General features: G+C 36.0%; 2 protein-coding genes across 2 annotated transcripts; one reads left to right on the top strand and one right to left on the bottom strand.

The window, feature by feature from the left end:
• The first annotated feature begins 4,494 nt into the window (after positions 1-4,494).
• LOC123547302 (pseudouridylate synthase 1 homolog) lies at positions 4,495-33,954 on the top strand. The gene is made up of 17 exons (XM_053551578.1): positions 4,495-4,636; positions 10,662-10,758; positions 12,262-12,324; positions 13,386-13,471; positions 16,046-16,139; positions 17,533-17,603; positions 19,504-19,571; positions 21,380-21,480; positions 22,298-22,404; positions 22,813-22,858; positions 23,551-23,644; positions 24,587-24,657; positions 25,019-25,063; positions 26,499-26,573; positions 28,584-28,654; positions 32,116-32,200; positions 33,431-33,954. Exons 2-17 carry the CDS (start codon positions 10,693-10,695, stop codon positions 33,752-33,754), a joined length of 1,467 nt encoding a protein of 488 aa, XP_053407553.1. The 5' UTR covers positions 4,495-4,636; positions 10,662-10,692; the 3' UTR covers positions 33,755-33,954.
• Positions 33,955-37,040: 3,086 nt separating this feature from the next.
• LOC123547301 (integumentary mucin C.1-like) lies at positions 37,041-41,998 on the bottom strand. Its single transcript, XM_045334282.2, has 4 exons — positions 41,842-41,998; positions 40,966-41,041; positions 39,281-39,605; positions 37,041-38,089 (listed from the first exon to the last, which is right to left on the bottom strand). The coding sequence occupies exons 1-4, from the start codon at positions 41,927-41,929 to the stop codon at positions 38,066-38,068; spliced, it is 513 nt and encodes a 170-aa protein (XP_045190217.2). The 5' UTR covers positions 41,930-41,998; the 3' UTR covers positions 37,041-38,065.
• Between the last annotated feature and the right edge of the window lie 8,944 nt (positions 41,999-50,942).

Here is a 50,942-nt window from a genome sequence, read left to right as displayed (position 1 = left end):
CTTTTTATTTGGAAATTACGGTGGTACAATGTATACGGTAGTATGTTTAGAACATGTATTTATTTTTTAAGATTAAATTATCTCGTGCGCACGACATCTTATTTCGAGCGCATGACATCTTACCTCGTGTGCACGACATCTTATCTCATGCATACGACATCTTATCTCGGGGGCACGACATCTTATCTCGTGCGCTCGACATATTATCTCGTGCGCACGACATCTTATCTCGTTGAAGGATGAAGGATTGGAGGATGCGGGGAGGTGTTCAGGGGAGTGGGATGAGAGTAGTAACACTTCAATATATCATAACTATTCATAACTATTACATGTCCCTTTTATCTCCAATTTAATTGATACAATCATGTCATTCCGGAAGGCCAAACGACAACGTTTGGGGAGCGACGTTCGACGGGCAACATTCTGCGGGGCGACCTTTTGCGGCGGGGGAAGGGGCAACCTATTGCGGGGGGGAGGGCGATGTTCGGCGGGGTGTCATACGACGTTCAGCGGGACGACGTTCGGTGGAGCGACATTCGATGGGGCGACGTTCGGCGGGGCGCCATAACGACGTTTGTCGTTGTGTCGCCACGACATAACTAAATGGCACAAATCAGCCACCATAGACAGCATCTAAATATTTTTATATTTTTAGCAATTACTTTCATGTTTATCTTTTAAAGAGAAGGTTATATCTATAGAAAAAGATGAAACTGTAGTTGTATATTGTAATGGTAGGCCGGTGCGCCATGCTAATTTCAGAATGCTAAAATGCCGTGCGCTCGAGATAAGATGTTGTGCACACAAAATAAGATGTCGTGCGCACGAGATAAGATGCCGAACGCTCGACATAATATTCGTGCGCACGAAATAAGATGTCGTGCGCTCGAAATAAGATGTCGTGTGCACGAGATAAGATGTCGGACGCACGAGATAAGATGTCGTGCGCTCGAGATAAAATGTCGTGCGTACGAGATAAGATGCCGTGTGCTCGAAATAAGATTTCATGGCACGAGTTAAGATGTCGTGTGGTTGAGAAAAGATGTCGTGCGCGCGAGATAAGATGAGTACGCTCGAGATAAGATGTCATGCGCCGAGAGAATTTAATCTTTAAAAAATGCATGTCCTAACAATACCACCATAGAAAATTATTTGGAGGTAGTCTTATTTCTAATGCCAAATGAAAAATGTTTTCAGGGTCCATTGAAATGACAACTGAGAAAATATTCATATCATAATTTCTGGTGACAAAGATTAAACTTCAGCGCACGTTTTATATAGCATATTGTGAAGTAAAAGCGGACCGCGATGACGTGTATGGAAGATTTAAACACGTAAGCACCGAAATTTATTAGGATTGTGCCTCAGGTGGGATGACTGTAACATAATTATATTCAAAGGAAAATTGTATAAAAAATGTATTATGGTATAAAAGAAGACATTAGCAATTAACAGATATACTATTCATCTAGATGTTATTCAAAATGGATACGATTTCTCTCAACTATCGTTGCTAAATATTCACCAAAATATATTTTGTCATAAACCGCAACGAGCTAAGTACGAAGACAAGTTAAACGACAGCATGTTTATATAGTAGTCGCAACTTGACCGCGATGGTTGACCTTAGGCTGATTATTCATATCGATTATTTCATTGTAGAAATAAGGGGTGGGGCTTAGGATATCCGTGTATATTTATATAGAATATGTTTGTATTAAACGTAAGTATTGACCTGGCACTCATTAATCTTCGCCAATATTTTCGGGCGTTTTCGTTAATTTACGCAATATTAGTATCCTGAAAGTATCTATATTACTAAAGTAACATGTAAAGTTAACCGATGACACGGTGGCGTAGAAGTAAGGTGTCTGACTTCTACGAACGTTACCACGGGTTCGAAATCACTTACTGAATAGATCTTTTTTTTTTTCAATTTAATGTATTGTAATGTCATCGTTTACATTATTTTTGTATCATATTTTATGAATTTTGATTGTTTTCTCTTGTTGTATTTTTTTTCTGGATCGCTGGTGACAGGTAATTTGTCTTTTTTATCTAAGATACTTTTAAAACCATTTTATTCCACTTTTTTAAAACGGGTAAATATAATTACTCTTAATAAATGAACCATAAAACGATACGTTTGATCAAATGAGCCGTAAGTCTGCATATAAAATTTGGTGGAAAAAGGTATGGTCAGACCTAGGACTCGAACCCACAATCGTGATATTGTGACATTGACAGGTAAACGCTTTGTCCGTACAACTACCTGCACATGTGACGTTTATCAATTAAGAACGATATATGTAATATTTAGTTATTTCGCTATTTATATTCGGACACCGAAAATTAATTTACGGAAATATACGAAATATTCATGAGTGCCAGGTCAATACTTACGGACAATACATAGTGCAGTATCAAAGTATGTATACTTACATTTGATCAGTTTAAACTTACCAGTACACTAATTTATATGCACGGAAATTTATATTTCCATTTTCGCGTGCAGCTCGTGTTTTACGTACACTCCTTTTCAATAATAAGTTGTGCCTTATTATGTATTATAATACAAAGGTCAACCATCGGGGTCAAGTTGCGTCCACTATATTATCGTTTGATTGTTATGATTCTCATGCATAGTTGAACTCAAAAAGGTTGTCAATAATAGAAGTTAAGTGCATACTGTAATGTTATACAAAATATTTTCTGTATATTGAAACGTTTTAATGAAGAAAAATCATAATTATCAAACGTTATTGTTTGAATTATCATGCGGGATTTATACAGGGACTGTGACATACCATAATATTTCATCTTGTAAGGAGCCAATAACATATAAAGGTGGACATTATGTTTTGTTTGGTTTAACGTCGTACCGACACAAGTATAGGTCACATGGCGACTTTCTAGCTTTGATGGTTGAGGAAGACCCCATTTACCCCTCCATGCATTATTTCATCACGGGTTGGCACCTGAGTAGAACCATCGACGTTCCGTCAGCCAGCTGGATGGCTACCTCAAATGAAGAATTCAACGCCCCGAGTGAGGCTCCAATCCACATCAGTGAGGCGGCAAGTAATTCTACTAAAACTGTAAATTTACCTTTCAATAAAGAGAAGAACGATCCAAAATTACTCTTTCATCCCTTGTCGCACAATCAAACATAACAAAAATCGAGTAACTTAATAACCAATATACGTTTCAGTCGCACGTCTAAATTACTTTAAGTAAAAACGAAAATGCGTTCAAGAATATCCTTTAGTATGGATGTGAAAACTGATGTTATTCAAATTTGTCCACCATTCATCCAAGCGTAGATCCAGTGTTGATGCGTTGCATGCCTGTATATTAATACGTTTATACGAAAGTCCACTGTATGAACTACAGTTTTGAAGAACAAATATCCCCTTCTCAAAAACAACAATACAACAATAGCAATAACAAAATATGCTCGGGTCGCTTGAATATTATTGTCTTTATTATTATTATGACGAAGTTTAACCCAAACAGATTTCACAAGAACCGGCATCGACCATTGATTTGTTCAGTTGAAAGTTTTTGTTAGCTTTAACGTCACACCGACACAAGTCATATAGCGTCACAGTGGGAGACGACTTCGTGCCCCTCTAAGTACATGTATTATCTCAGGCACGGATGGGCGCGGTAGAACCACTGTCTTCCCGCAAGCCAGCTGGGCGTTCACAGGAAATGATTCTACACACCAATCGAGGTTTCTAGCTCACCACAGTTGAGGGGCAAGAGAACCGAAGTCAGCTAGCCAACTTTACCACTTTTCTTTATTACTACACTATCTTATTAAATATGAAAGCATCTTATGTTTTCGGATTATCCTACGCTGTTTAGGTTAGAGTGTACCTCTAACTGATTCCGCTAGTTTATTTTTCTATATAAAAACAATATGCAACGCCTTTTTGAGACTAAGTAAACCTATCCTTATGTTGACAGTCTATGTAAAGTCGATCGAGAAATACTTAAAATATGGTGTTAACTGTAATGCATGAAAACTGTGTCACATGACTGAGACACGCGATAAAAACGCCAATATTGCGTAGACATCATGTGCATTTTTGAACCGAAATGTTTGTAGTAAGGTATAGTATAAGGGTGCACTTATACTTCCTTGCTATTGAGCAAGCTTTTATAGCGACGTGGTAGTGTCCGCCTTAGGCCTGGGAGGTCCCGGGTTCGATTCAAGGCTGAAGTATTTTCAGCCTGTTACATTTGGCGCCCAACGTAAGTAACTCACGAGTAGATATGAATGGACACCTTGGAACGTCCCACAGAGGTTCAAACTCCTTGAATTCGAGGACGATTTCTAAAATGGAGAAGTGTATGTAGTAGGGTAGAGTGTAAGGGTGCACTTATTCTTCATTGCTATTGAGTAAGCTTTTATAGCGATGTTGTAGAGTATCCGCCTTAGGTGTGAGAGGTCCCGGGTTCGATTCCCGGTCAAGGCTGAAGTATTTTCAGCCTGTTACATGTAGATAAACCATAACTTCCAGACGACATCAATATTTTCTCTATTCGTTACTTTATTATAGCAACCAATATGTCTGCGCCCATGTGTTTCGACGCGATCAACTTGTTTATGTGATTGAGGTTCTAATAGGTAACTATCCTTCAACTTGAAGGATTCAAGATTTTAGAAATGATATCACTCAAAATTGCAACATTGAAATTAATTGTGATTAGTCAGTTTTGGCTGTTCCACGCACAGGCACGACCTCGGATAAAAAAAAATATGACCAGACAGAAAAAAAAACCCGTTTTCATCTAAATCAATCCAAAATGAAAAATATGTCAGGTGATATTAGCCCCTTTCAAATGATATATACCATCTACACAAGTCCGGAATCCAGAGATTTGAACCTGCAAGTAATAGGTTCACTTCCCATGTCATTGTGAAATTTTTTCTCCAGAAAAAATTATTGCACAGGCTGGTAACATTGCCCGATTGGGCTTTCGACTAGTTCTGGCTGCCATAACTTAACTGACGCTGTTTTTATTTTCTGATGGTTGCGTCCAGAGATCCGTAACAGCATATAAACATCTCTGGGTAGAATATTTTAAGCTAGTGTCACAGGTGTTAAATTTAATATGAAAGTAGGTGCTACCTAAAAGGCAGAGCTCCCATGAAAAATCACCAGTGCCCGTTAAAAATTAAAGGAGTGGTGCTGGAAATATCTGGAATTATGGATTCGTTTAGGAAGTTTATGCTTTTTAGATCCATTAAAGTTATTAATGATAATTCATGATTTCTGAATGTGTGTTTTAGACTGCTTCAAGATTAATTCTCGACATGTGAAAACTCTACATATATTCTGTATATAATCAAAAGAAAGTTTGGTATAGATTAACATCTGCACCAAGATAAAGAAGAAAAAAACGTATTTGAATAATTTCTGTTATTCTTATAAAAACGCACTGCATCAACAATTTTACATAACTTATTATCATACTGGAAACCAGTCACAAAATGATAACTGCTTCAAATTGAAAAGCTTGAACTTTGAAATTTTCAAACCTAACAGAATCTCATTAGGCCAATAGCCAAAGGAATTCTGTGTCTTTGCGTGTGAATGGTGGGCAATGAGGACTTAATGTAAAAAGTTAATGTTCCAATTCCAAATTTAATTACAATAGACTTTAGTTATACAATATTTTCAAAACTCATAATAATACAAAAAAAAAATGAAATAAAAATTAAAAAGAAAATCTGGTCCAGGTGAGGTTCGAACTCACGACCTCTGGATTACAACGCGAACTCGCTAACCACTACACCATGTGGAGTTATGACGTCATGAGACAAACATAAGTATATATAATAAATTTCAGTAATGGCAGCGTGACAAAAGTCGTTTCAAACTGAAAATATTGTGTTTTATTTCTTTTTTTCTTCGTAGAAAATGTATTTAGCATTAATTTCTTATTATCAAACGCTCATTTGCATTTTTATTCAATATTCAAAGCAGTAAGCGAGACGCTTTTGTCAACCGTAAACAGTAAGCGTCTACTGACGTCTTTACTGATTAATTACTATGTGCATAGTGTACTTGAAAAAATCCGAACAACACCGATTCCAAAAAGTACCACAAATTTTCAACTCGATAGTATACACAGTTAGATCTCTCTATTCATTTTATTCTTCATACGTTTAACCGTAATGCGACGCTGTCGGCGCCGCTTTGCGGCGCCGGTAGCTCTGCTAATAAAAGAATAAGTTCCAATAGGAGTGATCGCCCTGACGTCACGCATCAACACTTGTTTATCTGGTGGTGGGTAAAACAAAATATTTTTACATCGTTTGTGTATGGGATCGGAATTTTTAATTTTTAACAACTTCTTCGTTCATTTATGGATTTTAAAAATTCAAAAAGTTTTGAAATGCTTACGATTTTCATATTTTCTTATTCAAATATCTTTTGAAAATGAATAACCGTTTTAAATGACATATGATTTTAATAGCGGCGTAGCGATGCTCTAAACTTTTAGAAAAAACACTGTAAGTTAATTACTCCATTTTATTTCGAAATAATGATTAAAAGTTATCAATAAATTGCTTGTTTTATATTCTTTCCATTGATCAAAAATATATTGATACTATTTGTATTTTAGGAAAGTTTAAGCCGTTAGAAAAACATCACTGTTAACAAAAAAACATGGACGCTCGGCGTCTGCCCACCCGATCTTTGTCTTATCAGTTCTAAAAATAGAATATACAACGGATTTGTGTACAAACACGATCTCTCCTATAGTGTTGCCTTATAAAATCCCTAAATATATTACTCATAGAAAGAAGTCCTATATGTAAAACATTTCCTATAATAATTATTTGCAAAAGAGTAGAATATTTGAATATCAGTAGTCGGTAGTTATTATATACTAGTCAGACGTAGGCCGTAGCATATTTACTAATACATCACCTGTTTACACTCTTTACCTGTCCTCTATTATTATGTAAATTAGTTTCAGGTCTTTGGTGTATGCCGATTGGCTATTGATAATAAACAATCGCCATTACATCTGAGAACTGCTATATCTATGAATTATACATTCATATTTAACATAGAATATTTAAGTCTGTTTATTTACAAATTACAGGTAATGCATTGCAAAACATTGTGTGATCATTTCCCAAGACCTAGATGCAAATGAATATTTGATACATTGTTGCGTTTTCATGTATTTGTAAGTTTTCTTTAGACCATTGTTTAAGTTGACCTCCGGCTGTTGACCGCCATGTTTGTTTACATGTTTGTTTACATTTTGTATGTACATTACATTTAAATTTTAATATAATATAATACAATATAATAGATTGATAATAAACAATCGCCATTACATCTGAGAACTGCTATATCTTTGAATTATACATTCATATTTAACATAGAATATTAAAGTCTGTTTATTTACAAATTACAGTGTTACATCATTACACCGACAAACCCCTTATAGAACCCATAATACCCAAAACACTGAGCAAGCCAAACGGCGACACTAACTTTCGACATAAAAACTAATGTTTCTTGAAAAATAATGCAGATATTCCTTTCAAACTTGGTTCATTTATTAAGCATAACATATAACACGTATTAAGGTAGAAATAACTTTGTTGCCTCCAGTTTTGTTAGAATTACTTCCCTTTTTCAGGTTTTTATTATGCATAATTTTTGAATTCCAAAACAAATATGTTTTAATGCAATGTTTAATACAGAAATGGGTTCAATGGCATTCTATTGCTCCAAACTTGTGCGCCAATACCTTTATTCTATATATTTAGGGTTAATACTTTGTTTTTAGTGCAGATGTATAATACATGTATATGAACAATCTTTTTATAACTAACATTTTTCTATAATGTAAGTTGTTAGTGAAAGCACAGTAAAATGTATACATACATGTACTAGCGCAATAATTTAGAGCATTAGACAGCCATTGAACTATTTTTTGTTTTAAACTTAGCATTAGAACATATTTTTTGGACTTCAAAAATTATGCGTTATAAAAATTTGAGAAGGGAAAATAATTCTACCAAAACTGAAGGCAACCAAGTTATTTTTATTTTAATTTGTACCATATGAAATGCTTAATACATGGACCAAGTTTGAAAGAAATATCTTCATTATTTTTCAAGAACTATTAGTTTTTATGTTGAAAGCACGATCGGGCAATGTTACCAGCCTGTTACACTGACTACCTTTCATTATTTCACGTATGTATTTAGTTACAAAATGAAGACAACCTACAAGTGTCTGGCCCTTCCTGTTAATGAAATACAGTCGAAACTCGATATCTCGAATTTCAAGGGACCGTGCCTTTTATTTCGAGATAACCGAAATTCGAGTTATGAGAAGGGACGTATAGACGAAATGATGAAAAAAGTTGGTTTAGTTACGAGAAGTTTTAATAAAAAATAAACGCTGTTTCCGTGATGCTGTGTGTACGCTTTAGGCACTATACACGTACACGATTCCGTACAGTTTGTGTTTACTAAAGTTTTCACTTTTTTGAAGAATGAAAATGATACTAACCTCAAATGTTTTTTAGCAAAGTTTCGTTTTGTACCACGTTTCTCTCCCGGAGGATTGACAGCATTTCGATCTGACATTTTGAATGAATGATACATTCCCCCAAGAATTTATTTTTAATACATTCACATTGCGATTACCTCTAATTAATCCTTATCAAAGATCCTAGCTGTTCAAACTAATTAATTCATTAGTTTAAATGAAAAGCAATTTTCGTAACGTCTCAAAAACAAATGACCACTGATTAAGAAATCTAATGTTTACATCTAACAATTATAATAATGGCATGTGCAAACAAGCATGACATCATTTCACTTTGATTATCGCTGCACCTTTGATATGTCGGCATCGTGGCTCTCTGGTTAGGCAATAACATGGACATGTGTTAAAAACCAACGACATTCACAAGGAGATGTGTGAAATTTTATCGCATATTTTCCTCAATTCGACTTACTGAGTTTACAATACACTTGAATTTTTCTGACGGGACTGAAAATCCCTTTCGACACATCCGGAGTCTCGGTAAGTCAAATTTTGACGTAACTGGAGTTGCATTACATATATAAAGAAGGAAATTTGACGGGACTTGAAAATTTCTTCGACTTAAGCAGAATTTCAAGGTAAGCGAGTTTGAGATACCGAGTTTCGACTGTATATATCATGAAACTAGTGCCTTCCAGCTCAGACCTGGGGTCAATTACTTTAAAATGTAATTAATTAAATTACAATTACATTGAGAAATGTCCAATTAAATTACAACTACCATTACATGAAATTTAGCAATGTAATTAATTAAATTACAATTACATTGCAAATTGTAATTAATCACATTCAATTACAATACCTAATAAGGTGCTTCTTAAATGAACACTGCAGCAAAGTCCTTTAATTAGTACTACATATACTTGATAATTAACCTGTAAACTGATTTCAGTTATCTCAAAACTGAATTTAAGTTCAAAATTAAATCTGTGTTTGCGGGAGAACATAACTCAGTCTTTCATATTATTGCAAAAGGAGCTAAAAGTCAGCCCTAATTAATAGTTAATACATTGTCAAGCAGAATTCTGTTAGAGAAGATGCATGTAAAGTCAGGTATTTCTCTGAGGTCTGAATTTCTCTGAAGTTTATAGGATCATGGTTCTGCAATATGTTTCAAATTTAACTAGTATAGTTCAGTATTTAATCATTTACATTTATAACATATATTTTAAGTTTTTATCCTTGAAACTACATGTTATCCAAAGGACCACATTGAAAATAATTTGTAAAAAATTTATGAGCCATCCTGGAATAACTATGTCACTAAAACTGTAGAATACTCATAATGTCTACAATAATAATTATATTTTTATCTTGTTAGAACTGTGGTGTCAAATGTTATGTTGTTTGTATCATTTAATACAACAAATTTTATCACAGATAAAAATGATTAAACTAAATGCTAAACATTTCAATTTTTGCTCCGATAAAAATCTAAATAATAATGATGCAAATAACAAATCATAATTTGATCATTTTATCCTAAAACATAGTGACAAACATCATCAAAGATTACCAGTTTGTTCTAATAAAACAATTATATCAGAACAAAGGAGCTATGTCCAAGGGATTAACACCTACCATAATATTCTATTGTTATTTTTCACAGCAATGAAATGCAAATTAGCATGTTAAAGTGAAATGTCACTGGTAATAAACATATATACTATTTGTCCAACAAACTGGATTAGCATGTGCCATGTAATTGGAAAGTAATTGAAATGTAATTGTCAATTACACCCTAAAACTGCTCTGTAATTAATTAAATTACAATTACATGTAATTGATAAATGACCCAATTACAAATTACATTCAATTACTTAGGAAATGTAATTTAATTGCAATTAATTACAATTACATTTTTAATTACCCCAGGTCTGTTCCAGCTGTAAGCCCAAGGTAGGTAAAAAGGTGGCACAAAAAAGTTTCAGACAGTACGAAAACATTGACTAAAATATGACTGTCAAGCGAGCACTGGTCAAATTCATTAGCCATTACTAACAAATAAAGTGGTTTAACTTATATATTGGCAAACAGTTAAAGAAAGATTGTTTTCTATTTCAGTTGATGCAGGAATTATTGCTTCAGGATTCTTATGTTAAGGAGAGCATTTGTGAGACTGAAGCAGCTAGTTAAATACAACATGGCTTCAGCATTAGAGGTAACTATAAATAACTTGTCAGGAAAGAGATTTGTCAAATACAGGGTGTATAATATACATAATATATTATCAAGTAGATTATAGTGTGTTCTTTTACAATCTCTGTTTATTTACATTAGGATCAGAGATGACAACGTTTTTCCATATTGACTTAAAAAATTGCAGAAATTTACTAGCCTGTCATATGACTATATGTCATCCTTTCGGTGTAAATGCATACAAGTTCCTGTCTGGGGTTTGGACTTAATAATTATGCAGTAGAAGAATTAGCTTTGTATTGACTACATGTAATATTCACACATTAACACGGTATATTACTGCACTTCTAAAGTCATGCAACAGAATTTGTGCATATTTCTCTATACAAATCTAATGTGAGGATTTGACTGGAGACAGTAGTACAATGGCACGTGTCATTTATTTTCCACCTCTGATTCATGTGGGGATGTAGACATTCACTTGAGGAGAATTTGTCGCAGATTTATTGTACCCCCCGACAACAAAGTTGTAAGGGGAGGTATACTGGTTTCAGGTTGTCTGTCTGTCTGTCCGTCTGGCCGTCTGTCCGTCTGTCCGTAGACGCAATCTTGTGCGCACCATCTCTCCTTATCCCCTTGACAGAATTTAATGAAACTTCACACAAGTGATTAGTACCAACAGTAGTTGTGCATGGGGCATGTTAGGTTCTTTTAGAAAAATTTTTTGCAGAGTAATGGGACTTTGTTTTTTTGTTACTATACTATATACATAGACACAATCTTGTGCGCACCATCTCTCCTCATCCCCTTGACACAGTTTAATGAAACTTCACACAAGTGATCAGTAACGACAGTAGTTGTGCATGGGGCATGTTAGGTTCTTTCAGAAAAAAAATTTGCAGAGTTATGGGACTTTGTTTTTTTGTTACTATACTATATACATAGACACAATCTTGTGCGCACCATCTCTCCTCATCCCCTTGACACAATTTAATGAAACTTCACACAAGTGATCAGTAACAACAGTAGTTGTGCATGGGGCATGTTAGGTTCTTTCAGCGACAAAAATTGCAGAGTTCTGGGACTTTGTTTCTTGTTAACATACTATGTACATACATTCTGCATATGCAATCTTGTGCGTGCCTAATCTACCAAACCCTTACACACAATTTAATGAAACTTCACACAAGTGATCAGTACCAACCCTAGTTGTGCATGGTGCATGTTACATTCTTTTAGATAAATATTCTGCATAGTTATGGGACTTTGTTTTTTGTTACTATACTGTATACATACAGTCTATATACATACAGTCCACATAATTATGCAATCTTGTGTGCGTCAAATTGCAATGTACTGTGTCAGTGCATGCGGGGGGTACATTCATCACCTTTAGTGATAGCTCTAGTTTATTCTGTTTAAAGTTATATCCATGAAGTTATATAGTCATTTTACAGAACTAAAATACTGCTGAAAAGGTTGGTCAATCCCATACCAATGAAACAAAACTTTTTTTGTTTTAAAGGCAAAGGCAGGAGAAAAGAGAGCTGCTGATGAGGATGCAAGTGATGTTTGCAAGAAACAAAAGGTAGGAATACTCTAAATATTATTCAGTTGTTTAGAAAGTCTATTATTGTCAACCAGGGTTAAGAGTCTATACATATTGTCAGCCAGGATTAAGACAGTATACTTATTGTCAGCCCTGGATGAAGACAATATATTTATTGTCAGCCAGGTTAAGACAGTATATTTATTGTCAGCCAGGTTGACAGTATATTTATTGTCATCAAGGATGAAGACAGTATGACTTGTGTATTGTCAGCCAGGATGAAGACTGTATATTTATTGTTAGCCTGGATGAAAACAATATATTTATTGTCAGCCAGGTTAGGGCAGTATATTTATTGTAGCCAGGTCAAGACAGTATCCTTATTGTCAGCCAGGATGAAGACAGTATCCTTATTGTCAGCCAGATGAAGACACTATCCTTATTGTCAGCCAGGGTGAAGACAGCACATATTTATTGTCTGTCTGGGTGAAGACTATATTTATTGTCAGCCAGGGTTAAGACAGTATACTTATTGTCAGCCAGGGTGAAGACAGTACATATTTATTGTCTGTCTGGGTGAATGTATATTTATTGTCAGCCAGGGTGAAGACAGTATACTTATTGTCAGCCGGGATGAAGACAGTACATATTTATTGTCTGTCAGGGTGAAAAAGCATATCTTTTGTCAGTCATGACTAAGAGAATACATGTATATTTATAGTCAACCAGGATTAAGAGGGTATATTTTTGTCAGCAATTGTTAAGTCTTAAGAAGGTATGTTTATTGTCAGTATGGGTTAAGAGAGAAAATTTATTGTCAGCAACGGTTAAGTGAGAATATTTGTTGTCAGCAAGGCTTAAGAGAGAATATTCATTGTCAATCAGGTCTATGAGAGTATAGTTGTATCCAATGGTCTGTCTTACATTTTGCTTTATTACACCAAAATCATTCAGTCAATCACAAATCTGTGAAAACAATATTTGACATTGAATCGTTGATTTGATTTTAAATAACAATTTAGTGACTTATTGACTCTAAATGACTCAGTAGTGTTTAAGAATTACGACATAATTATTACACAGCTTTTCTATAATTTTAGGGAGAACAAAAACCACTTGCAGACAGGAAGCGGAAAGTGGCATTACTGATAGCATACAATGGCAAGGGTTACTATGGACTTCAACTGTAAGTTAGGCCTTAAAAAAATGTTTGTTTCCAGTATCCCGACCCACCGTAAATTTTAGGCCTGACCCTAAATGTTTTTATCGCCTTAGAGAATTTTTTTTTTCAACTTTTTAACAAAAATTTGCAAAACTGCACTTTTTGTGCTTTAAACATGGTCAGTGATGTTAGACCACCTTATTTGTATTCATTTTGTGACACTAAAATAATTTCCGAAAAGTCCCACTTAATAAAAAAAACAACAATTTACCGACCTACCTACCCTAATTTTTTTGAGCATGTTAGGCCTTACAGAACTGTTTCCAGTCTTACATGACTTGCCATGTGAAGGTTTGAAATTTGAACTTTGTACATGTATAATTGTTGTGTTACTGCTAAGGTCGGATAATTCATTTCAAGCAGTGTGAGTTGTCATAATAACAGCTTATCAAACAAGAGGGCCATGATGGCCCTATATCGCTCACATGTTATCATTGCACTTGAGGACAAGAAGGTCGTCAGAAAAAATATCTAAGTCCAAAGGACAGGAACAACAAAGGGAAGAAATTTAACTAAAAAGATAAAAAAAATCTTACAAGGTATAGATATGTCAAAATACAACTAAAAATTGGAGGTACCATCCATGTCGTACCACAGAAAAGTGGTCTCGGTTTTTCCCTACGACCAAAAAAAAGTTACTAAAAATAAGCTATTTATAGTAACGTAAAAGGGAAGTAATTAAAAAAATAAATATTGTAAGTGAACAAAAGAAGGATCTGCCAAATAAATCTGTTGACATAAATGAAATTTCAGATCAGTATCTTCATTAGTTATGGAGATATACCCATTTTAATTTGAAATAAAGGGAGGTAATTTGACATAAAATCAGTCCATAGTTATCTACCCTGATTGTCTCAGTCCAACTAATAACAATAATGAAATTTCAAATAAGTTCTTACTGATATAAATCCATTTTGATTACAATCAGGTGAGGTAATCAGATATAAAATAACTCTGGAACCTACCATTGGATCTGATTTGTCATGGAATCGAAGATTTGTTGTTGTTGAAGATATTTTGGAAGTTTGTATCAAATAAAACCATAAATGAAGTCTCTATATGGCTGCAAAAGCCAAAATAGCCAATTTTAGACCTTTAAGGGGCCATAACTCTGGAACCCATGATGGAATCTGGCCAGTTGAAGAAAGGAAGCAAGATCTTGTGGTGATACAAGTTGTTTGCAAGTTTGGTTAAAATCAAATCATAAATGAAGCTGCTATTATGCAGACAAGGTCAAAATAGCTAATTTTGGCCCTTTCAGGGGCCATAACTCTGGAACCCATTATGGGATCTGGCCAGTTCAAGAATGGAACCGAGATCTTATGGTGACACAAGTTTTGTGCAAGTTTGATTAAATTCAAATCATAAATGAAGCTGCTATTGTGCAGACAAGGTCAAAATAGCTAATTTTGGCCCTTTCAGGGGCCATAACTCTGGAACCCATAATGGAATCTGGCCAGTTCAAGAAAGGAACCAAGATCTTATGGTGATACAAGTTGTGTGCTAGTTTGGTTAAAATAAAATCATAAATGAAGCTGCTATTGTGCAGACAAGGTCAAAATAGCTAATTCTGGCCCTTTCAGGGGCCATAACTCTGGAACCCATAATGGAATCTGGCCAGTTCAAGAAAGGAACCAAGATCTTATGGTGATACAAGTTGTGTGCCAGTTTGGTAAAAATCAAATCATAAATAAAGCTGCTATTGTGCAGACAAGGTCAAAATAGCTAATTTTGGCCCTTTCAGGGGCCATAACTCTGGAACCCGTAATTGGATCTGGCCAGTTCAAGAAAGGAACCATGATCTTATGGTGATACAAATTGTGTGCAAGTTTGGTTAAAATAAAATCGTAAATGAAACCACTATCATGCAGACAAGAAATTGTTGACGCACTAACGCATGGACGGACACACTGACGACGGACGAAGGGTGATCACAAAAGCTCACCTTGTCACTATGTGACAGGTGAGCTAAAAAGCACTCCCCAGAGTTCTTCCTTAAGACGTACCACTGTTTAGAAGTTAAAAGCTACATAATAGTCCAAGTTAGGTATCCAGGTAATGATGAATAAAGAGAATTTATAAAAGAGAACTGACTGGTATTGAATGTAAAAATACTGGAATGATATAAAATCAGAAGGTACATGTTAATAAAGGTAATACATGTAGTGACTATTGTTGATGCAGAGAGGCCTTCATGACTGAGTGAACCAAAATGCTTGCTCCCGAACTTGTGGGTTTAAGTCCAGATTGGGTTGTTCTGTGAGGAAGCAAACCCCCTGGCTTACTGAAGGTTTGCAGTTCTACCCAGGGGTCTGTCTGTGTCTGAAATAATGTCTGGAAGAACACCTGAGGATTTCCTCCCCTGTTAAAGCTGAAAAGTCTCCATTTGACATGAAACAACCCAACAAAACAAACTGTGTTTATACAAATCAAATACCATAACACTGGTGAGAATGGCGAGACAGGAGATTTATATACCCAGTACAGTTTATGGATAATCTAAAGTGAGTGTATGCTATTGCCGTCATAAATTTACAGGAATCCAGGTCTACCTTCAGTAGAGGGAGAGATCATCAAGGCTTTGTTAGAGGTTGGAATAATACCCCAGGATCACCATGATTGTCCACGGAAGGTAAGCATACATCTGATATATCCCTTACAGCTGTTACTTTATTTAATAATTTAGTCCGCTACTGATGGAACACTGGAGGGGACTATAGGAATGCCCGCCCTCCGTCCAAGTGTCTGGCTGTCTGTCGGTCTGTCGGCAAATTTGGATCCTGCAATTACTCAAAAAGTATTCAAGCTAGGTTCATAAAACTTTGTATGTGAATAAAGGACAATATGTAGATTATGCGTGTACATGACTGATGCTTGTAGGTCAAAGGTCAAGCTCACTATTGAAGGTCAAGTAAAAATTGTTTCAGCTCCATAACTTTTATATGCATTGATGGATTATTTTTAGTGCTACACACAAATGTTCTTCATGAAGAGACGTTGTGTCAACACATGATCTATGCTTGTTGGTTAAAGGTCAAGGTCACTGTTTATGGTCAAGTTAAAATTTGTTTCCACTCAATAACTTAAAATTACATTGAAAGATTTTTGTTACCACTACACACAAATGTTCCCTATGATTAGACTATGTGTCGGGCACATGACCTATGGTTATCAGTCAAAGTTCAAGGTCATTGAGGGTCAGGCAAAATTGTTTCCACTCCATTTGCATACATGATCTATGCTTGTAGGTTAAGGTCATTTGAATCTAAGTAAAACTAGTTTTTGTTTCTTAGCTCCTAAATGCTTTGAAGAATTTTCAGTCCGAACAGTAACAAAGTTTTCCACTTGAAGGGGACTTCTGTATTGCCACCGCAATACTCGGTCACTTGTTTATATATTAAACCAAATTTACTGGGTCAGTATATTACATGATACTCCTCATTATGACCACCAAATAATGAAGACTGCCTGCCTCAGTCACAAGAAAAGTTTCTTACAGAAGTTATGCACTCTGTGATTGTGAATTTTGCTCGGATGGCGTACAGAAGCTGTATGTGGCAAAGTCTGAATTTATTCTCAAGCTAAATTGGGTTGGACTTTCATATATATTTGCTGTACCAATTGAAATCATAACTTGTAGTTCTCTAATATCACATATCACTCTAAACAATTCATCAAACACTCTAACACATATTTAGTAAAGAGTAAAGAAAGCATCTTTTTGATAAACAAACTCTCATTTAGTTATCATGAGATATAGCGAGATTTCGCTCTCTGTTAAGGCAGTTTCATATCTGTTTTATTTTAACCCAGAGCTGATTCTGCACATCCTTGCAGTCTGATCAAGATCTGCACTGTTCCTCAGTCAGTCAGTATCTTCTTGCTACTGTCTAAATTGAAAGATGGACAAGTTCATTATAGAAGTTTAGCAGGATAAGGGTTAACCATCTTTTATTCAGTCTTTAACAGTTAAAAGTTAACATGTTTTTTTGTCTTTTATAATATTGCAGTATAATTTGTTTCAGATGTCGTTCCAGAGGGCAGCACGGACAGACAAAGGTGTATCTGCTGCAGGAAATATCCTCTCATTGAAGATATGTATACATTTTGAAATTCTAAATTCATCTGCAAGATCACAGTCTCATTTGTAATGTTTAGAAATTGAAAATGAACATTCTTATGCCCCCCTTCAAAGAAGGAGGGGTATATTGTTTTGCAGATGTCTGTCGATAGGTTGGTCGTTCGGTCTGTCGGTCGGTATGTAGACCAATCCGTTTCCGGATGATAACTCAAGAACGCTTGGGCCTAGGATCATGAAAGTTGATTTGGAGGTTGTTCATAACCAGCAGATGACCCCTATTGATTTTGAGATCAGTAGGTCAAAGGTCAAGGTCACAGTGACCCAGAACAGTTAACCGTTTCCGGATTATAACTCAAGAATGCTTGGACCTAGGGTCATGAAAGTTGGTACGAAGGTTAGTCATGAGTAGCAGATGACCCCTATTGATTTTGAGGTCAGTAGGTCAAAGGTCAAGGTCACAGTGATCCAGAACAGTTAAATGATTTCCGGATGATAACTCAAGAACGCTTGGGCCTAGGATCATGAAAGTTGATAGGGAGGTTTATCATGACCAGCATATGATCCCTAATGATTTTGAGGTCAGTAGGTCAAAGGTCAAGGTCACAGTGACCCGAAACAGTTCAACCATTTCTTGACAATAACTTGAGAACGCTTGGGCCTAGGATCACAAAACTTGATAGGGAAGTTGATCATGACCAGCAGATGTCCCCTATTGATTTTGAGTTCAGTAGGTCAAAGGTCAAGATCACAGTGACCCGAAGCAGTTAAATGATTTCCAGAGGATAACTCAAGAACGCTTGGGTCTAGGATCATGAAAGTTGATAGGGAGGTTGGTCATGACCAGCAGATGCCCCCTATTGATTTTGAGACCAGAGGTCGAGGTCACATTGACCCAGAACAGTTAAACTGTTTCCGGACGATAACTTGAGAATGCTTGAGCCTAGGATCGTGTAATTTGATAGGGAGGTTAATCATGACCAACAGATGACCCCTATTGATTTTGAGGTCAATAGGTCAAAGGTCAAGGTCACATTGACCCAGAACATTAGAACTTTTGTGTACAGTGACTAAATAATTTCTGTTCCTTGTGCAATTACTGAATGCATCAAGGAGGGCATTTTGTGTTCTACGAGCTCTTGTTCTGCATTATTTTCTACCTTTATGCACATATTGAGCTGACTTTCAGCATGCAAATTTTTCATAAGGATCAACATTTATGAACCAGTTACATTATTTTTGTACTTTTTATGCTCCACATTTATGTAGGGGGTATATAGCATTGTTCCTGTCTGTATGTACGTCTAGAAATCTTGTATATACAACTCAATATTAGCCTGATTTGTTTCAAACTTTCACAGATGAGCAAACTTGGTGTGTATATGACCATAAAGGAAGGAACCTTTGCTGTAACTATTTTTACCACGGTTATGGCCCTAGGGATTGTACTCATACCTTCTCAATTCACAGTCTTGTGCTTCACCTGCTGAGCTAACTGGACAGGCTACTGAGTTTTTGTCATATGTGTGTAATAAGCTACAAGTGTATGTTGAAATCCATTTGATCAAAATCCCCTTCATTGAAAAGAGACAGTCAGGATGTTTCAAAATCCCCTTCATACTTTTGCAGGGGGTATCATAATCCCCTCTGTGAAAGAAGTAACGGTATCATTATCCCCTCTGTGAAATAAGTAACGGTATCATAATCCCCTCTGTGAAAGAAGTAATGGTATGGTAATCCTCTTCAGGATACCTTCTTCAAACGTGTGAAGGAGATTTTGTAAAACCCTGTCTTTTTTCAGTGGAGGGGATTTTGATCAAGGGGATTTTGATTGCCCCTTTTAAGATACATAAGCTTTGTTCTTGATTCAGCTTTTTTATTAACTATATTGTAATTCTTTGTCTTTCTGTTTATACATGTTGCTGAATGTGGACAATCTCCTGGATGAGATAAACAAACATTTACCAGCACAGATACGAGTATTTGGTAACCATCTACTTTTTTCTACTTTATACTATTGAGCAAAGAAGTAAATCATAAGCATAAATGCAACTGGCTGTTCCGCGCAAAGCACTTACAACTTGGGATATAGAACTATTTGTTGTGAGGAAGCCATCCAGCTGGTTCGTGGAAGCTCGGTGATTCTGCCATGTCCCTGCGCTTACCTGTAATAATGCCGGAAGGGGCACCTGATATATTCCTCCGCCATCAGAAGCTGGAAAGTCATGATATAACCTATGTGTATATGGGACATTAAACCTAGGAAAAACAAAACAAAAACAGTCCTTTTTCCTATTTTTAGCTCGACTATTCGAAGAATAGTCTAGCTATTCTACTCACCCTGGCGTCGGCGTCGGCGTCACACCTTGGTTAAGTTTTTGCATGCAAGTACATACAGCCATCAATTAAAGGCATATAGCTTTGAAACTTATTTTTTCTTTTTCTAGGTCAGTTACCAACCTCTCTGGGTCAAGTCCCATAACTCTGACATGTATTTTGAGCAAATTATGCCCCCTTTTGGACTTAGAAAATTTTGGTTAAAGTTTTACATGCAAGTTACTATCTCCAAAACTAATGCAGATATTGATTTGAAACTTCACATGTGTCTTCGGGGTTATAAAACTAGTTGATAGCAGCAAGTCCCATAACTCTGACCTTCATTTTGGCCAAATTATGCCCCCTTTTGGACTTAGAAAATTCTGGTTAAAGTTTTGCGTGCAAGTACAGACAGCTATTTCTAAAAGGCATATAGATTTGAAACTTATTTTTTCTTTTTCTAGATCAATTACCAACCTCACTGGGTCAAGACCCATAACTCTGACATGTATTTTGAGCAAATTATGCCCCCTTTTAGACTTAGAAAATTTTGGTTAAAGTTTTACATGCAAGTTATTATCTCCAAAACTAATGCAGATATTGATTTGAAACTTCACATGTGTCTTCGGGGTTATAAAACTAGTTGATAGCAGCAAGTCCCATAACTCTGACCTTCATTTTGGCCAAATTATGCCCCCTTTTGGACTTAGACAATTCTGGTTAAAGTTTTGCGTGCATGTACAGACAGCTATTTCTAAAAGGCATATAGATTTGAAACTTATTTTTTCTTTTTCTAGATCAATTACCGACCTCACTGGGTCAAGTTCCATAACTCTGACATATTTTTTGAGCAAATTATGCCCCCTTTTAGACTTAGAAAATTTTGGTTAAAGTTTTACATGCAAGTTATTATCTCCAAAACTAATGCAGATATTGATTTGAAACTTCACATGTGTCTTCAGGGTTATAAAACTAGTTGATAGCAGCAAGTCCCATAACTGATATGCATTTTGGTCAAATTATTCCCCCTTTTGAACTTAAAACTCTTTTGATATTTAACCTTTTTAGGTAATATTTTCCTGCCTCTGGGACAATATTTCGAATAGTCGAGCTTGGCTGTCATACAGACAGCTCTTGTTAAGCATGGAATCTTTCAGTAAATTTAGCTTGACTATTCAAAGAGTAGGTAGAGCCACTGCACTCTTGCATTTGTCAGCACATTGTTATATATATTTGTACAGTTGAACAAACACATGCGCAGGACTCGCATCCACTCACAGTCTCTCCTGAACTCGGTGGGTTACACCCTTGCTTCAGTTGCAATGTGAGGCATCTATGTGCATGAAATAATGGCTAGAGGGGTACCTGGGGCTGTTTTCTATCAATCATTAACAGCTGGAAAGTTATCTTACAATCAAAATTCTGTCATTGATGACTTAAAATCCAGTGAAACAAATAAATGTTTTCTGTTTGCATAGAATGTGTGAGAACAACAAATGGTTTCAACAGTAAGAATCATTGTTCAGGAAGGACGTACATTTATCTCCTGCCAACCTATGCATTCGCTCCAGTGGAAGAGGTTAGTAATAGTGAAATAATTTAAACTGAATCAGAAGTCTTTGTTGATCACTTGTAAATCAATTAACCCTTATCCTCCTGAATTTCTATAATGAACTGGTCCAACTTCCAATTTGGACAGGACCATTAACTGTCAAAAGGGGTGCTTAACAAAAAGATACTCACTGAATGGCAAACAGTGCAGATCTACTGTTTCCATCCAGTTCAAATGAAACTTGGTAACTTGCAATTATCGGGCCTTTCATGTCCGATTACTTGTTTCTGGAGTTATGTTAACCTTTAGCCTGCTGGCGGCAAGTTATTCTGCCTTTGCGACCAGTGCAGACCAAGATCAGCCTGCACATCCGTGCATTCTGATCATGGTCTGCACTGTTCGCTATTCAGGCAGTAAATTTTAAGTAAACACCCCTTCAAATGATAAATGGTACTGCTCAAATTGAATGATGGACCAGTCCATTATAGAAATTTAGCAGGCTAAAGGTTAACTTTTTAGACTTCAGAATATTACAGCTACATCAGAACTTCTTACATTTTCCATCCAATTGAAATGAAACTTGGTATACATCATCAGCATGAAAATGATATACACATATTATAGGGAACTTCATGTCCAGTTATATTTACTGGAGTCACGGGCCTTGTAGTTGACTTTATTTATTATTCTCTCAAGCATTTTCAGGGCACATGTGTCATACAATGTTGCTATCGTTTTTGTTTTCAGAAATGTTTTGTATTTGCACGTTGCAGTGTTTGCTGTCACTGTTTCTGCAACTTACAGTATAGGATAGCATTGATTCTATACATATGTTGTTATTCAGGTGTGTACATTAGAATACAGAACAAATCTGGATATTATAGAACGTGTAAATGAAGTGTTAGAGAAGTTTGTTGGCACGCATAACTTTCATAACTTTACATCAGGAATGTAAGTACATGTACATCTTTTTTTTTTGGAAGTGTAGTTATTTTTAAACAAAAATTACATGATTCAGACATTTTTGTTTGACCAAAAATTTCCTGAAATGGAAAAATGGACTAATTTTGCTAGCAGTATATTTTTCTTCCTTCAAAATAGCAGACATGTCACTTTTGTGCCTACGTACCCCAACCCCCAGAATTATTGGTGGGTGGGGATAGGCAAAACCAAAGAGAAAGCATACACAATTTAAAATCAAGAAATTCGGTCTGATAGGATAGGTACTACTACCTGGTGAAGCCTATACTTGTTGGTTAGGTACTGAGAAACATTTATTTTGCATAAAGTAAGTAGTATATACAGCATTTAAATATCATTGGTAAAGAAGTAAATATTTTGTTCTTGTTTAATTTTCAGTAAACCAGAAGAGCGCTGTGCCCAAAGATATATTCTGGAGTTTGAGGTAATACTGCTTTTTTGTATTGTATATACTATATAGGTGTTTTTATAAGAAATCTTAAATTGCAAACTGCAGAGAAGATAGTATATTAGTTTAACTGAACAGCCACCTGTATTAAGCAGGCATTTTGTGTGTGTATGTTGCATGATAACACACAGTTTCAATCTTCTTTGTTTAATACGGAAATAAATTAGGCTGTTTAAGAATTACATATATATGAATATTGAATGTGCAACTCTTTTACAGATAAACACAGTTTCATACATTGTAAACCAGTGACAAAAACCAACAATAAAAATTCATAATGATACCTACAATTTAAACCAAATAACTGGATGCGACTGTACCCTGTCAACCAATTATTGATATTGAGACTGCTAGCAACAATGTGTTAACCCTTACCCTGCTAAATTGCTATAATAAACTTGTCCATCTTCCAATTTGGACAGTACTATTAACTGTTAAAAGGGGTGCTTACCAAAAAGATACTGACTGAATAGCGAACAGTGCAGATCATGATAAGACTGCATGGATGTGCAGGCTGATCATGATCTACACTGGTCGCAAAGCAAAACAAATGATTAATCGTGTCCAGCATGGAAAGGGTTAATTTTATTTAATTGGTTGTTCTTGGGCGTTATCTAAATACAATGGTTATTATACAGGTAATCCTTGAGTTTTCTTGAAATTTACAGTGTCGGATGCCATTTGTACGTGACGGTGTCGAGTACTGTGTTCTGTCAGTACGTGGCCAGAGTTTTATGATGCACCAGATCAGGAAGATGGTTGGTACGTTACCCATAGTTTTCTATATCAGTATATATGTTGCAGAATTTTTTGTACCATATAAATGGGCCCCTTTGACTTAGTGAAAAAGGGTTGCTGACATCAAATCACTAACTGCTTGCTGCTGTGGGATCAGTACCGGCTTGAGTCACCTTGTGAAGAAGGTATTCAGCTGACTTTCAGAAGGTTGGTGGATCTATTTGGGTGCCCATCTATACCTGATGGAAGTTCCACAGGGGCATGTAGGGTCTTCCTCCATCACTTGAAAGTTGGAAAGTCGCCATATGGTCTAAACTGTATAGGTTCAACTTAAAATCCCATCATAAAAATAATCTGTATTATATAATGTTTGCCAAGTTTTAGCATATATAACTACCACATTAAAAGCCTTCTGGGCTACAGCTGGAAAAAGAAAACAAGATTGTAAATCCTGAGGTAACTAGTTCGATATCTTGGCTTATGAGAGATTTTCTGTGACACTTCCAGCAGATATACTAGTAGTACATCAAAGTTCCTATAGTTCAGTTAAGGAAGTTTCCAGTAATTTGCACAATACATTTAGTAGTGACCATAATGTATGAATACATTCATGCTATAAAGTTTAGAGGTGCCTCCTTGGCTGAGTGGTTATGGTCGCCGACTTCAAATCACTTGCCCCTCAGTGATGTGGGTTCGAGCCTCTTCGAGCAGTTCTTATCAGAAGTCTACTAAACTTGGTCACAATGTTTATTGGCATAATTTTGCAGTCAAGTTCGATAACCAGATAGATATTCTTTGTTGCTCTGGAGTTATGGCCCTTGATTCAGTCAAAATGGAGAAAATTGACAACTACATGTAGTCTGCTCAGTAAGTAGTGGGTGCTAGAAGCTTTTGACAGCACGGATACAATTGCCCAAAATGCAAGCTCAGCTTGCAAGTCTATTATATTGTATATATGAATTTCAGGTTTAACTATTGCAGTAGTGAAGGGATTTGCCAATATAGAAGCTATTGATGAGGCTTGGAAACCAGAAAAAGTAACATACTTCATTTCTACAATGTTTCTTACAAAATTTCCAGGGTAGTTTGATGCAAAATTTCATATTTTCTCCATATTGTTTCTTAATACACTTCACACCTTTTCCCATTACCGTGACAGTCTCACAAGTGAAAAAAAAACTTTTAATTTTCATATTGTGTCCATTGTTTTCATCTCTGTACTGGCACACAATTTCTAACAGTATAGTGTGTTAGCATTGTGATAAGTCTTGCTATCCTTTATGTACGGTTTATACAAATGGAAAAGCCCTCTGATACATGAACTACTAGTATCAGATACATCAGCAGAAGTATGTAGTTAGTTCAGAGGTTCAGCAATATTTATTATTGTTATTGTAGATGGACATTCCAAAAGCTCCCGGCCTGGGATTAATGTTAGACAAGGTAAGTTTGGAAGTACATATGTAAGTTTATATAGAACAGATTTGTTTGTTTCACAGTAAGATTACAATGAGAACTGTATGCAAAATTTAAATTATTGCATTCACATATAATGGTGAATCTGTGTAATGTAATGAAGAAAGTACATCATTTAGTGATAATTCTGGTTATGTAAAGATAAGTTTACATAATATAATGAAGAAAGCACATAATATAAAGGAAAATGTATGCCATTTATGAAAATTGAAGCACAGAGGACAGGTCTGGATTTCCATAAACTAGGCTAACTCTGCCTTTGTCAAATACAGAAAATATAAGTGGACTTAAGTTTAGACATAGAAAGTGGATATTATGAGAACACATGCGTGACAATGCTTGGAAAAGCCAAAAACTGGTCTCATAAGTGTAAATGACCTTTGTTAAAAGTTCAAAACAAACAGGAAATGTTGTATTGGGTATTTTGCTTTTGTGACCAGTGCAGACCACGACCAGTCTGCACATCTGTGCAACCTGATCATGGTCTGCACTGTTCACTGTTCAGTCACTAAATTTTCAGTGAACACACCCTGGAATAGTACTACCATATTTTCCGGACAATAGGCCGCGGCCTATACGTTTAAAAAAGTGAAATTTTCAGGGGTGCGGCCTATGCATCGAAGCGGCCTATATAGGTCAATTTATTTTTTCTAAATGGGCCTTTCATGCGGCCTATGCAGCGGTTTTAATTTTTCACTTGCATTTTGAAAGTTGATCGAATCATGTAAAATGTAAAGAATGGACAATATTGCCGAGAGGGCCTTTGAAAACAGCTCAAGAAACTTACATTCGGACTTAACAGTTCACTGCATTTGATGGATTAACAAGTGTGATTACCTGTAAATACAACTGATTCAATGACTATTTATCGAGGACAGTCTTTATACGACATGGTCATGTTCGCCGCATAGTGGTGTATAGGCCGCAGCCAATATGCCGGAGCGGCCTATACTTAAATTTTATTTCTGATATAGTTAAAATATACGGCTGCGGCCAAAACGGTGCAGCAGCCTATTGTCCGGAAAATACAGTAGTGGTCTTTTAGAGTCAGGTGGTCTCTGTTCACAGGTGATCTTTAAAACAGGCCTGACTGTATTACATAGGTTACATTAACCTTTACTCTGTGAAATTTCTAGAATGGACTGGCCCATCATTCAGTTTGGGCAGTACCGCTTGTTATTCAAAGGGGTGTTCATTGAAAGTTTACTGACTGAATAGCGAACAGTGCAGACCATGATCAGCCTGCATGGATGTGCAGGCTGATCTTGGTCTGCACTGTTTGCATAGCCTAGGCAGGATCACTTGCTGCCAGCAGACTAAAGGTTAATTGTATAGTACAGTTAAGCATTGTCAAAATTTTGAAAGAGAAAGTACTTGATGTTATTGTGTTTTGCTTGTTTAGCTCCATTATGACCAGTACAACAAAAGGTGGGCTTCAGATGGCAGCCATGATAGGATAGACTTTGCACATCTCAAAGTAAGTCACTACAACCCTTACACCTTGAGATGTTGAAGCTTTTAGAATCAGTTTTTGTATAATGTCTTTTTATGCCCCAAGCATCTACTGATGCGGGAGGCATATAGTGACTGTCCTGTCCAGTCGTTCATCCGTCCATTCGTACGAGGTTAACCAAATGGGACTGTTTCGTCTAGCATCAGTACCCCTAACTAGAATGGTTACTAATGCAGATGTAACCTGTGACCATTCCTCATCTTCAGACATCACCTGACCTCAGTCTGACCTTGACCTTGACCTCATTTTGAACTTAGGTTGCTTCATATGGGCCATCTCTTGGTTAACCAATGGAACCGTTTCGTCTAGCATCATTACCCTTTACAAGAATGAATTGATACTAATACAGATGTAAACTGTGACCATTCCTCATCTTATTATTATTATTATTATTATTATTATTATTATTATTATAATACCAGATTTATATAGCGTCCATTTCATGATCAATTTCACGTTCAAAGGCGCTTTACATAGTTCAAATGCAGCCACACAGGGCGCATAATTCATCCTCTACTAGTACAGACACAGAGTGATCTGACCAGAGGGACAGAGTGAGACAAAGCCCCCACGACAGAGAGATCAGAAATCAGATACAGGCTTGTCCGGCTAACTTAGCCTAGCTCGTTTCGAATAGACAGCCTGGTTCTTTAACGTGCCCAGTGTATAGCACTGATACACGCAAGGTTTGATCTTCAAACATCACCTGACCTCAGTTTGACCTTGACCTTGACCTCGTTTTGGACTTAGGTGCAAAATCTATCGACAAGGATGCCACTGGGGGCATCAAGCATTTATTGAATGCAGCTCCTTGTTTTCTCTCAAAAACTGTGAGTTTGTTTTATGGGCTATGTTGAGCATACAGTGTTATCTGTACATATCACATTTCAGGGTAAGCCGCTAATTTTCACCTTTAGCCTGCTAAATTTCTAAAATGGACTGGTCTATCATTCAATTTGGGCAGTACAATTTACTGTTCGAAGTGTAAATGATCTGCAGGGTGATCTTGGTCTGCACTGGTCACACAGGTAGAATCACTTGTGGCCAGCAGGCTAAAGGTTGAATTTTCTAGTTGATCACATTTAGTAATATTATACTTTTAACAACAGTATTGATAGCATTGATTGAATAAAGAGACATCTTGGTTTCTAAGGAATCTAAAATAAGAATGTACAGTGTCTTAGTTAAATGTAAAATGGGAAGATTATCAGCTAGCATGACGGTTCTCCAGTCTGGTAGTAGTGATAATAATTAAGGATCAAATGTTACTTTTTGGGTGTTTATAAGATATAAACCACATTAGGACCTCTGGCAAATTCATGAATTACGCTAGTTCCAGTGTAGTTTATACCTGTATAAAGGCACTAGAAAATAACTTTGAATACTTATATTTGTCCTGTGATTGAAATTAATTTCTAAGTACACTGGCCTATGATCATAATTACAGGCCAAGTTCAGTTTCAGTTATGATCCACCAACTATTGACAGAATAATGCGATCTTTCTGACTTAAAATTTTGCAAAATCTTGATGTCCGTTTTAGGTCTCTTAAAAGGATGAATGGATTAAATTCATTTTTAATACATAGGAATATAATTATAAAATATGTGCCAAATTTGATTTTGGTTACATATTTTTGACAGAGTTATGGCCCTTTTTGTCTCCATTCAATAATTCTTGAACATAATTATGAGTGGATGGAATTCATTATACCCTGTAAACTTTAACAGTCATGTAAATAAATTCTAAAATTCAGGTTCTTTTAAGACATTTTACAGCTGTGAAACTGGTATTTATTTCACACAGGAAGGCGGTGTTACAGGGGTATTATTTAGTCTGCCGAAAGGCCTGCAGTTTTAGTTACATGAGTACATTTGTATTTCAAAAATACCACCATGATAATATATGTATTTATTTGTTTTTGAAATATAACATATTACAGAGTGCATAACAATTCTTTTTTTCTGGACTTTAGGAAAAGCTTGACAAATTCAAAGAAGAATATATATTTTCTGAAATCATGAAAGAGGAAAAAGAAACACAAAGGTAAGTTACTTCTTTGATCTCGGTTTTTGATGTTTCGCTGGTATTTGATTATTTCAAAAGGAAAACAAAGTTTAACATATGTATCAGGTAAGCTGTTATTTTATATTTGTACATGCAGTAAAGCCCAGTGTATATCAAAAAAGCAACCAAGGTGTGACAGTGTCAAAATTTAGAACCTTGTAATCTTTATCACAAAATAGTTTCTATCACATTCAGCTGAACCTGTGAAAGCAAACATACATATTTTTATGTCCCCGAAGGGAGGCATATAGTTTTTGAACCGTCTGTCGGTCTGTCAGTCTGTCTGCAATTTTCGTGTCTGGTCCATATCTTTGTCACCGATGGATGGATTTTCAAATAACTTGGCCTGAATGTGTACCACAGTAAGACGACGTGTCGCGCGCAAGACCCAGGTCCGTAGCTCAAAGGTCAAGGTCACACTTAGACATTAAAGGATAGTGCATTGATGGGCGTGTCCGGTCCATATCTTTGTCATTGATGGATGGATTTTCAAATAACTTGGCATGAATGTGTACCACAGTAAGACGACGTGTCGCGCGCAAGACCCAGGTCCGTAGCTCAAAGGTCAAGGTCACACTTAGACGTTAAAGGATAGTGCATTGATGGGCGTGTCCGGTCCATATCTTTGTCATCGATGGATGGATTTTCAAATAACTTGGCATGAATGTGTACCACAGTAAGACGACGTGTCGCACGCAAGACCCAGGTCCGTAGCTCAAAGGTCAAGGTCACACTTAGACATTAAAGGATAGTGCATTGATGGTCGTGTCCGGTCCATATCTTTGTCATCGATGGATGGATTTTCAAATAACTTGGCATGAATGTGTACCACAGTAAGACGACGTGTTGCAAGACCCAGGTCCGTAGCTCAAAGGTCAAGGTCACACTTAGACATTAAATGTCATTTTTCATTATAGTGCATTGATGGACGTGTCCGGTCCATATCATGGTCATTCATGCATGGATTTTAAAATAACTACGCATGAATGTGTGACACAGTAAGACGACGTGTCGCGCGCATGACCCAGCTCCGTAGGTCAAAGGTCCTAAACTCTAACATCGGCCATAACTATTCATTCAAAGTGCCATCGGGGGCATGTGTCATCCTATGGAGACAGCTCTTGTTTTTTATACGCCCGAAGGGACTTATTATGTTATGGTCCCGGTGTCCGTCTGTCCGTCCGTGCCCGCGAAATGATGGTTAAGTGACTGCATAACGGTACTTTCTCTTTGATGTCATTCATTCCGTTCTGTGTATGTGACTATTTTTCTTTTTATGTGACTGTTAGAACAATAGAGAGAACAATGGGGGAGTCACATAAAGACCGTTTCGTTAGAACTTCCGTCCATCCGTCCATTAGCAATTTCATGTCTGCTCTGTAACTCTTGAACCCCTTGAAGGATTTCAAAGAAACTTGACACAAATATTCACTACACCAAGATGACGCGCAGAGCGCATGTTTTGGATGTGTCATTTCAAGGTCAAGGTCACACTTAGGGGTCAAAGGTCATATGAGTGTGTTTTGTGTCCACTCTGTTACTCTTGAACTGCTTGAAGGATTTCAAAGAAACTTGGCAATAATGTTCACCACACTGAGACGACGTGCAGAGCGCTTGTTTCGGATGACTAGCTTCAAGGTCAAGGTCACACTTAGGGGTCAAAGGTCATATATGACTTTGCTTTGTGTATATTGATCTGCATTGCAGTGCTCTTGTTTTTATTTGGCAGATCCCTTTTTGTTTGTTGTTGTTTCTTTTTTGAATTACTTCCCTTTTTTGTTACTATAAATAGCTTATTTTGAAACTTTTTTTATTATTGGCCGTAGGGGAAAACTGAGACCACTTTTCTGTGGTACAACATGGATGGTACTTCCAATTTTTAGATGTATTTTGACATAACTTTACCTGGTAGAATTTTTTTGTGGACTTAGAATTTTTTTTTTTGGGGAATTTTTTCTTTTTTGTTGTTCCTGTCCTTTGGGCTTCAACATTCAAGTTCTTTAAATTTTGCTCCCATCCTCTGATGTAACCCTTCGGGCGTATATTGCCCTGCTTGTCGGCGCTCCTGTTATTTAACTGTAAAGATTGATCTGAATAAATTTATTTGAAAATTTACGTACTGTGATTTACCTATTGTAAGCGTACACCTACATAATAAAATCACCACTTCTATTACTTTCCCTTAAATCTGACTGACAGGTGTCCTGCAATAACATGAGAACTTCCCTGCACATACTTCTTTGGATCATACTCTTCCAGTGTATTGAACAGATCTCTGAGTTCAAACTCCAGCCATCAGAGCAAACTAATTTAGGTGTAAAGTGATTTTTTCACAGTTCATTTAACTGTAGATTCTGTTTTTAATGTGGTGGGGGATTATAGGAATGGACTCTGCCCTTCTGTCCATCCTTCTGTCCTTCCGTCCATCCATAACATTTTGTGTCCGCTCTGTTATCTCCTAAACCCCTTGAAGGATTTTCATGAAACTTGGGTCAAATGATCACCTCATCCAGACAATGTGCAAAACTCATGAGTCAGCCATATTGGCTCAAGGTCAAGGTCATAACTCGAGGTCAAAGGTTTGAGCCTTCCATTTTGTGTCCGCTCTGTTTCTCCTAAACCCCTTGAATGATTTTAATACGAGTTTGCTGTAATATTCCACTTATCAAGATGATGTGCAGAACTCAAAATTCATCCATGCCAGCTCAAGGTCAATGTCACAACTCAATGTTAAATGCTTCCACCCAATACCATCAACCCTTTCACTATCCATTATAGCAGTGGTGGATATAGTTGTCTTTCAGACCGCCTTGTTAAGATTTCAGCTGGATGAAAAAGATATTTTTCCCTCATTCTTGTCTCACCTAAACCAAAGGTTCAGGATGAGCTATTAGTATAGGTTGATGGTTTAGCATCCATCGTCTATCCTTAATTTACATAAATATTCTCTCCTCTGAGACTACCAGTGCAGACTGGTAAGACCTTTCTCAGTTTGTTTAAAAGGTTCTGCTAGACCCCTTTCATGGGCTGCTAGAGCTAAAAATAGAAAAATCTTTGATGACCTTCTTTTCTTGAACCACTTGATTGATCTTTGTCTGACTTGGTATGTAGCATCATTACATGTTAAGGTACTCTCCCAAATTTGTTCAAATGCGGCACTAGATCCCTTTTAGGTGCTGCTAGAGTTAAAAGTAGATAGACCTTTAAATGACTTCTCATGAACCTTTAGATGGATCTTCATCAAACTTGGTCAGTAGAATCATGATGAGGTCTTATCTCAGTTTTGTAAAAATGTGGGTACTTGGCCCATTTTTAAGGCCACTAGAGTAAAAAATAGAAATACCTTTGAACAACTTCTTCTCTACCGATAAAAGATGGAAAGTCACCATATCGTCTGCATGAGCAACTTTGAAGCTAAAGCTTATTTATTTACATTACAGTATGATGCAGTGGTTGTCTAAACTACATTATCACACATGTTCACCTATAGAAAATAAATGGTCAGAGAGGAAATGCTTGGAAGCTGTAAGTAGAACCTGAAATTACATATTAGTACACTTTGCCATTGTTTCTTTGATTGGTTGAACATAGTTTTTCAACAGTATTCAGTTACACAGTGAGTAACAGTTAATGTAAATTTTTTCAACTGTATTTCAATTACACAATGATTATCAGTTAATCTGACCACTTGTCATGGATTCTGTGCAATTACTGAATTTTTGTCAAGCCCGTTTGCGGAAGCAAAGACATAGCTGTCCAAATGGCTGTTCGGTGCATGTGCGTCCATGCGTCCATCCGGATTTGTTTGTCCGGACCATAACTTTGACATGCATGGAGCAATCTTGTTTATATTTGGCATGAATGTTAACATTAGTGAGAAAGGGTGTCTTTCTGTTCTGGTGTAAGTACGGTGAACCTTGAGCATTGTGCAGCAAAATATTGCATCTATGGTTGAAATATGCATGACATTATGTTTCCTCATCACTTTTGGGGCTATATCCAGTTTACGTTTCCCCACCGTGTTTAAGTTAAGTATAGTTAGCAATTTATGCAAGAGAACAGAAAGAGATTTAGTAAATGCGGGGAGACATATGAATGAAAATAAGATACATTATGTTATGTTGTGAAAACTACATGTAAATTAGTCTACAAAATTGAACACAGTTGCTTTGTTCCAAAAATGTACTGTAATTATAATTGAGAATCAAGGTCTGATGCATAGTTTCTACATTGTATTCTGCTCTTGAACTTTGCAGTTGCTGTTTTGTAAATTTATTCCATATTGGTTTTTACTTAATAGGTAATTTATTTTGCCATTTTTGTAGTAATTGCTACACTTTCTAGAGACTTACAATTCATCCTAAAACCTGGTTCCTTTTTGTTGTCCCCTTAAATAATTCCCACTTTTCAACACCTGTAACATTTCTGCAGCTGTAACTAAACTTTGAGGCATATTTACAGCTGTACTTTTTTCATTTTAACAGCTGTAAGTGTTTTTCCAGCTGTACCTCATTTTCCTAATTCTAACTGTTTTGCAGTCATTTTACAACTGAAAGTTGAAATCTACAACTGTGACAGTAAAATCAATGTTGTTATATAAAATTTATGGGTGTAAATTTGAAATAATGATGACTGTAATTTTGAACAAAAATACAGGTCTTTTACAGCTGAAAAGTTGCATACAGGTTAGTAAGAATAAAATGTTATTTTGTCAGTTTTGTGATTCTTTGGTAAACATTGTAATTTACTTTCCAGAAAATTGGAACTGGATCTCAAGGTAGTTCTGACAGTGAGGATTTGAATGAACCTCATGCAGAGAATATAGACTCTGGCGGAACTGAAAATACAAACAAAGATGAAATAATTGAAACTGAGTCACAGACTCCTGCAGTCACTGAAAATAAAAGTGGAACCAGTACAGAAACAATTTTGTCCAATCAGAATGAATCTTGTGATGAAATGACATCATCAAAATTAGACTGTGACTCTGTAGATGCAGAGCAAAAATCTGCCATTAGTGAAAAAGATGATAGCCAGTCTAGTGAAGAGACCAAGGTTGCTACTGAGTCATTGAAATGATAAATGCTGGTTTTAGAAATAATATAAGTTCATAACAAAGGGCAATATACATATAAAACAACAGGATGATAACTACATATAGCCATTTTCTGTTTAATCACTTGTCACCCTGATCATTTCATGAAATTATTACATGCTTATTTAAAACTTTGCAAAGAATTAATAAATTCTTAATAAACAATAAACATTAATACACAAGATCTTATTTGTTTATCATGTTTGTTCTTTAAATTTGTTCTTAGGAGAGTTAAAGATGTTTTCTGTTTTACAGATCATTGCAAAGGCCGATATGAAACTAGAGTTTTGGCATTTTTGAGATTTGGTTCAGTGAATGTCAAAAATATTCACAATTTAGAAGATACCTAGTAGCAGAAAATTGTACATTAAGACTCAGAACAAAGTGATTGAGTGTGTTTTAAAAAGTATTTATTTATAAAAAGGACAACAACATCCATATAGACTGCAAAATATGTGGAAAAACTACCATCTTTATTAATATCATAGTGAAATTTATCCTAAAGCAACAGGAGAAAGTCATGACCACTATCTAATGGTTTCAGAACTTGCAAAGAAAATGGTGATAAACCTTTAGTAGCTGTATTTATGTCTCCCCCCACCCCCCACTGGGGGGGACATATTGTTTTTGCCCTGTACATCCGTCCGTCCATCCGTCACACTTCATTTCCGATCAATAACTGGAGATTCATTTTACCTAGAACCTTCAAACTTCATAGGATGGTAGGGCTGCTGGAGTAAACAACCTCTATTGTTTTTGGGGTCACTCCATCAAAGGTCAAGGTCACAGGGGACTGAACATGGAAAACCATTTCCGATCAATAACTTGAGAACCACTTTACCCAAAATGTTGAAACTTCATAGGATATTGGTCATGCAGAATAGATGAACCCTACTGATTTTGGGGTCACTCTTTTAAAGGTCAAGGTCACGGGCCAGAACATTGAAAACCATTTCCGATCAATAACTTGAGAACCCCTTGACCCAGAATGTTAAAACTTCATAGGATGATTGGACATGCAGAGTAAATGACCCCAATTGATTTTGGGGCCACTCTGTTAAAGGTCAAGGTCACAGGGGCCTGAAGATGGAAAACCATTTCCGATCAATAACTTGAGAGCCACTTGACCCAGAATGTTGAAACTTCATAAGATGATTGGATATGCAGAGTAGATGACCCCTATTGATTGTGGGGTCACTCTATTAAAGGTCAAGGTCACTGGGACTGATCATGTTAAATCATTTCCGGCCAGTACCTTGAGAACCATTTGACCCAGAATGTTGAAACTTCATAGGATGATTGGACATGCAGAGTAGATGACCTCTATTGATTTTGGGGTCACTGTATTAAATGTCAAGGTTGCAGCAGACAGAAAATGGAAATCCATCTCTGGTCAATAACTTGAGAACCATTTGACCTAGAACCTTCAAACTTCATAGGGTGATAGGACTTACAGAGTAGATGACCCCTATTAATTTTGGGGTCACTTGATCAAAGGTCAAGGTCACAGAAGCCTGAACATGGAAAACTGTTTCTGGTCAGTTACCTGAGAACCACTTGACCCAGAATGTTGAAACGTCACAGGGTGATTGGTCATGCAGAGTAGATGACCCCCATCGATTTTGGGATCACTCTTTTAAAGGTCAAGGTCACAGGGGCCTGAACATGGAAAACCAATTCATAACATGAGAACCACTAGGCCCAGAATGTTGAAATTTAGTGGGATGACTGGACATGCTAAGTAGATGATCCCTATTGCAGCCAACCATTAGTGTCTCTTTGGCTTTCGCTCCTGTCCCCTATTGACTTCTTGCCTATATGACTATGCACTGGGGGAGACATGCGCTTTTCTACAAAAGCATCTTCTAGTTAACTGATTTTTGTTGAACCTCTAAGTGTGATGAAATCACTTTTATTTCAAAGGTAGTCTTTCTTCTTTCAAAGGTAATCATTCCTCTTACAAGCATAGTCAGTCTTACAAAGACAGTAAGTCTTCTTACAATGGTAGTCAGTGTACTTATAAAGGTGGTTAGTCTTCTTACAGAGTTAGTCAATCTGCTTTTAAATGTAGTCACTCTTCTAGCAAAGGTAGTCAGTCTCCTTACCAAGGTAACTAAATCAGCCTTCTTGCAAAGATGGCCACTTCTTGCATAGGTAGTCAGCCTTCTTACAAAGAAAAATGTCTTTTAAAGATAGTCAGTCTTTTAACAAAGGTAGTAACTCTTTTCACAAAAGATAGTCAGCCTTCTTACAAAAGTAGTTAGCTGTCTTACAAGGATGTTGTTGATCTTCTTAAAAAGGTAGTCAGTTTTCTTACAAAGGTAGGCAATCTCCTTACAATAGTAGTCACTCTTCTTACAAAGGTAGTCCGTTTTCTTACAAAGGTAGTCAGCTTTCTTAAAAAGTTAGTCACTTTTCTAACAGATAGTTTTCTTATAAAGGTAGTAATTCCCCTTACAACGGTAGTCACTCTTACAAAGGTAGTCAGTCTTTCTTACAATAGTAGTCAGCCATATTACAAAGGTATTTAACCTTTCTTACAATTGTAGTCAGCCTTCCTACAAAGGTAGTCGGCATTTCTTACAATGGTAGTCAGCCTTCTTACAAAGCTATTTAGCCTTTCTTACAATGGTAGTCAGCCTTTTTACAAAGGAAGTCTCTCTTTCAAGGGTAGTGATTTTTCTTACAATGGAAGTCTCTCTTTTTACAAAGGTAGTTGGCCTTTCTTACAAAGGTAGTCACTCTTATAAAGGAAGTCGGCCTTCTTACATTTACCACGGAAGTCAGCTTTCTTACAATGGTTTGGGTATATGGCTAGACTGGCATCAGTCGTTAGAGTCATTGAATGTTAAGCATCTGGCCATAAAATCAATCCTCTGATACCACTTTCTAAAAAAAATTACAATATCTCTTGCCTCTGTCTCTAACGTTGTTGAGACTCTTGAGATGAGCCTAGAGAGAAAATGTTTTTCTGAGAAAGTAATTTAGTGTCAGTGTGAAGAAATTAATATTATTACCGACTATTTGATCTCAACAGACTTTGTAAGTCTAGTATATGGCAAGTTCATTTGGAAATGAATTCTTGGATTTCAGCTTTAAAAAATAAAATGAGTGTGAGTTTTGCCTGTTCGTTGGGATTAAATTTTGTGAATTTTGTCAACCACAAATTAAAGCTATAAAAATTATTGAAGTACACAGGACATAGAGTAACTTAATTGATAAAACAATTTGTAGGATGAGGAATATTTAAGGGAGACTACAAAATCTATATACATATTTCTAAAATTTTACTTAGAACATAAAATTCTATACATTTTTCAATACATGTAAGCACATTTGATACAAAAAGTGAATATCATTTAAGATAGGCTTTATATTTGATATTTTCTCAGTCATATTATACTTATACAATATTCTTTTCTGATTCATGCTACAAAGTACTATACAAATTTGGTATAATAGTTAGATAATTGTAGTAAAACATAGTAGATAAAGCAGATGATGTGTATATTGGTGAAATACTCTAAATCTTCACATGAAGAATACGTGCATATTTCTTGCTCTCGATATGATAGAACAGATACTTCAGAGCCTCACCCAATTCTTCATGTGAGGAAGCCATCCACCTGGCTTACGGAAGGTTAGTGGTTCAAACCAGGTGCCGCCCACCCATGCCTGAAACAAGACTCAGAGGTGCATCTGGGGTCTTCCTCCATCATCAAAAGCTGGAAAAGTCGCCATATGACCTACTTTGTGATTTTAAACCCAACCAAAAAGCAAAATGGTCAACAGACAGCATTTTACAGTCTAATAATGAAAGTTCATGAACTGAAAAAAAAAATGAAAATATAATCAAATAAACTTATTGTCAGAGTATTAGCTACTAGTAGTCTAGATTTCACAGTTCTTCAATATGTAGTTCTGTATTTCAAAGTTATTATGCTGTAAGTAGCAGAAATATAGAAAAAGTTCAATACAATAATAATGCAAAGTAAATAAATAAAGGTTTTTGTAGTATTTCCTTCTCGTATATTACTTCATTTATAATTATGTTTCCAGTAAATGAACAGATGTTGGCCTATAAATGTATGTGATTATTTTCTCATCTTTTGTTCGGCAGTTCGCCCGGGATAATATTGTCCACAGCGTTCTGAAGTTTTGAAACTTTATTTTTTGTCCCGAAATTACCAATTATAGGAACTTGTCTTTATGTTTGAAATGGGGAATTAAAATGAAAATGGAAGTTGAGCAGTCTAGCTTGATCTGGCACCTGGTTGACTGTCTAATCGTACAGTTTAGATAAACTGAGCTAGCGTCATCTGCAAAAGAAAATAGATGTACATGTAATAGATTTGGTGTAGCATCTTATTGCATGTTTTATATGTAGCGCAAACTCTAGAAAAGATAAAACTATAGTGTAACAGCATGAAACTTGTGCGTTTGAATTTTCCAATCAGGACTGGCCGAAATTCAAGACAAACTTAAGAAGACCTCGGTTATTTATTCTTAATCAGGTGGTATCTAGACCCAGCGGACTTTGAATAATTGGCAGTAAGTTCGAGACCCAGCAGCTGTAAATAGACTTGTCAGCAGTCTTTCGGGCAATAGTTACTGTGAAATCATTTAATTTCGTGGGCATGAAATTTCGTGGTTTTGGTCAAAACGGCTATTTCGTGGGGATATAAATTCGTGGATTTCAACTTCTGAACATAAAATGAATGGGTATTTTACGTGTTCATTTGGAATTAAATTTCGTGGATTGGCTCAACCACGAAAACTAGTCCCCCATGAACATTAATGATTTCACAGTATATTGAGGTAGGATGCATTTCACTTTTCATGTTAAAGAATCGGAGGAAGCTTATGGAAATTTAAGAGATTGCTTATGTATATTGAATATTCTCAAAAAACGCTAATATGCCTATAACTTTTCATATTGACATTAAAGTGGCAACTGTATATAAGATACAAACAATAAAGCCGCCATATGACCTAAAATGTCTCGATACAAACAAAAAAAGCAAACTGAATGTGTCACACCCTACCATTGACCTTCGTGACTTTTATTGTAGCATTAGGAACCCCGTCGGCTGAGTCAGGCCTGGATTTTTTTTTCAGCACCGTTCCTGATTGTAGGCTTTGGACTGCCAGAATTTCCCTATATAACTTATGGTAAAGGAGATTTTAGGCCTTGAAATGTATATTTTCAGGTTTTTTGCTCTTGACTGAATCCCGCAGTTAAGTGGTAAATGTCACAGACTTCAACTTACTTGCCTTTTATTTGAAACAAGAATCTTCTTTAGGTTGTTTAATTGCTTTTATTTCAGATGTTATCCAGCTAGCTAATAGAAGGTCGGTGGTTCTATCCAGGTAGCCACCCGTGCCTGAAATAATCCCCCGAGGGGCACCTGGGTCTGTCTTCACCACAAAAAATGTGTTTGATTGTCGTCATATTATCTACAATTTCGTGCTTGTGACTAAAAACCCAACAAGACAAACAAGTCGCTTACCAGGATAATGACCCAGAAAAGAAGTGTTTGGGTTGTGTTAATCATAGCTATTCCTGAACCTGATTTAGTTGTTGTTGTTGTATTTAGTGTTGTTACTGTTGGAGATGCAGTAACTGTTGCAGTAGCGCTGGTCGTTGCTGTTTTGACAGTTGTTGATGATTCTTTAGCGGCTGTTGATGATGCTTTTGTTTCTGGAGAGGCAGTTGTAGCAGCACCAGTCACACCCGGGTTTGTCGGAGGAGGAGGTGTTGGGGTTGTTGTTGATGGGAGCGTCTCCGTTGCCCTATTACCAGGATCTAGGTCAGTGATCCCGCGCTTGAATCGTCTACAATATATAATGTTTCAGAAATTTATGAATCTGTGAAAATAGTTTGACCATTTTAAATCAGTCGTTCAGAAAACTCACTTGGCATGTTTGCACAAGTTAGTGACCTCCTAAAAATGTGTTCAAGCCGGGTCCATAAGAACAAATTTAAGACTGCCATAACGCTCAGATAGTTTTTTTTTAGCTCTACATAGAAAAAGTGCTCTACAAGAGCTATTGTTAACGTGTCTGATGTATATCATTCTCGGTCATCAAAAGTTTTACTTTAGACAGTTGACACAGACCTATGCAAGGAGGTGAGTGACATAGGGCCTCTTTAGCTCTCATGTGTACAAAGTCTTATAAAGGAAAAGTTAATTCTTTTGTCCTAAAACAGAAGGCTTATACTTGAAATGCTTTGTATGTATAATGGTACGTTGAATCAAAAAGGAAATTCTTTTAGAGTACATAATCCTTATCTGAAGCAAAGCAAAACCATGTGGTTCCCTTCCCAGATAAGTTACATGGGACCCGTTTAAGCATTTTGCCTTGTGTCATGTAAATTTATAAAACTGCATAGACAAAATAAGATGAACGTTCAACAGTTCATCTAAACCTGAGGGACAACTAGTAGACTGGAGATCAAGGTCACGATGAACATTAGACAGAATATGGTTTCCACTGCAGAACGCGCTGACCAACTAATAGACAGTGAGTGTGTTGGCGAGGGATTTTTGCAAGCACAAAAGTTGCCAAATCGTTCTAATTAAACAGTTATGTGGTTTGTTCTATTCGTCTTAAAATTATACTATCCTATAGTTATTACGGAAACACTTAATATAGCCATTTTTTTGTAATTATGGTTGTTTCCGTTTGATATGTCGGGGAAGGTTTGTATAATGACGTGGCTTGCTTGTTTGCATTATACTAGTCTAATGATTAATAATTAAACGAAGAGTAATGCTCACGAATATAGCGAAAATTAAAACCTCGCAAAAATGTCTGCTTTTACAGTATCTCAGCAACAACCGACAGCAGTTCAGTAGTATAAAAGCTTCGCTGTCAGAACGAAATGTACATAATTATAATAAGCCCGCTCCGGCTTGGTGATTTGTGATGGCGCTAAGGCCGTTTGATATTGCTACATATAGTATACTGCAGCACCATTCTTGTTTTTCTTTGTTCGGAGTGTAACTCCAAAAGTACTGAAGATCTTACATTATTGATAAACACCAATGAAGAAAAGTGTTCTACAATCTTGAAAACGTTTCGAATTATCTCCCTTTTTTATTTTATTTTTTTTATTTTGCAATACCTAAAACTACGTAAGGGAATATAAAGAGTTTACATAATGAAGTGCGGATCATAGGTTTACATATACCTTAACGCTTCCAACACGCTTTTGTGAATGAGGTAACTATTCCTGTACATGAGCAACTCTACATCATTGTCATCAGCTATAAAAGAAATATAATCTATATATTCTTAAAAGATGAGAAGAAAACGAATTATTTTGCAATTTATTAATTCTCGGCCATGGACTTTGTAACTTTCATAGAAAGTGTCTCTTGGCAACCAGTTTAAGTATAAAAATAAAATGCTTACCCGGATTACTCTAGTCCAAATAATAGGTAATTTAGTGACACAGTCAAACATTTTAGACTCGCTATACAATTAGAGGGATGGCAGTTCAGAAATCTCGATAAGCCGAATAGGCTATGGCTACTCTTATTTTCGTGTCTATCTTCATGTCATTGCCATCCACCCGTGGTTCATGTAGGGAAGTTGTCAGTTACTTGCGCAGAAGAAGTATATACATTAGAACAGAACACGAGAACACCTGCATGTAATAGATTAGTTTTTTCCCCAGATGAATGGACCGTTGTTGTGTAACTAGAATAACTGCCCTTTCCGGGGGGGGGGGGGGGGGGGGGGGGGGGGCTTTCCCCTTAATGTGACTGCAGCCTCAAGGTTCTTCAGGGTTTTGGTGTAAGTCATCCACATTTCATCATTACATCATCAGAATTTATATGCTGGAAGGTCGCCGAAGATTGTGTTTTCAGACCGAATGAATTATTCTATGCAGCGTATAATCATTTTGGAATGTTTAAAGTATCAAAACAACGTTTTGCTTTATTTTATTTTTTAAACTCTTTTATTCAACATTAATCAGTGATGGAACCTTATGCAAATTCACAAAATTAAACAATCATCATCGCAAACATATGAAATTAATAAAACACATTTAAGCACTTACCTGAAACTGCGCTATGACTGATGGATGTAATAGAAAATAGTAAAATAAATGAAAATAATCCTAATGTGATATGTTCACGGAGACCCATTTTGTACTGATAGGTTAAAAGGTGATGCAGTTTTTGTGAATGGCAAAGAGGGGTGATACAAAATTACAAATACTTTGAGCATTGATTTGAATTACTCATCATGCAAGGGGTCGTTACTGATGTGACGTATTTCAAATGCAGTAATTTTACATTAATGAAAAGAGGAAATGTTGGGCTATAACTCAGTCTTGAATGTTTTTAGAACTATCACCCTTTTTAACTTAGTTTACATTTATGACAATAACTCAGCCATCACTGATGGAATTTTATGTAACTTGATACACGGCAACTATTACAATAAATATCATAAATAAGTTTGGAATACAATGTATGTCCTTTTTTGTACTTCATTTTTGTACCTTTAAAGACAATAACTATGCCTCCTCTGAAGGGATTTTAATGTTATGCATTTAGAGCCTCATCTGGTAGTTTCTTTCTAATTGACAAATTTTCTTATAACTTTCCTAAATCAGCCTAAAACTACATGCAAGTTTCTGATATAAGCATTTTAAATAATAGGCTGTGACGTATTTTTCCTGGTGGTTCTAAACAAATTATACCGGGAGAGACATCTTTCTAATAGTATATAGTGCAGAACTCGCTGCAGTTTGAAAAAAATAAACTTGTTTGTAGTTAACTTATTATTTATCTCTTCCTTTGTGATTTGATAAAAGACATGGTGTCTGAAGTCATTTGTCCATCACCTATGATTCATGAGGAGAAATTGGCATTTACTTGCGGAGAACAGGTTAATTCTGGTACAGGATCTAGGATCTTGCCGCCGTCGCATAGCTGAAATACTGTTGACAGCTAAATCAGCTATCTATCTTGGGAGTCTTAAAAGGACTTCAGTCCAAAGGTAAGATAGACCTGTCTTACACGTAGTACTGTTATCTTAAAAAGTTTGATATTTGGACAGAAAATTAATCACCATGTGAATAATTCTAAAACTTTCCAACAATCATTTTTTCATTTAACAGCTGGCTCAGCTTCTGTAAGCTCTTGCTTGTGAGCAATGACTGGAAACCCGCCATGCGCCCAGAGATGAGCAATGGAACTTACCTGAGTTGCGCCATGAGAAAACCAATATAGTGCGTTTGCGACCAGCATGGATCCATGCTGGTCGCAAACTAACTGTGTTGGTTTTCTCATGGCGCGGCTCATCTAATGAACAGTTAAAGATTTTCAAGTAAAAGCCTCAAATTGTCTCAAATTGTAAAATAATATCTCATAATTGACAGGAGCAATCGTCTTCTTTAGATCAAGAAAACTTGTTACAGTAATGATTACGTTGGTCCATAGACCTGTTATTATTAAACAAATTAGTGTTGTATTTTAAGAACTATTCTTCCTGTTCCCAGATTGTCTTTCGTGTATTTCACTTCTGTCGTGTCAAAAAAGTAACAAGATTTAGATAGTTTCAAACAGTACATTAATGAAAAACCCTCGAACACACCCAACGTAATGTTAAGCTGTTTAGTAGTAATTGATGTCTATAATTATACAAGTGTACGTGCAATATTCGTCATCCTATATGAAGTACAACATTAACTTTGTAAGACATTTTACATATTTTGAACGCTTAACGTATGTCCATTGAGTAGATACTTCCGCCACTAACATTTATCCTGTTATAAATATTTTTCTGATTTTTGTGCACTAAATAATCTTATTTTGCCTTTACTACGAACGAACTAGTTGAAAGATGCATCTTTGTTGCAGTTCAAATGTATGGAAAATTTATCTTTGTATCTCATGAATCAAACACTCAAGTTCTCGTTGCCTTGTCAGAAAGCACAGCAACAAGAGAAACATCATGAAGGACACGATTCGAGTGAAATAATGACCTTCAAAGATCTAAAGATCCATGTTTTGTTCCCCATTTTAACATTTACAGTGTATTTCAACATAATTATGAATAAAGACCACCTTCCAATAAAGACCACATTTTGCTTCTTCCAAGAGTGGTCTTTATAGACAGGCTTGACTGTATATTTATTTCGTGTGGTTTACGTTGGAACAATAATTTCGAGCTACTCTTAAATTCAATACACATTATAATGATCTGATGGTAATATGCTAGTTAAAGATGGTTACCGATAATGTCTGACATTAAAAAAGATAGTTACCACTTGTCATTCAGCCGGAGGATGATCATCACATGCTTTCCTGCCTTATGTCTGACATTAAATGATGGTTACCACTTGCCTTCCTGCCTTATGTCTGACATCGAAGGAAGGTTACCACTTGCCTTCCTGACTGATGCCTGGCATTAAAGGAAGGTTACCACTTGCCTTCCTGCCTTATGTCTGACATTAAAGGATGATTACCACTTGCCTTTCTGTCTTATGTCTGACATTAAAGGATGGTTACCGTTTGCCTTCCTGCCTTATGTCTGACATTAAAGGATGGTCCCCAGTTGCCTTCCTGTTGTATGTTTTACATTAAAAGAAGGTTACCACTTGCCTTCCTGCCTGACACCTGACATTAAAGAAAGGTTACCACTTGCCTTCCTGCCTTATGTCTGACATTAAAGGATGGTTACCACTTGCCTTCCTGTGCGATACCTGACATTAAACGATAGTTCCCACATGCCTTCCTGCCTTATGTTTTACATCAAAGGAAGGTTACCACTTGCCTTCCTGCCTGATGCCTGACATTAAAAGAAGGTTACCACTTGCCTTCCTGCCTTATGTCTGACATTAAAGGATGGTTATCACTTGCTTTCCTGCCTAATGCCTGACATAAAAGGATGGGTACCACTTCAAGTGCCTTCCTGCCTGATACCTAAAATTAAAGGATGGTTACCACTTGCTTTCCTGCCTAATGCCTGACAATAAAAGATGGCAAGCATTTGCCTCCTTGCCTGATGCTCGACATTAAAAGACGGTTATCGACTGCCTTCATATGGCGTACCGTTAGGGCCGAAAATGCCGATTTAGCTTTAAGACAATTCAATTTAGTATGACCCAGGGTCGGACATATTCCAATTAGTATGATCCTGGTTGAGAATTAGCTTAAAGCTATTTCATTTAGTACGACCAAGGGTCGGACATATCATATTTAGTATGACTCAGGTTCGGAATTAGCTTAAAGCTATTTCATATTTAGTACGACCCAGGGTCAGACATATCGGAATATGTCCGACCCAGGGTCATACTAATTGTAAATATGTCCGACCCAGGGTCAGACTAATTGTAACTATGTCCGACCCAGGGTCGTACTAAAGATGGCTGCCGTAATTGAGGGTCATACTATATCGGAATTAGCTTAAAGCTAATTGGAATATGTCCGACCCAGGGTCATACTAATTGGAATATGTCCGACCCAGGGTCGTACTAATTCGAATTGTCTTAAAGCTAAATAGATTTATCTTAAGTCAGGGTCATACTAATTCCGAATTGTCTTAAAGCTAATTGGAATATGTCTGACACAGGATCATACTAATTGGATTATGTCTGACCCAGGGTCGTACTAATTCGAATTGTCTTAAAGCTAAATAGATTTATCTTAAGTCAGGGTCATACTAATTCCGAATTGTCTTAAAGCTAATTGGAATATGTCTGACCCAGGGTCATACTAATTGGAACATGTCTGACCCAGGGTCGTACTAATTCGAATTGTCTTAAAGCTAAATAGATTTATCTTAATTCAGGGTCATACTAATTCTGAATTGTCTTAAAGCTAACTGGAATATGTCTGACTCAGGGTCATACTAATTGGAATATGTCCGACCCTGGGTCGTACTAAAGATGGCGGCTGTAATTGAGGGTCATACTAAATCGGAATTGTCTTAATGCTTATTAGAATATGTCCGACCCAGGGTCATACTAATTGGAATATGTCCGACCCAGAGTCGTACTAAAGATGGCTGCTGTAATTGAGGGTCATACTAATTCGGAATTGTCTTAAAGCTAATTGGAATATGTCCGACCCAGGGTCATACTAATTGTAAATATGTCCGACCCAGGGTCATACTAATTGGAATATGTCCGACCCAGGGTCGTACTAAAGATGGCTGCTGTAATTGAGGGTCATACTAATTCGGAATTGTCTTAAAGCTAATTGGAATATGTCCGACCCAGGGTCATACTAATTGTAAATATGTCCGACCCAGGTTCATACTAATTGGAATATGTCCGACCCAGGGTCGTACTAAAGATGGCTGCTGTAATTGAGGGTCATACTAATTCGGAATTGTCTTAAAGCTATTTGGAATATGTCCGACCCAGGGTCATGCTAATTGGAATATGTCCGACCCAGGGTCGTACTAATTCGAATTGTCTTAAAGCTAAATAGATTTATCTTAATTCAGGGTCGTACTAATTCGATTTAGTATCATACCCTGGGTCGTACTAAATGAAATAGCTTTAAGCTAATTCTCAACCAGGGTCATACTAATTGGAATATGTCCGATCCTGGGTCATACTAAATCGAATTGACCCTCACGGTACGTCATACCTTCATACCCGAAGCTTGATATTAAAGAACGGTAATCAACAGCCTTCCTGTGTGTTGCCTAGTATTAAAGAATGTTTTCCATCTGCCTTCCTGTCTGATGCCTGACATTAAAGGATGGTTACCACTTGTCTTCCAGCCTGATGTCTGGCATTAAAGGATTGTTGCTGATTATCTTCATGTTCGAAGCCTGACATTAAAGGGCGGTTATTTACTGCTTTCCTATCTGATGCATGGTATTTAAGGATGAATGGAGAGGGAGATGTGCATAAGGCAAAATAAACATATGAATGGCTCTGTTGAAAGGTGTGACAGTATATAAATCAACAAAAACACAATTCTTTTAAGGTTATATACATTCTTTAGAATTAACATTAATACTTTAAATACTTAACATGACCGAACATTAATTAGTAATTATCAATAACATAAATTTATATTGGTTATACAGATACTCGGCAGAATTGTGTGACATGGTTCACGTAATGCATGCTTTTAAAATTCTACGCTAACGGATTTACACTACATCTCCCGAATGTCAGAAATGTATCTCATTGGACTAGTGATTAAGGTGTCGGCCACTAAATCAGGAACTCGAGCTGGGATCACGACATATACGTTATTTGACAACAGGAAGAGCTGTTTTTTAGAATGTGACTTAAGTTGGCGTATAAGTTGTATTCATTGCAATCTTATGGACTTTGCATCTTTTTCATTATAAGTAGAACGTATATATATCAGTACATATTTAAAAATGTTTAGAGATTGGAATATAAGAATCTTTCACTGGTTGAAAGTAACTGTTTAGGCGGTAACGAGGCTTTGCCGAGTTACCACGAGAGCAAGATATTTCCATCCGTACCTTCAACTAGTGATATATTTCTTTTCTTGCATACCGTATTCTTTAATTTCTAGAAGATATAAAGATACTTTATTATAATATAGTAGTACTGTATAGTAGCGTATGAATTTACGCACTCATTCAAAAATTACAGCATGTGAGTCATCTTACACACCTGGGTGTAATATATCTTTTCTAGCACCGGAAAAGCACAGGAAAATGCTGTCCGGCATAGAAGAAACGCCTTTCCAATGTACGGGTTCATAGGTTTTTTTTATATATGTTGTAAAAAGGATGCGACCCTTACGTAATTGTAGTGAATAACAGTTTATGCAGTAGTATGCCCTACCTTAACTATGCTTTTAGCTTTCATCACAATCGACTATACACAAATTAGTATAAACTAATTCACTAAAAGAAATTGTCTCTATGTGATTTCTCTATGCGAAACAAAGTATGACTTTTTATAAAGCAAATAGTTTGTTTACAAACATGAAATACATTATAATGTAGGGATAATACACGTTTTTTTTGTGTATTAACGTCTGCAGAAGCCCACGGGATTGTTTGTGACCGAGACCGAAGGTCGAGGTCACAAACATATCCCAAGGGCTTCTGCAGGCGTTAATACACAAAACAAACGTGTATTGTCGCTATTCTTGCATAAAAAACATTACACGACGACTAAATGCATTGCTTTCATACGTGATGACTTGACGATTCCGGTACATTTTTTATTTACCATTCTTGTTGTTCTTGGAAACGGTAAACATGTTTTAAATATCCATACATTACCAACTTTTAGTAACATCGATCTATTGGAAAATCGATAAATTTGCCTATATAAACAAAGAAGGAAAACAATACTTAAACTTAAATAGAAAAAGTTCTATTTGGAAATCAAAAATTCGATACCCCACAAATTAAAGTTTAATTTATTCCGAATATTATGAATATTTTTTCAAAATAAAATTTTAATATTTGGTTGGTCCTTTTTGACTTTAAATAGACCCACCTCAGTTCATATAGACTCTGTAGGAAACGGGTAATAAAAACTGACTTTTTCAAATATAACAGATAAAATGAGATATTTTCCGCAAAAAAATAAAAAATTCGATACCCCTAAAAATGTAGAAAAATTATTCAATTTTCGTTATGTGTAATTTGTTTTAAATTTTATAATGAATTGTTTGGTCCTTTTTGCATTTTAGTGAGTACAGTGAACATTTCTTAAAAATTCCGGCTTTTTCCGTTGTTATCCGTAAGTACTCGGAAGCTGTTACGGAAAATATTGTCGTCTGCTAGTCTGACTTTGTCGGTACAAATTGTTATAGCTCAGAGCCTATAAATTGTTGGCAACTTCACATTGACAAAAAAATAATAAAATGATAAAAAAATAATAATAATTGTTGAACTCAAATACGCCGAAACCTAGATCCGCTGTCGTTTAAAATAGCACTATGGAGAAATTAGTGTTCAATTTGCATTAAATATACAAATGCTTTTAATTTTCTTCGCAAAATATACTTAAAGCAACTATTTCTCATGTGTTTCCATAAAATATAGTATGTCAGTAATTAAGTTTCAAAGCATTCTTCAGAAATATAACGATGATTTATTGATTAATTTTCAGATACCTATATTATTTTTTGCCGAAGGATCTAGAGACTTTTTTATTGCCGCGGCGGTCCGGGTCAGATCTCCGACGCAGTCATCTTTTTTTCTACATATGGGATTTTTAAAAAAAAATTAAACAACAAAAACAAAAAATCATTTTGTATTATTCATAATATGACCAAACTTTAATTTGAAAGATAACCTTGATGAATTGATAATTATGCTTCTTTCCGAACCTCCTTTGTATATATTAATCTGTATTCTTAAATTAATGCATGTTTTTGGTACATTCTTTAATAATTCGTTTTAAAAAAATGCGATATCTATTATTTGGTTTAATTGTAACAAATATTTTGAAATTACCCTTTGACTTTCATTGTCTATTACAATATTGCCTCGGGGTAAACAATATCCGGTCAGTGTTGTTTCAAGGCGGGTCATAAAAGATATGTTACCCCACTTACTATAAGAGATAGGTATTTTTAAGGTTTTATTGTTCTTGCGTTGTAATATATGTCTTTCACTTTCTTCTGACTTTATATAGTCATTTCCCTTTCTTTCATGAAATTTGTTTTTACGACTTTTACCCTTTTTCATGAATCGTATGACAGTAGGAAGAATCAATACAAATTTAAAATTCACATCGTTAACAGAGTTGTTCCTTAAATATTTACTGAGTAAAGATCCTGGCCCAAATTTCACGAATAATCTATCTAAGTTATTATTTAGTTAAGTCTACTTTTCTAAAATTGAGATATTGATGAAATTATTGTTATTTAATGTTGTTGTTGTTGTTTTTTCCTGTAACAATATATTTATAGTTAAAGTATACTATGGTAACAGTATTTGCAGCACTTATTCAAGTCACGTAATATGATATTTCTATTAAGGCACGATATAAGAAACTTAATCCTTACTATGCTAAATTACAATAATGAACTTGTCTTTCTTTCAATTTGGACAGTACTATTAATCATAAAAAGGGTGCATACCAAAACGTTACTGGCTGAATGGCAGACAGTGACGTTCATGGTCAGTCTGCAAGGATGTGCAGGCTAATCATGATCTACACTGATTGCAAAGGAAGAACCAATCGTGTCCAGCATGGAAAAGGTTAAGTATTTCCTTTTAAAAGTATTAGTCTTATTTTTATACCTCTTTTTCTTTAAAGCGACCGGCCTCCAGATCGTTCGACAACAAAAATACTTTTTAGATATCTTGCTATATTTCTTATGAAGGCTTCAAACTTAATTACTGACAAACTTTATGTTATGGAAATACATGAGAAATTGCTGCTTTTACTACCTGTAACGGTGAAAATCGTTAGTGGTTTAGAATTTTGAAAATATTTTAGAATCAAAAGCTCATATTCTAATGTTCATAATACGTGAAAGAAAGCGCGTATAGAGGATGTATATACGCTTTCTAAATATTTTAGATAACATATTCATATTCTTAAATATTTATTTTATTTACAGACAGTTTCTTGTGCGTAAATATTTCTTTTCTGTACATAGATATACGTTAGCATGATGTTTCATGTATTAAAAAGAAAGTAAATCTATGTGTTCGATGTATAAAATGTAACGATTTTTAAATATTTTAAATAACATATTCATATTCTTAAATATTACTTTCATTTGACAATTAATAAAGTATTATATAAATTTTCGACTTGTTCCAATTTTCACTTAATTATCAAAACTTAATTCAATTCAAATATATCGTTTAGCAAACTGCCCGCTTGTAAATGGATCAGATAATGATCAGAAGATGTTAATTATCGATTCCCCCCCCCCCCCCCCCCTCTCGTGTTACTACAACAACAACAATTCGTACGGAAATCAACGAATCCGTCCGGTAGCGATGATATTGGATTATTGGTTTTATTGATTTTTATTATAGGTAGCTCTGTCTCGCTTTATCGGCTTCGAGATGTTACTAAAAGTTGGTAATGACCGGGGCACACATAACAACAACACTACTAAAAGCGTGATTTGAAGGTTTTTGAGCATCTTATTTTTATTTTTAGTTATTACAAACGTTACATTACACATAATTTTGCATATAACTAAAAATTTGACAAACAGGAACACA

This window comes from Mercenaria mercenaria, chromosome 9 (genome assembly GCF_021730395.1).
Source record: "Mercenaria mercenaria strain notata chromosome 9, MADL_Memer_1, whole genome shotgun sequence".
In the NCBI taxonomy this organism is placed as follows: domain Eukaryota; kingdom Metazoa; phylum Mollusca; class Bivalvia; order Venerida; family Veneridae; genus Mercenaria; species Mercenaria mercenaria.
Note: the sequence above shows the minus strand (reverse complement) of the source record. Positions and strands in the feature narration are given on the sequence as shown.

Excerpts from the sequence above, each read along its gene's own strand:
- LOC123547301 (XM_045334282.2), bottom strand. The coding sequence starts at position 41,929 with ATGGGTCTCCGTGAACATATCACATTAGGATTATTTTCATTTATTTTA. Across the intron at positions 41,042-41,841 it reads CAGTCATAGCGCAGTTTCAG|CTGATGACAATGATGTAGAG; the intron begins GTAAGTGCTTAA and ends TTTCTTTTATAG. Across the intron at positions 39,606-40,965 it reads AGCGTGTTGGAAGCGTTAAG|ACGATTCAAGCGCGGGATCA; the intron begins GTATATGTAAAC and ends TATATATTGTAG.
- LOC123547302 (XM_053551578.1), top strand. The coding sequence starts at position 10,693 with ATGTTAAGGAGAGCATTTGTGAGACTGAAGCAGCTAGTTAAATACAAC. Across the intron at positions 26,574-28,583 it reads TAGACTTTGCACATCTCAAA|GAAAAGCTTGACAAATTCAA; the intron begins GTAAGTCACTAC and ends TCTGGACTTTAG. Across the intron at positions 28,655-32,115 it reads GAGGAAAAAGAAACACAAAG|TATGATGCAGTGGTTGTCTA; the intron begins GTAAGTTACTTC and ends TTTACATTACAG.